The sequence below is a fragment of the Chionomys nivalis genome, chromosome 3, assembly GCF_950005125.1.
Source record: "Chionomys nivalis chromosome 3, mChiNiv1.1, whole genome shotgun sequence".
NCBI classification, from domain to species: domain Eukaryota; kingdom Metazoa; phylum Chordata; class Mammalia; order Rodentia; family Cricetidae; genus Chionomys; species Chionomys nivalis.
The window spans coordinates 95,068,392-95,139,954 of NC_080088.1; the positions used below are offsets into that span (position 1 = coordinate 95,068,392).

The window sequence follows — 71,563 nt, forward strand, 5'->3', positions numbered from 1 at the left end:
TGCTTTTTCCTAAGATTTTATTTTTACACCTAAGTATAAGCCCAAAGAAGCTGTATAAGGGCACTGGATTCCACGGAGCTGGAGTTACAGGCAGTTGTGAACTGTCTTGACATGGGTTCACAACTGCCAAACTTAGGTCCTGTAAAGGTAAAGGAACAGTGTCTTTTTTGTTGTTGTTGTTTTTGAGACAGGATTTCTCTGTAGCTTTGGGGCCTGACCTGTATGTAACTCACTCTGTAGACCAGGGTGGTCTGAAACTCACAGAGATCTGCCTGCCTTTGCCTCCTGAGTGCTGGGATTAAAGGAGTGTGCCCCCACCACCCAGCTAGAACAGTGTCTTAATTACCATTCTGTTACCGGGAAGAAACACCATGACTGAGGTCTCCCAAGTGCTGGGATTAAAGGCATGTGCCACCACCACCTGGTATGTTGCCTTGGGAAAAGCATTTAACTGGGGGCTTGCTTACAGTTTTAGAGGTTAGGCCCTGACCATGATGGCAGGGAACAGGCCAAGTGGATCCTGATCCACACAGGCAGCAAGCAGAGAGAGAATCTCAAAGCCCATCCTCAGTGTTACACCTCCTCCAACAAGGCCACTAAGGATGCAAATATATGAGCCTATGGGTGCCATTCTTGTTCAAACCATCACAAGCAGCATCCACTCCTGAATGATGAGCCATCTCTCCAACCTCAGAATAATAGCTCTTAGGACGGACCAACTGCCTGTTGAGGCGGGTTACAAACATGGAAATTATCCCTTTCATCCCTACAGCTTCTCAGTCAACATCTGATCCATCCCTTCTTCCATTTTCTCCGGTGGGTCTTTGTTACCTCATTCCAGGACTTTGGTACCAGCCTCACAGTGGGTCTCTGCATTCTTTCTCTTACACTCTTCATCCTACCCACATATTCGTTACTGTACTGGTGCCTTGGCCAAACAGCTGACATAGATAAAATGGAAGATTAATTTTGGCTCACAGTTTCACAGACATAGTACACAATTCTGGGGCCTTTTTTCCTTTTTGCAGGTTATTCTTTTTTTTTTTTTTTTTTTTTTTTTTTGGTTTTTCAAGACAGGGTTTCTCTGTGGTTTTGGAGCCTGTCCTGGAACTAGCTCTTGTAGACCAGGCTGGTCTCGAACTCACAGAGATTCACCTGCCTCTGCCTCCCAAGTGCTGGGATTAAAGGCGTGTGCCACCACCGCCCGGCTCAGATTATTCTTTTATTGTATAAATTGAGTATTACATGATGAATTGACATTACCTCTCCAGACATGGGAATTTAACAGATGAGGTCAGACATTTTAGAATCTGTTTATGTTGCTTTCAAAGCTGTGGGTTTTTAGATTTAAACCTTATAAGACTGTCAAAGCTATTCCTCTGTCTATGGCCAGTACACAATATATTCTACCTGTGACACTCTAAGAATTGAAATACAGGGATTTGAGAGATGGCTCAGTGATTAAGAGCACTTGCTACTCTCCCACAGGACTTGAGTTTGGCTCCCAGCACTCAATGTGGGGCAGCTCACAATCACTTGTAACTCTAGCTCCAGGGGATCTCACGCCCTCTACTGGCCTCTGCTGGTACCTGTACACATACACAAATACATTTTAAAAAGTTGGAATACTGGGCCTGGAGAGATGGCTCAGAGGTTAGCTCTTCCAAAGGTCCTGAGTTCAATTCCCAGCAACCACATGGTGGTTCACAACCATCCGTAATGAGGTCTGGTGCTCTCTTCTGGCCTCCAGACATACACACAGACAGAATCTTGTATACATAATAAATAAATAAATACATAAATACATATTAAAAAAAAGAGATCTTACTATGCTGTCCAAATTGGTTTCCAACTCACATGTTGGAATATAGGAGGCTGCTTGCTGCCTTGCCCAGCTGTAAATTTTAATAAATTCCATCTTACTCCTTTTTTAAAAAATTTTGTTGTGGTCCAGGACCAACCTGGACCATAAATGATTTCTTAGACCAGCGGGGAAGCGTGGAAATAATTGAGACAACTCGCATCTTTGATCGGGAGGGAGTTTTCAGTGATCCCTCATGAAATCCTGAGTTCACATCCCGAAAATTCCTCCGTGTTTATTCTCCAAACAGCTTTTATATCAAAAGGTAAACTGAGGGAAATTCATCAGCATCCTGTTTCCGGGGTAGCAGGACATAGGTTACATCTGCAACTATGGCTGCTCCGTCACATAGACTGAATTTACACCTCTTCCCCAGCCGATCTTCCATAATTACAAAGAAGGAGCAGAGCGACATTAGCATATCCTGACCCTTTGTTTAGGACAGTTGACAGTTGTCTGGAAAGGGTAGATAACCGCCTTCTGTGCGAACTGGGGCCTGAAAGTCTGGCTGCCATACAATGTAGAAATATGGACCTGTATAATATGGTCCTACAAATTTTCTTTGTTTTGTTTTGTTGAGATAGGGTTTCTCTGTGTAGCCCAAGCTTATCTCAAACTGAAGAGTTCCACCCACTTCTGCCTCCCCAGTGCTGGGATTAAAGGCATGTGCCACCATGCCCAGCCTTTATTCTTTCTTTTAAAATTAATGACTAAATTAACTTTATGTGTATGGTTTTTTTTGTCTACATGTACATCTGTGGGCCACATGAGTGACTGGTACCTTCAGAGGCCAGAAGAGGTGGTAGATCTCTTGGAGCTGGAGCTATAGATGGTTGTGAACCACCATGTGGGTGCTGGGACTTGAACCTTGGTCTTTTGGAAGAGCAGCCAGTGCTCTACTGAGCCATCTCTCCAGTCCCATATTATAAACTGTTTAAACCTTAAAAATTACAGAATTCACGGACGCACATGTATCTCTGTGCACCAAGCACTTGAATGACAGAAACAGTTTGTTGGCATGATTCTCTCCCTCATCACGTGGGTCTTGAGGATCCTAACCAGGTTGTCAGACTTGACAGTAGACACCTTCACTGGTTGAGCCACCACACCCACTATTTAGCTTATCAATTCTTTCACATGTCTGAGGCAGGATAGCTAGTTAGGAAGTAGAGGGGACATAAGAAGGGAAAGAGCCCTTCCCTTACTCTTCTGAGCTCTGTCTCACTGGCTGATGCCTGGGAGTTTCTGAGATAACCATCCAGACTACCTGCTAAAGGATCTGTCTTCCCTTCCCTGAGAAACAGCACAACTGAGATTGTTAAAAAAAAAAAAAAAAAAAAAAACAACAACAACAACAAAAAAACCCAAAAAACAAAAAAACTAATGGCTCAGCTGACCCGGGCTTGCCAAGGGCCTGCATTTGGACACCTAATACTACTGTAAAAGGCGGGCATGAGAGTCTTTTAAGTATAGAGATGGGAGGGATCAGCAGAGAGTTTAGCTGCAGAGAGGCAAGTCCCTGGGGCTCGCTGGCCAGCTGGTCTAGCCAAAGCAATGAGCTCCGGCTTTTGTAGGAGGCCCTGTCTCAAAGAGCAAGGTGGGCAGTAAGGGAGGAAGCTATCTGAAATTGACTTTTGGCCTCTACATGCACACACACATATATATGCACACCTACTCACATACACATGCAAACTGGCTAATGAACTATGCTTTAAATCCAAGCTCCTTGTGACCTATGTTTTTTGTTATGTTTTTGTTTTTTGACTCCAAAGCTACAGGGAAACCCTGTCTCGAAAAAAACAAAGCAAAATAATCTCATTTTTGGGGTGGAGAGATGGCTCAGTTATTTAACAGCACTTGTTGATTTTACTGAGGACCCAGGGTTCAATTCCCAGCACCCACATAACACAGCTCACAACCACCCAGAATGCCAGTTCCAGGGGACCAGACACCCTCATCTGGCCTTCCTGAGCATTACACACATGGTACATACAAAGACACAAGCAAACACTCATATCCACAGAATACAATCTAAATAGAAAGTCCCTTCTTTAAATACATCTACTTCTGTAAGTAAGAAAAAGAAGTACAGGGGGCTGGAGAGATGGCTCAGCGGTTAAGATCACTGGCTACCTTTCCAGAGGTCCTGAGTTCAATTTCCAGCAACTACATGGTGACTCATAACCATCTGTATTGAAATCTGATGCCCTCTTCTGGCCTGCAGGCATACATGCAGACAGAACACTATACATTTAAAAAAAAAAAAAAAGGAGAAAAGGAAAAACACAGTACCATATGTTTCCTAATATTTAAAACCTAGTTGCATTTTGATGTTTTGGAAATGGCTCAGGGGCTAAGTGTCTTTGCAGTGCTGGCAGGGGGACTAGTTCAAATTTGCAGCTCCCACATAAAAAGCTGGGCAAGGCTAAGACCGAAGGATTGCTGGGGCTTGCTGGCTTCCAGCCTACAAAGCTCAGTGAGAGATCCTATCTCAAGGGTGAATGAAAATGAGGGCCTGACCGCTCCCAGGTCTGAGAAGGATTTCACTGTAGGTAAGAGAGAGAGTACAGCCAAGGAATCTCAAAGAGTCCAGAGCAGGGAGAGAAAGCAGCAGACTAGACATGCCCAGAAGAGTGAACATAAGCCATGGTGGGGGGGGGGGGGAGAAGAAGAGAAGATGGGCAGGAGAAGGGACCAGGAGCCAAGAGCAGAGGACCAAGAACCTAGAGAGAGAGAGGAATAAGATAGTGTGCAGCTGAAGTGGCGGGGTTATATAGGAAAGAGCAGCTCAGAGACTGGAGAGGTTCAGGATGGGGGGTGGGGCGAGAACTTCTCAGACTGAGTCTGAGGCTAGCATATTCTTTGTATGCTAACTGGCACCAGGGTTAGCCATTTATTCTGGGTTTCTCTGGAACCTGACAAAGGGAATAAGGTAGAGATAGAGAAGGAGATCTGACCTTGTCCTATAGCCTCTACACATCTACGCACACACAGGAATATTACATTGTCCTAACCATGTCTAAGATGGTTCTTTAACACGTGGCCATGAATGACATGCCACTAACCAGCAGAGTCCTGAGGGCAGGGTCAGCAGACTCAACACACGCTAAACTGAATTTAATACATGGAATCTGACAACCTAATGCTGGACCATCTTTATTGTTGAACTCACTCACCAATAAAACATGGCATATGCTAGTGATGGGACGCAGGTGTTACTGGTTCAGTGGAGGTTGTCATAGAGGCAAGGATTCAGTAGGTAAAGTACACATAACGATGGACATCATGTCTGCTGCCTGAAGCCCCATTCCCCCGTGGGCCTCGGTTATCAGGAAATACAAACAGGACAGGTTATCATTCAACGTACTGAGTTTAAGGTTCTGGGAGGACAACTCTCCCAAGCTACTGTAACAGCAAGAAAATGCCTGTTTTCACTTTCATGCCCCACCCCTCCTATTGGCCGGCACATGGAGATTCAGTGTGTGTGGCCTAATCTGAACCATACCTCCTTTTATTCAGAGATGGAAGCAGAGGGCTCCCCTTCAGTAGAGCCTTATCAGGAAAGAGGGTGGGAGTGGGGGTGGGACTGGATGGAGAGCATTCAGTCCCCGGGACAAAGGGAATATTCCTTCTTTGTAGAGACTTCTGGGAGGAGGAGGACTAAGTTCCACAGCCTGGTGGCATGACCTAGCCTACATACCAGGGGTCACAAAGTGAGAGGGCATTAGAGAAAAGGGTGGGCTGAGGAGATGGCTTGGTGGTCAAGACCATGTGTTGCTCTTGGCGGAGGACCCAAGTTTGGTTCCCAGCATCCACATGATCCCGTTAACTCCAACTCCAGGGGATCCCACATCTCTGGCTTCCACAGGCATCTGCTCTCATGAGCACAAACCCCCACAGACACATAACACATACACAGAAATACAATATTCAGAACAGAGTACAGTTGGGCAGGGCATGAAAATACATACCTTTAATCCCAGAACTCAAGACACAGAGGCAGATCTCTGTGAGTTCAAAGCTAGCCTAGTCTACATAATGAGTTCCAGGCCAGTCTGGGTTGCATAGTGAGACCCTGTCTCAAGTAACAACAAAGTTAAATCAGTATTGTTGGGGCTGGAGAGATGGCTCAGTGGTTAAGAGCACATACTGTTCTTACAGAAGATCTGATGTTTTCAGCACCCATGTTGCAGGGCTCACAGCTATCTTCTAACACCTGTAGCCTGCATACATACCTGTGCATGGGTACTAGGGTCTGGGAATATGGGTGTGGAGAGGGAGGTTGCAGCTGCAAGGGAGAGGGCCATTGCCAAGGCCACAGCAAGCTTATCAAACCTCTTGTCCACAGAGAGCTGAAGGGAGCTGTGGCATGATTGCTGTGATATAGGTAGATGGTCTGGAACAATCCGCAGTTCTGACACTCAATGGGAAACTTTCTTGCTCCCCAGTTCTTAGCATATCAAGCTCAGCCTTAAGGTACAGATACTTCAGGGCCTCCTTTTCAGGAGGTGAAAGAACTGCCATAGTGTTAGGAGAAGCAAGTGACGGAAGGAGAGCTGTTGGGTTTCTGGCCAATGTCGGACAGAAGGAATGGGAGATGTTTTACCAGTGCAGAGACTGCATTCAGATCTTCCCAGGGAGGATGTACGGTAATCCTTTCGGGTTTGGACTTCTGGAGTTTTCAGAAGGAAGCTGCTTACGGAGAGCTGATCTTCATAGGCACTGGCATAGACAGGGTTAATATAAAACTCACAGGCTGACAAGATGATCCCAGTAATAAAAGTGTTGTTCACACCAGATGGTGGTGGGGCACATCTTTAATACCAACACTCAGGAGGCAGAGGCAGGTGGATCTCCGTGAGTTCGAGGCCAGCCTGGTCTACAGAGTGAGTTCTAGGACAGCCGGGGCTACACAGAGAAATTCTGTCTCAAAAAACTATGGCCACACATAGAAAGCTTATTAAAAAAAAACAAAAACAAAAAACAAAAAACAAAAACAAAAGTGTGTGCTCACTATGTCAGGACAGCACAGTGCAACCATACAGACCACTATGCAGCTACTGCACATATGCCCATGACTTCCTCACACACGTCCGCAAGCTGCAGACTGGAGGTAGCCACCGTTTCCTTCCTCTGCCCTCCTCTCCCTCTCCTTTCTTTACAGCTCATGATCCTCTCTTAAGTGTTGGGAATATGAGAGTATACCCCATGCCTAGCCAACACTTTACCCGAGTGTTCAATGACCGTGGCTGGTGACAGGTTCAGTAGGTGAGGAGTTTGCCCCCAGGTCCCTGGGACCCATGCACTGAATGGAAGGAGAAAGTAATTCATTCAAGCTGTCCTCTGGCCTCCACATATGCGCTAGGGCATGCACACACTCACATACCCATCCACCCACCCCCCAAAAAAGAGTTCCACAACCACACAATAATAGTCCCGAGGCAGTACATGATGCTGTACATTTATTCTGAAACAGACTGTTCAAGGTGGCTCAATTCTTTACAAACTACAACTGTGGAATATATGTTAAAACAGTTAAACAATTTTAGTGTTTCTTCCTTAACTCTACTGGACACACAGCAGTTTAACTATGCAGAAAACAATGGCAGCACAGTTCACCAGGGCCTGGAGTGTGAGGAGGGACCTCGCTGGCCGAGGTGAGCACTGTGGGGCTCACTCCGCTCTGCAGACCTCCCGCCTGCCCTGTCACTGTGGAGTTCTCCCTCCACGGCACCCCTTGAGGACTAGAGCAAAATCTACCACCCAACACTGTATCACAGGCTGCTCCCTAGCACTCACATTCTAATGCTCACAAGAACAATGACAACGACAGAGAGGACAGACAGTTACGGCACGTCTCCCTCTCCAGTGTGCACTCGCTGGTGTTTGGAAAGATTGGACTTGCTACAGAAGGTTTTCCCACAGTGGTTACACCAGTAGGGCTTTTCACCAGTATGGATTCTGTGATGCTTATTAAAATTTGAACTATGGTTGAAGGCTTTGCCACACTCCTTACACTTATAGGGCTTTTCCCCTGTGTGCAGGCGCTGATGGGAACTGAGACCTGCGTGCTGACTAAAGCTCTTTCCACACTCGTTACACTGATAGGGCTTCTCCCCGGTGTGGATGCGGTAGTGTCGAATGAGGCTGCCCTTCCCACTGAAGGCTTTCCCACAGTCTTTACACTGATAGGGCGCCTCTTCTGTATGCATCATTTGATGTTTAAGGAGGTCGGAGCTCTGCCCAAAGGCTTTCCCACACTTACAGTCATAGGGCCGGTCCACCAAGTGTGTTCTGTAATGGAGGGTAAGGTTGGAGCTGTGGCTGAAGGCCTTCCCACACTTGGTGCACACATAAGGCTTCTCCCCAGTGTGTGTTCTGCGGTGTTTAGTGAGGTTTGAGCTATTGCTAAAGGCCTTCCCACACTCTGCACATATGTAACGTTTCTCTCCCGGGGCAAGCTTAGCAGACATGGGCTCTGCCCCTTTCCTGGAACCTGTGTCTTGCAGAAAAGCTTTTGCTCCCCTCTCCCTTTCCAGATTGTTGGCCCACTGCCTTTCTGACCTTGACCCATACTTATTGGTAGCAATCGCGGGAATGATGTCCCCTTTGAGTCCGTCTGCATGAGACTCCTCTTCAGAACTTCTCTGCTCATCTGCTGAGTCCTCCTTCTGGGGATTCGATTTCAAACCTGAAAGCAGGCGGGTTAAGGATGCATCAGTTGCTTCTGTTCTGAGGATGCAGCTGCTACAGGAGAAGCAGGGTCCCCAAGGGAGGCAGATGGGTGTGAAGGATGGGCCACGTGCGAGGTACAAACAGAGTGACTGTCACATCGAGTTCATGTGTGCCCACAGAAGCCCACTCCCGGATATCTATTACGTGATGATTTTATAATTCTTACCATCCAGAAAACCTGTGCTCCCACTCCCTCCCCCGTAGGCTCTGAAGCAGTCTAGAACACACCGGAATATTTGTCTGTGACTTCACATTTGCGTCTGCAACATACTCACAGCCAAGGTTTGTGAATGATCTCTGCCTTGGGAGGTTTCTGGGCCATGCAGGTAAAAGAAAGGTGGTCAAGTTCTACCAGGGTAAACACCGGGTTTCAGTGCTGCGGGTAAAGCTGAATTCCACTCAGAGCTGAGGCACTGTGTCCTGTACTACTGGCGCAGTCTTCCAGTCCAGCACACTTTCTCAGGGGTACATAAGTTTCTTTGAGAATAGTGCCGACTCCTCTCTCTAAAGAGCACTTACAAACCTTTTCCCCAACTGGGCATTAAAACCTGGAGAGGTGGCTCAGAGGTTAAGAGCACTGGCTGCTCTTCCAGAGGACCTGAGTTCAGTTCCCAGCAACCACATGGTTGCTTACAACCATCTGTAATGAGAGCTGGTGCCCTCTTCTGGTGTGCAAGCATGCATGCAGATGGAACACTGTACACAAAATAAAAAAAAAAAAACTTAAACAAAACAAAACAAAACACACCTGACCTGGGCCAGGTGTGGTGGCTCACGCCTTTAATTCTAGCACTTGGGAACAAGAGGCAGGCAGATCTGTCTTCTGAGGCAGCCTAGTCTACACAGTGAGTTCTGGGCCAACTAGGATTACACAGAGAGACCAAAACAAACAACAAAAACAAACAAAATTACAATCAAGCCAAAACCAAACAACTAGTCCATCAATCAAACAGAAATAATCCACAAACACAAACAATAGAAATAGTCCACTTCTTGCTGAACTTTGTGTGACCAGCGACTGTGCAAAGGGGAATGTCTGCAGGACTCAACCTACCCTATTTTAATTGTTTTCTTCTGGCTGTCATATGATTTCACTCTTCAGCTTCTACAGTTGAATAGAATTCTGTTGTGTACATGGACATTGTCTTTTTTTTTTTTTTTTTTTTTGGTTTTTTTCGAGACAGAGTTTCTCTGTGGCTTTGGAGCCTGTCCTGGAACTAGCTCTGCAGACCAGGCTGGTCTCGAACTCACAGAGATCCGCCTGCCTCTGCCTCCCGAGTGCTGGGATTAAAGGCGTGCGCCACCATCGCCCGGCTCATGGACATTTTCTTTATCAGTAACAGCCAGGATAGTTCTGTATTGAGTGTCATGAACAGAGCGACAGAAAAATTAGCCCAAGTCAGCATATCACAGGATATGCTGATTTAGAATCCTCTGGATATGAAGCTGGGTGTGGTGGTGCACATCTCAGATCCTGGCACAAATAAGAAGTAGAAGCAGGACAAGAGTTCAAGGTCACCCTCCATTTATATACCACTTTTGAGGCTAGTATTCCCCCCAATTCCTAAGACAGGGTTTTTTGGCTGTTCTAGAACTCACTCTGTAGACCAGGCTGGCCTCAAATGCACAGAGATCCTCCTGCCTCTGCTTCTTGAGTGCTGGGAGTAAAGGTGTGCGCTGTCACTGGCCAGTGTCCCTTTTTAACCAAAAGTAAATAAATAAATAAATAAATAAATAAATAAATAGTCTTTTGCTTAAACATATGTAAGTATACTGTGTGCATGCCTGGTACTCATGGAGTCCAGAAAAGGGTGCCAGGTTCCCAGAACTGCAGTTCTGGATTGTTTGGCGCTGCCATGTGGGTGCTGGGAACTGAACCCCACGTGGGTGGTCCTCTGCAACAGCATCAAGGACTCTTAGCTGTCTAACTATCTCTCCACTCCCAATTATCCTATTTTAAAAGGTTTATTTTTATTTATGTGTATGTAACTGTGTGTCTGCCACATGTATGTAGGTGCCTGTAGAGGCCACTAGGTCTCTCGAAGTAGGAGTTACACGCAGGCAGTTGTGAGCAGCCTTATGTGGTGCTGTCCCCAGTAACAGCAGCAGGCTCTGTTATGTACTAAGCCATCTCTCCAGCACCTAATTTCTATTTACAAATGTGAAAATGTATACTGGGTACAAAATCTACTGACAGTGGTCCAGGATATGGTCAGCCAGGAGCTCATGCCTATCAGCTATCTGTATCTGCACCCAACTGTGTGGTGCTGCCAAGAACAGTTTGGGTTGGGAGGTTGGCTATCCCAGGATGAATCAAGTTTCAAAGGGCCAGAGTCTCAGAATCCAAAGCAAGGAGGAGGGGGCAGGAGTGAGTGGCACACAACAGAAAGGGAAGGAAAGCAGCAGACAAAGGTAGGAGGCTTGTGTTCTGAAACTGGGGATTGTGGGGGAATACTTTAAATTGCAAGAGGGAGGGTCTTCCTTTCTTGGTGAGATGACAGGATCTCACTCTGCAGACTCTCCTGGAGCATACTAGGTATGCAACAGGTCCCCAGGTCTTAGCACAACCTACGCCACGATGAAAGTACCATTCAGGCCTTGGAACCCAACACATAGACAGACAGCAACACTTGCAGAAACAAGAATAAAGACCTAATCCATTAAAGTCCATAATTCTGAGAAAGTTCCTAAATATACTAACTTTGCTTTCAGGCTTCTGGCTAACATTCTTGCTAAAGGAGGTGTGTGAACCCAGAATGTGGTTTTTGTGCTCATAGGCACACCCACAGAAAGCCTAGGGACTGCACTTGTCCTGAATACCCAGGTGTTGCAGAAGATTTGTGAAACTATGCAAAGATGTGTTGCACTTGCTTATGTTGTATTTGTTAAACAAATGCAGCACATCTTTACGCAGTTAAACTCTCCTTCTATCATGTAGGTTCCAGGATGTAACTCAGGTCAATGGCTTGATGAGCAAGCATTTTAACTGCTGAGCTATCCTGTCAGTCCCTGTGATTTACATTCATTTCTATTTATGTGTCTGCTCGTCTGTATGTGCATCACATATGTGCAGGTGCCCTTGGAGACCAGACGGGGGTGCTGGAACCTTAGGAACTAGAGTCATAGGCCATTGTAAACCACTGATGTGGGTGCTAGGAAGTGCGCCAGGTCCTCTGCAGGAACAGCCACTGCTCTTAGCTGCTGAGCCACCTCTCCAGCCCTAAGAATATGCTTCTTTCTTTCCTTCCTTCCCTTTTTCTCTTCTTCTTTTTGGACAGGATCTCTCTACACAGTCCTGGCTGTCTTGGAACTCATGTTGACCAGGCTGGCCTTGAACTTAGAAATCCCACCTGCCTCTGCCTCCTGTGGACTGGGACTAAAAGTGTGCACCATTACGCCTGGTACAGAATAGTTTTCAACAGGGCTCAAGATTTTGTTTTCAAGAGGGGATTTCAAGTGTCTAGGATATGGTAAGTAATTCAGGCATTTTCTCAGGGCCACGACTCAGCTTATGAACATACCATAGCCATGAAAAATGATAAATACAAGATTTGAAACAATGTGGTATATTTTTCATCAACATCAATCTGATTAATCTTTGAAAACCACCAGTAGAAAAATAAAGCTGTAACATACACCATGATTTGTGGAGATCTGAGCCAGGGAATAGTTAGTTATCCTAATATATTTCCTTTTTAAATTTTTTATTTATTCATTTTTTTAAAGACAAGGTCTCATAAAACCCAGATTGGTCTTGAATTCACCATGTAGCCAAGGATGACCTTGAATTTGAGTGCAGGGATGGAACCCAGGGCCTCCTGCATGCTAGGTAAGCACTCTATCAACCCCTAAATTGTATTTGACTTGTGAAGTCTGCAGAGGTTCAGAACGGAGGTTCTGTGGCCTTTTCCAGACCCAGTCTTCCCTGATCTGCATCCTAGGAAACTGACCCTTAGGCCTAAAGACTTCTCACGTCGGCAGCAATTGAGTCTGCTATTGGTACACCAGAGGATGTGAAGGCAGGACCAGTGTGGAATAAGCTATCTATTCATTTTCTCTTGACCCAGTGGCAGGACCTGGAGCCATGGCTCCCAGCATTTAACTCCTTCCTTCCCTATCAAGGCTCAGCTCTTGTCTGGGTCTGTAAGAAGAGATCTTCCTTCTTGGCCCTCCAGGCTCACAGGCGGCAATACCTTCCCACTGTTGTCTAGTTTGGCACTCTACTGGCTCACTCAGCCTGTCCATATCTCCCAGTCAGTCTCACTCCTTTGGAAACAGCTCTGCCCAACTCTCTGCAAGGATGCTGCCTACCCTAGTGCCGGGAACCTGGCCAAGGCAATTGGGTTTGGGAGAGAAGTGCGTGACTTCTGCCTAGTCTGCTCGCCTAGTCAGGTCAATCGAGAGGTTATCCCTCCCCTAGAGTTAAAGATTTCTCTGGACACTGAGAAGGGTCCTTACCTTGACGCTTTCTTGGATCCTGAGTGAAAACCTCCTCCTCACCAGTCTCTTGGATGTACAGGGGCCCCCAAAACTCATATTTGGGGCTGGCATCCCCGGACTGAGACTGGGTACTGCTTAAGGACTCCACTGCAGTTCCTGAAGTTGACATCTTCTCCCAAGCCTGCTTCTGTTCTCTCTGAGGAGATGAGACCTAGAGACAGTAAGACATGGTGTCTGCGCAGACGACTCAAGACAAGCAAAATCCCAAGCAAGCTACGCAGGACTTTAGGAGAAGGAAAGGAAGGACAGCCACCCTGCTGAGCTCCCAAGGTACTTCAGGGTAAGAGCAGACAACAGGAGCAAACATGATCTAGCTCCCCAGAAGCTTCTAGCTGATTAATAATTATAATGCATGGTGTTGTCTAACAGTTTCTGCCTTCTACCCTACAGGAAGGTAAACAACACAAACTAGCTTCAGAAAGTCCCTGAAACTGACCAGATTCACTAGGCCCCTCCCTGTCAGAGTAAGCAATAAAAGCTGAGAGTCCCCCCTGCGACTAGCAGAACAGACATGTAAAGAAGACCCGGCAAAGCCAAGCTGCAAAGAAGACTCTCAGACCAGCTGAGCTGCCTGGAAAGAACATTCTCCAACCTGCTGAGCTGCCTGCAGGCTGTGCAGGGTGCTCCAGGTTCCCAGCTTTGTGAGCTGTCACGCATGCTGGGCTCTGGTGATGCAGCTCTCTCTGAGTCATTTCTGCTCCTGTAAGTAATCCCTCATCCAAACTTTGATAAGCAACCCCAATAAAACTCATCAGTTCATCAAGCTGGACTTTGGTCTGTTGTGGGTTCCCTATCTGGGATGAGAGGATGGGTGTTTGGTGCCTCCCCAGAAAAAGTTGCTCCCAACAGATGGACAGCCCCGATTCCTGCCTCCTAGCATCTGACGGCCTCCCGCCCACCTGCAGTCCTGGCTCATCCAGCTCTTGCTCCAGGTCTTCCAGGAGAGTGACGGCCTCCTCTGCACTCTCAGGGCAGTGCTGCTGCACCCAGGCCTGGAGCTCTTGGGGCAGGATGGTCAGGAACTGCTCCAGCACCAGCAGCTCCAGGATCTGCTCCTTGCTGTGGATCTCGGGCTGCAGCCACTCACAGCAGAGCACCCGAAGCTGGCTCAGTGCCTCTCGGGGCCCAGGAGTGTCATGGTACCCAAACTGCCTGAAGCGCTGACGGGATGTCTCTAGGCTAGGGCGGCACTTGTCCTTCTCATCATCCTCTTCAGCTTTACGGGTCGAAGGCCCCATTGACTCTTGAGGTGGCCTAGGGCCCAGAACTGTGGCCATGCCCACCACCTTGGTCATCACACAGATTCCAGACACAGCGGGACCTCGGGGAGCAGACCTGGTGCCTTTGAATTTCTGTTTCTTAAGGGTCACAATTCAAACCTAAAAAAACATAGTTTCCATAAAGTTATCAAAAAAACAAAAATACGTTTTTCTGGTCTTTACCACAGGGGCCATCAGTCAACTACCATATAAAAAGTATTGTTCAGAGCTGGTGGGATGGTTCCGTGGATCAGAGTGCTTGCTGTTAGGCCTGACCACCCAGATTTGACCTTTGGCAACCACACTGTGGTAGGCGAGAACCAACTTCTGCAAGTTGTCCTCTGACCCCCCACACACGCGCACGTGCGCACATGCTCACACACACACATATTTAAAAAGCATTGTTTAGAAATTTTGTTTACAGGAAAAGGGGTGGAAGTGGAAATCATCATGTGATGCAAGTTAAGCCAGACTCACCAAAGTTGAGCGTGTTTTGTTTCTTCTCCTATGCAGAATTTGAAGGGTGGGAGCAAACATGAAAGTAAAAGGGATACGGAAGAGATAAAGGGAGACTGAGAGGGACAAGAAGAGAGGACTAAGAACTAAATATGATTAAAACAATTGTATGCAGTGTGTTTGTTTGAAGAATGGCCCCTAAAGGCTCATATATTTGAAAGCTTAGTCACCAGTGATTATAGTCTCTGAAAAGGTCAGGATTACGAGGTGTGGCCTTGTTGGAAGAAGCAGTGTCACCAGGGGTGGGTTCTGAGGTCTCATACAGATCAGGATGTAGCTCTTAGCTACTGCTCCAGTGCCTGCCTGCAAGTGGCCAGGCTTCATGCCACGATGATAAAGTACTTAACCTCTGAACTGTAAGCCAGGCCCCAGTTAAATACTTCCTCTTACAAGAGTTGGCTTGGTCATGGTGTCTCTTCACAGCGACAGAAAAGTGACTAAGAATGTGTGCTTGTAGACATCACGATGAAGTCTGCCGCTTTGTACAATTAACATGTACAAATTAGAAAAAAATATTGTTCAGAATCATTCTGGAGTCAGCAAAGCAAGGCGTACTTTCACTTGATGGTCTTGTGTTCATTTCCCCCCAAAGGCCAGAGCGGCGTAATCTTAAAATTAGATCTTTGCTCCTGAAGTTGTTTCGTAAGTTTACAATTATGCATATCATAGTTGCTATGATTTCAGCAAACTACCTAATATTGTCTGAACATAAAGAAGTCGACTCATCAAATGACTGCTTGTCAGCATGAGCTTGTATGTCCCAGTCTGGAATTAGCTAGCTTGTTAAAAAAGAATGGAGTATCGCTGGGAGTGGGGGTGGGGGTGCACGCCTTTAATCCCAGCACTTGGTAGGCCGAGGCAGGCGGATCTTTGGGAGTTTGAGGCCAGCCTGGTCTACAGAGTGAGTGCCAGGACAGGACAGCCAGGACTGTTACATAGAGAAACCCTATTTCGAGACAGGGTTTCTTGAAAACAAACAAACAAAAAAAAAAAAAAAAAAAAAAAAAAAGAGAGAGAAACTAAAATGGAGTATAAGGGCTAGGCAGATTGATCAGGAGTAGAGTATCTATCTTGTGAAAGCAAACCTTTGGGTTCTACCACTAGCACCAAATAAATAAGGAAACAAAAATAATAAAAATCTAATTAGGATGAACTTTATCTGACTTTTTTTTTTAAAGGAGAACATATTCAATTGGTTCTTTTGGGTGTGTGTGTGTACCATTGTACAAATGAACTTTCCTGTGCATGCATGTGTAGGTTAGAGGTCATGGCCAGACATCTTCCTCTGTCACTGTTCCCCTTGTTCTTTGTTTTGAGACAGGGTCTTTCACTGAGCCTGGAGCTCATGGATCACTAAGGCTCGCTGGCTGGCCAGCGAACCCAGATATCCGCCTGTCTCTGCCCTTCTAGTACATAGAGTTTAGGGACAAGCGGACACCCTGGGTTTTTTTACCTGTGTGCTCAGGTCCTCATGCTTGCACAGAAAGCACTTTACTGACCAAGTCACTTCCCAAGCCCCATGTCTAAGTGTTTATTTAAGTGTCCTTAGCTTTAAAAAAAAAAAAAAGAAAAAAAAAGATTTTATTTTAAAATCGCGTGTGTGTGCATGAGGGCATGCCTGTGGAGGACAACAGTGGGGGCCCCTGAATTACAGACACGTGGGAACTGCCTGACATGAGTGCTGGGAAACAAACTAAGTCTTCTGCAAGAGCAGTGCAGATACAGATTCTTAGCCACGGAGCCATTTCCCCAGCCCCGCCCCCGCCTTTCATTTATTTATTTATTTATTTTGTTTCTCTGTGTAGCTTTGTAGGCAAAGCTGGCCTCAAACTCTTGGAGATCTGCCTGCCTCTGCCTCCCCAGTGCTGGAATTAAAGGTGTGCACCACCACCGCGGCCTGGTTCCCTTTCCCTTTTTAATTGATCAATTGTGTGTGTGTGTGTGTGTGTCAGGGTGGGGTGTATGCATGCTACTACACACAGTATGTACAGAGGCCAGACAAAGCTGGCTTGTAAGACTCAGTTCTCTTCTTCCATTATGTGGGTTTCAGGACCAAACTCAGGCCACCAGGCTTGGGGAAATCAACTGGCTGAGCCATCTTTTGTGGCACTGCTGTTAGATTTTGAAAAATGGGTGGAAAGACAAATGTGTGTGCTGTTGGTATTTTTGACACAGGATCTCGATGAACTCAGCTGACCTGGAACTCTGAACCGTTAGGCCAGCCTGTGAAAAATGTATATACAGCAAAACCTTCTCTCAAAAACAAACAACAACAACAAAACAAAAGGGAGGTGGGGAGAAGAAAAGGGTGGAAATGGGATAGGAATGAGAGAAAAGCTTCCACCTCACTGGCATGTTCTGGGGTGTTCTGTTTTTTGGCAAGATTTAAAAAAATCTGATAATAAACTATCCCGGCATACCACCACTTCCTCCAAAGACAGCCAGTAATTTGGTTATGCTGAGCTTACCATTTGGAGATGCCCTGAAGGTCTTGGTTTCTGAAAATTTCTTCAATGTTCATAAAATCAAAAAGCATCACAGAAAGGAAAATAACTTTAAAAAAGCTACCTAAAGCTGGTTGTGGTGTGCATGCCTTTAATCCTAGAGCTCAGGAGGAGGCAGAGGCAGGGGGATCATTGAGTTAGAAGCCAACCTGGTCTATGAGCAAGTTTCAGGACAGCTAGGTGTTATGGTTTAGATAACAGGGCTACACAAAGAAACTTGTCTTTAAAAACCACCACCACCACCACCACCAAAACCCAAAGCTATCTTAAAGGTTTAACTCGGCTGGCAAGATGGCTAGGTGATAATGAGTGCCCACATGATGGAAAAGAAGCACGGAATCAAGCAAATTATCACACACACACACACACACACACACACACACACACACACACAAAGAGTAAATACAATAAAAATAAAAAGCTTTTTAACTCTTGCAGTCTATCAGCAGAAGCAAATAGTCTAGTCAAGGTAGGCTTTTGGTCACTTCCCTCCTTTATGCCAAACATGCAAAATGTATATACCCCTCTTAATCAACCTCAAATTCATTCTGCACAAGATAAGATATCCATAAATCAAAGTATCACAGATTGCAACAAATGAACAGCAATTACTACTTCCCAGTGGCAGATAATGCCTTTAAGACAGTCTGTACTTGGGAACGCCACGCTGAAGTCGTGGTGACACACATCTGTAGTTACAGCACTGAGCACTGAAGAGCAGAGATAGGAGGATCACCAATGATGCGACAGTCTGGGCTATATAGCAAGACCTGGTCTCAAATCGAGTAAACTAATTTTCGAAAAGCTTCTGGGCAAGCCAGTAATTTTTAGGAGTATAACTGCACAGTGGATCTAATTGCTAAGAAAGTGTCCTTTAGACTGAGCCAAATTCTGCATCATTTCAATAGCCCTGAACCAATATATTCAGTTTCTCCTTAGGCTTCCAGCATTTGAAGAACAACTTTCGTGCCTGTTAATTTTCTGCTCACAGTTCTTTCAATTGTCTCCTTTCAACACAGATTTCCAAGTATGTCACCTACCAAATAAATTTACTTTCTTTCCTATACTCTACTTACAAAAGATCCTCTAAAAATCTGTCCAAACTTGAGCAGATCCCCTGAACTGTGAACACAAAGCCCAAAGGGACTATTTCCCCGCCTGGGTTGGACATTACCCAAGATTAATGAGATTCGGGTTTTCACAGGACGTTCCTAACCTTGGGCTTGTTCTTAACAATTAGTCCCGAGTTTAAATCTCCGGGCAAGAGCTAGAGAAGAAAGAAGGCAGTTTCCGTCGGATAACATAAAGCTCAGTTGAAGGAGCTCAAAGAAAGCGATTCCGGAAGGAAAAAAAAAAAAAAGGGTTTTGTTGGAGAAAGCCCTTGGGGGTGGAAAAGGCTTTCCATAGAGCGGCGCCTACAGCGGCTGGGCGCGGCGCTTCTCCCTAGACAACCTCCCAGAACCACTATGGACGAATCCCTGGAACCAGAACCGCAGCTGCTAAACCCGTTCCTCCCTCTCTAAACCTTTCGGCCAACATTCCTTTTCCCCGCCGCTAGGCTAACCGGGGACTCGCAGGCTCACCGTGACTCAGAACCGCTTCGGAGCCTGGAACCTGCACAGCCGCCGAGCAACCGCGCAGCCGGAAGTGCATCAGAGCCCCGCCCCACGGGAGGGGGCGCAGCCGCCCCTCTAGGAATCGGGGATTCTCGGTATCCTCCTGTCTGAGCCAAGTCTGGAGCTGTGCTGGACTTCATCTGTCCAGTACTTTTTTTTTTAATTTGTTTTTTTTATTTCTTTTTTGTTCTCTCCCTCTTCCATCCCCTCCTTCTCCCTCTCTCCTTCCCTTTTCCCTCGTTGACCTTTCTTTCTTTCCTTTTCTTTTGAGACAAACATCTCATTATGCCACTCTGGCTGGCTTGGAACTCTATGTATACCGTGCTGGCCTCATACTCAAAACGAGCTTTCCGTTGTCTCTCAAGAGTAAAGAGCTTGCTGTAGAAGCATGAGGACCTACATTTGGATTTCCAACATCACATAAAAAGCCTGTGGTACATTACATGCCTGTAATCGCAGTGCTGGAAGGATTCATGAAGACACCTCGCCTCAAAATCAAGGTAGAGAAGCAACTGAAGATACTTGACATCAACCTCTGGCCTTTACATGTATGCACACACACACACGTGCTTACATGAGCACAAACTTATATGAAGAAACCAGTGTCTGGGCAGATCAGATCCAGTACATACTGGAGTGTTAATTGATAGCAAAGCTGAGAGTAGAATTCGATTCTCTAATTGTATCCCAGTGGCTTAGACATGCTAGTGCTCCATCATCAAGCTATGTCCCTGGCTCTAAAGATATATATCTATATCACTAGAGTTGAATGTGGCGCCACACACCTGCAGTCCCAGCACACTTGGGTGTTGGAGGCTGGGTAATCAGGAGTTTAAGGTCATTCTCAGCTATATAAATTCTAGGCCAGCTTGGCCTTCATGAGACTCTGCCTTAAAAAAACTAAAAACCAAGCTAGCAGATAAGACAAAGATCTGAGATAGGATAATAAGTCGTCCATTCATATCCAGTTAAATCAAGTAATTTTATGATGATCCATTCTTTTTCTATTAATATAGCCATGATGATATAACAAGAAAAATTAGTTATTGTGTTTCACCACATCCATTCCGTTTTCAGATTTTTTTTTTTTTTGAGACAGGGTTTCTGTAGTTTTTGGAGCCTCTGCTTCCTAAGTGCTGGGGTTAAAGGCATACGCCACCACTGCTGTCGTCCTTTTTCAGAAATATTTTGATTTCCGATGAGTTCAGTGAACAAACACTTCTCAATAATGTGCACTATATCAGGTATGTATTATGACATCAAAGTTTACAAGTAACAAATGCACTGTTTTGGGACTGGGCAGATGGCTCATGGGTAAAGTGCTAATGCACTAAAGTAGCACAATCGAGGTGACTTATAGAAGGAAGGGTCTATGGTCCCAGGGCCACCATGGTTGGAGCAGCAGGCCAGGCATGACAGTTAAAGTGGCAAACTGCGAGCTCACGTTTTGAGCTTCAAGTAGGAAGCATCAGAGTGCAATGCAAATGTCAAGTCCTTCAATCAGCAGACAGAGGCCGACTGATCTGTCAGTTCAAGGCCACCCTTGGGTTACGTGAAATGATCCAGTCTAAAAGAAAAAGGTGAGTCCCGCCCTTGGGATCACACACCTTTAATCCTGGCGGCACTAGTGAGGTGCAGACAGGAGTGATATGGCTGGGTGGAGGCATATAAGGTGGGAGGAGACAGGAGCTCAGTGCAGTCTGAGGCAGCAGTCAGTCTGAGGCAGCGGTCTGAGGACAGGATGACCCATTTGGTCTGAGTATTGGTAGAGGTAAGAACTCTAGTGGCTGGTCTCTCTGCTTCTCTGATCCTTCAGCTTTCACCCGGATAGGTTTTATTATTATGACCAATTAGCATTTGTGCTATGTCTGGCACCCAACTTTTGGGGTATGAATTCATGAAAAAGCCACTTGCCAGTAGCTGCATGTGGCCAGAGTCACCACCCCAGGGCTAGGTGTTCTTTTCCTTTCTCCCGGCTGGCTGTGGGTTTTCCCTGGACCCCTTCTTGGGCTGCTGCCAAACCTGCACAGCAGGAGTCAGTCTCACATCTTCATTGTCATCGGCAGCAGATCTGGTGAGAAAACTGGTAATTCTTAAAGGGAGGAACTAGTTAAAAGAGGTTTTATTCCATGTTAAAAAATGGAACATAATTATGGTAGAGCTAGGTTTCTGTATAATTATGCAATGCATGATTTAAAAATGGAAGAATTAAATGAAGGAATAATCAACGTAACTGGGATTGACATACTGTTAATTATCATTTTGGTAATCCTTGTTACTGTTTTGATAATTCTTGGTTTATTTCTTAAAAAGTTGTTTGGTCAAAAAAAAAAAAAAGTGGTTTGAGTGCCAAGATACAGGCCTTAGAAAAATTTAATAAAATAGATCATAGAGATATTCAAATCCAGACAGAGGAATTTAAAGGAGAACCAATTCCAGTGTTTTATTATGAGGTTAGAGAAGAACAGCCTAAGGTTTTCAAACAACCAACCTTAATATATCCTGCAATCTTATAGGAACAACTGCCAAAGGACAGATATCTCCAAGGCTGTGCAAGAGTTAAATGGAGTCCTGTGGAAATATTAGATTTAAAGGGATTCAAGGAAGCAAGAGTCTCATATGGCATGCAATTCACCTTTTGTGAAGCAAATGTTAAACTCATGGTTAACTTGTAGTTGAATTATCCCTCAAGACTGGAGAGACTTGGTTACAGCAGTCTTGGAGTCTGGTCCTCAGTTACAATGGAGGACCTGGTGGAAAAATGAGGCTAAGACTATTGAACAACAAAATAGGGCTAGAGATATGAAAATCTCCCAAGATCAACTTCTTGGAGAGGGAGATTATGCTGATGTACAAAGGCAATCTCTATATGATGACCACAATCTGAATTTATATTGTACAGCAGTTTTGAATGCTTAGGACAAAACTGGAGAAATAGTAAAGAAAACTGAGTCATTTGCTAAGGTCATACAGGACCCAAAAGAAACCTTCACTGAGCCGGGTGGTGGTGACGCACGCCTTTAATCCCAGCACTTGGGAGGCAGAGGCAGGCGAATCTCTGTGAGTTCGAGGCCAGCCTGTTCTACAAGAGGTAGTTCCAGGACAGGCTCCAAAGCCACAGAGAAACCCTGTCTTGGAAAACCAAAAAAAAAAAAAAAAAAAAAAAAAAGAAACCACTGATTTCTTACAAAGTTTGACATTAGCAGTAAAGAGGATGATACCAAATTCAGAAGCTAGACAAATAATTGAATCTCTGGCTTTTGAAAATGTTAATTCTCAATGCAAAAGGATAAGTAGGCCTTCAAAGGCAAGGTCAGCACCTTTGGAGGAATGGATCCAAGATACAATCAATATCAAATCTCATGACCACGATGATGCTTGGGTAGGAGAGATTTCCAGAGGTTTGAGGAAAAATCGAAATACCAAGTGTTTCGGATTGTGACAAACAAGGTCACCTTAAAAGGGATTGTAAACAGGGGGCTCCTAGAAAAAATGTTTTTTCTACGCACAATCCAAACAGAATGCCCCTCCCTTCCGGATTATGCAGAAGGTGTGGCAAAGGCAGGCACTGGACTAATGAATGTAGAATAAGGGACAGTCAAGGTAACCTGCTGTTGGGAAACACCTTGAGGGGCCGCTTACAGGCTTCTATGTCAAATTTGGTTCAGTTGTTTCCTGTCATCGTGGAGGGAACTCCTTCCCAGAGTAATTAAAGAACCTAGTGCCTATTCTAAGAAACCATACTGCTCTGGATGACAGAAGAGCTTTAGAAGATAAAACAAAAATTTCAGGAGATTGGGAGGCAGAGGCAGGCGGATCTCTGTGAGTTCGAGACCAGCCTGGTCTACAAGAGCTAGTTCCAGGACAGGCTCCAAAATCACAGAGAAACCCTGTCTCGAAAAACCAAAAAAAAAAAAAAAAAAAAAAAAATTTCAGGAGAAACCATAAATCAAAATTGATAAAGATTAGGTTAGCAACCTCTCTAAAGTTAGGGTTCGGACAGGGTTTCGCTTGTTTTTCCAGGAAAATAAAAACAAACATCTTGAGGAATTTAAAGATCTTTGGACAAATAGCATCCAAATAAAAAGGGAGAACTACCTGGAAAAAATTACTGAGAAAAGGAATAATCTGGCCTAATGTCATCTCTGAAGTCTCCAAAAAGATGATGGGATCTCACAATGACAATACCACCTGGATTATAACACCACTAAGCTGAAAAACACCACCTATAGATCGGCTTTGGAATACAAACTGCTCAGAACAATTTCAAGATGGCTACTTGAGATGATCCAGCCTCACAGACTACTCTAGCCAGGACTTGAGACAAGCTCTGTACTTTCCCATTACATAGACTGTACAACAAATGATAAAGCTACCTCTGTCAGGACAATTTGACAATTAACCCAAATTTTTCTTTTCAGGATCCCCTAAAGATGCTGTCACCCCCAGACAGCAGGAAGTAAATTTAAGAACACAAAGCCCACATACCAAAGAGATGAGGTGGGTGGATTTTATTTGTCATTGTTTAGGGGATTGCTTACAAGTTGTTATTGGTGATGGTCAGGAAAAAAAGCTGAACAAAGGAGATTAGATTCAGGAGTCTTTTTTTTTTTTTTTTTTTTTAAAGGGGAAATACAGATATGACAGGATAAAAGGGTAGAGTATTGAATCTACTCTGAAAAGGAAAAAGGATATAGATATGATGAAATAAAAAGATTGAATCTACTTTTAAAAAGTAACTACTAGTTTTAAATATTTTACATTGGATTGGACTTTTGTATATTGTATATAAATTTTGTATATTGATATAAATTTAAGATTAATTGCCACATCCACGGCTGTCTCGCCTGTGTGACAAAATGCCTCTTAGGTGGTGGCCGTCTCAAAATGAGGGGCTCGTGCTTCCTGGAGCTTGGCCCCTGATGGCTCCCTGGCAGTCTGCTCGAGTTGTGGTGCCTGATCAGCCTCAACGACCTCGTTCACTTTGTTCCTGGCGATGGTTTCTTGCGTTGGCTCTGCTTTTTGTTCTGTTCTACTTTTCTCTTGACAAAAACTTAATCTGTTCAAGGAACCAGGAAACATTCCCAATGGCTCCTTGAATATGGAGGAACTGATGCGTCAGTCCCCTCCCTTGATTCAGGCCATTAATGTTATGATTAAGACTCTGGATCCCTCTCTGGGGGAATTTATGGCTACCCTAGAACAGAAAGAGTTCATGATAGGAGATTTGGTAGAAGATGGGTAAATTATGAAGGAAAATGTATGGAATGGCATGAGTTAACCATTTATGGAGAGGCTAGTCAGAATGACAAACCCCTGGTGCATTTTAGATAGGAAAAAATGGCAGGCTATTCTTGATAACATGAAGCCAGCCATTCAATATTGGAGCAAACCCTGGGGGTGGAATCCTGAAGAATGGTGTTTGGGTTACCTTGGTTACCTTGAGGGCAGATTTGATTTAGGGCCATGAGAAAGCGCAGTTGGTCAATGTTGTGAGACAAATTTCAAAGAAAAGCTCTGCCCACCTGGCCCTGACCACAAGACATGCTGAGAATAATCAAGTGCCTGTAATCATTTTTTCTTTTTTTTTTTTTGGTTTTTCGAGACAGGGTTTCTCTGTGGTTTTGGAGCCTGTCCTGGAACTAGCTCTGTAGACCAGGCTGGTCTCGAACTCACAGAGATCCGCCTGCCTCTGCCTCCCGAGTGCTGGGATTAAAGGCGTGCGCCACCACCGCCCGGCCTCCTTTTATTTTTTAAATGATTTTTTTTTTTTTTTTTTATCTTTTAAGACAGAGTTTCTCTATAGCTTTGGAGCCTGTCCTGGAACTAGCTCTTGTAGACCGGGCTGGCTTCAAACTCACAGAGTTTGCCTGCCTCCCAAGTGCTGGGACTAAAGGCATGCGCCACCACCGCCCGGCCTTAAATGTATGCCTGTGCATATGCGTGCCTAGTGCCCTTAGAGGCCACAGATAGCACTGGATCCCCTAGAACTGGGCTGTGAACCTCAATGTTGGTTCTGGGAACTGAAATTATCCTAAGAGCAGCAAGTGTTCTTAACCTCTGAGCCACTACTCAAATGCTATTTTTTTTAAAAACAATATTTATTACGTATACAATATTCTGTGTGTGTATGCCTGCAGGCCAGAAGAGGGCACCAGACCCCATTACAGATGGTTGTGAGCCACCATGTGGTTGCTGGGAATTGAACTCAGGACCTTTGGAAGATCAGGCAATGCTCTTAATCTCTGAGCCATCTCTCCAGTCCCTCCAATGCTATTTTTTTTTTTTTTTTGGTTTTTTGAGACAGGGTTTCTCTGTGGTTTTGGAGCCTGGCCTGGAACTAGCTCTTGTAGACCAGGCTGGTCTCGAACTCACAGATCTGCCTGCCTCTGCCTCCCGAGTGCTGGGATTAAAGGCGTGCGCCACCACCGCCCGGCCTATTTTTGTATATTTGTGTATGCATACAGAAGAGGTATCCAGGGTACTTATGAGCTGCCCACATAGGTTCTCTGAAAGAGCAAGTGCTCTTAACCCATGAGCCACCTCTCCATTTAAATAAGACAAAGTAAAAACCAAGATTGAGTTCTATGCAAAGCTAAAGGGTGGCAGTTCTACTTTCTAAACTTTGGATCTCTACCAACATCTGCATTTGGATATGTGTACACACCAATTTGTGCCTGCTGATGCCAGGGGGCCACCATGGGCATCATTCCTCAGAAGCTGTCCACCTTTTTTGACAATGGCTGTCTTGGCTGTAACTAACCAATAAATCGTAGGAATCTTCCTGTTCATACCTCCCCAACCCAGCCCTCCTTTGCTTGAGTTCTGATATTCAAACTTAGGTCTCGATTGACTGAGCTATCTCCCTAGCCCTGAAAATCCAACTTTAACATAACCAAAAGATGACAAAACAATCACTAGGATTGCCTGCTGGGAACACAATTTATTATTTTACCAAGTCCCATGAGACACCACACTTGCTATGTATTCCAGCATTTTCCTCTTGCTGCGTTAACATTTCATCTGATCTCACTTCTAAAGTGGACCACTGACTAATCCTAAGTGCACTCTCTTTCCTCCTCTTCTTCTAAGCGCTCACACAGCCCAGGCTGGCCTCAGACTTACCATATAACCAAAGAAGACCCTGAATCCTTTTTGCCACTATTGCCCCAGGGCTCAGATCACTGGTGTGGGCCACCTTCCCTGGTTTAGGTGGTATGAACTTAGGAGTTGAGGCAAGCACTCACCACATGCCCAGCTTTCCATTTCTCTTTTGAAACTTTAGCTTTCAACCAGGGCTTCAACTTATTTTGAAAGAGTTCTATAGCTTTAAGAGAAACAAAGAAATCCAAAAAGACCCATTTTCTCCCATGACTTAGTAAAAGGAGTCTATAGATTTATGAATGAAGTTTAAAACAAATTCCATTTAAAATTTTTATTGAACACCAACTAAGCGTCTGGACTCTTTAGAGGCTGATCAAATCAAAGAAAGATCCAGTTTTTAACAGCAATGATTTAATCCTGCTGACATACAAAGTTTCTTCTTTGGGTCTAATTGGTGGTTTTCCTAGCCTATAAATGAAAAGACAGTGCCTGAGTTAACTATCGTGTTGACCTGGCTGTAATGAAAAAGTTTTTTTTTTTTTTTTTTTTTTTGTTTTGTTTTGTTTTTCGAGACAGGGTTTCTCTGTAGTTTTTGGAGCCTGTCCTGGAACTAGCTCTGTAGACCAGGCTGGTCTCGAACTCACAGAGATCCGCCTGCCTCTGCCTCCCGAGTGCTGGGATTAAAGGCGTGCGCCACCACCGCCCGGCTATGAAAAAGTTTTTAAAAATACACTCAAAATAATTTTTTGCTTGTATAACCAACCCTAACCCTTAACACTCATATTCTCAGGACAAGATTTTCTCCCACCCACACCCCATGAATTTCAGTAAGGGAGCTGGTAATCCCCATTACCAGCATAAGCATTTCTTTTGGGGACGGGCAATGCTGGAGGTCACATCCAGGGCCTTGTATATGCTAGGCAATTGCTCTCCTCCCGAGTCACATCCCTACCATTATCTGGGTATTCTAGCAAATGCTCAGCTTGGCCACGCCCCCAAACACTCAACTAGGGAATTCTAAGCAAGTGCTGAACCATGTCCTGGGGCCACTCACACTCATGGGACACTCTAAGTAAATGCTCTTTACTAAGCTACACCCCTCACAGAGGAGTCTACACAAGTCTTACACACCAGTCCAGCTAGGGCAGACTAGAAACTTCAAGCTGTTACCAGTTAGTCTTAATTGAGAGGAAGGTGAGCAAGCTCTGCCCCCTCTACCCCTGCCCCATGAGAGATCAAGTCTTTCTGCCCTCAGCACTTAGCAGATCTTAAGGCTATGGGAACTTTCTTGGCCATTCTTTTGTAACACATCTGATCTTGTCCGGAGACTACAGGATAAGTGAGACTCAGTGTGACTGGTCACCCTTTCGAGAACCAAAACGACTTACCCCCAATCTCAAACTGTAACGAAATACAAGTTTTGGTCCAGCCTCTTCCAATCTTTCAGAAATCTCATTCTTCCATCTTCAAGCACTGGGCCAAATTTACTTAATGAGTGCTTGTGAATCAAGACCATTTTAAAGACCAATTCACTTGGCTAATGACTGTGTAATTTGAAGTTGAGTCAGTTTGTGGAAGGGGGCGTGTCACAACCTACAAGATTTAAAAACAACCCCCCCCCCCCAAAAAAAACAACTCAAAATCACAGCAGACCACAATTCACTGTTCTTTTCCATTTGGGACCATGGCTCAGAGCTGACTAACCTTCATTCTCTCCATTCTGCTATTTAGAATATTAGAGAAAAACATGGGATTGGTGGTATCAACTAGGAAAGAAGCAGACAACAGGAAACTAAGTTCTCATAGTAAGACATTAGTTATTATGTATGGCAAAAGGATTTCCCAAACTTATGCTTGACCTGCAGTATTGGAGATGGCTTACCTTACCTAAAACTTCAAGTTTGTTTTACAAAGTTTTGAAAAGCAAAACAGGTATTTCCAGACATAATAAAAAATCTGAATAGCAAAATAAGTAACTGCTTTAAAATGTACAGTAGTATTTCCATACAAGAGGAAAGCCTAGATCTGTTAGGTACTTTTCCAACAATGCTCATTGTCTCTAATAGTAGCTGAAATAAAAATCTACCCTAACTTCTATAAGTGATCTATTTAGACCATTTAAGTTTGCGTCTCTGGTTCTATATTTCATTCAATTCACAGACCTTTGCTTCCCTAATAGGAAATCCCAACATATTCCTATTTCTGTGGACACAGGCTGGCTGTGAACTTGTGATCTGTCTCAGCCTCCTGAGTGCTGGGATTACAGGCCTGTACCACTATGTCTGCCTCCTTTATGGATATACACGTACATAGTTAAATTTTTTTGATAGGATCTCCTGTGGTTCAGACTGGTCTCAAACTTGCTGACAGAGGATGATCCCGAACCCCTGATCTTCTTGCCTCTATCTCCCAAGTGCTAGGATTATAGGCATTGCCACCACATCCTTTTGATGCAGTGCTGGGGATGGAACCACACCCCCAGGCCTCCCTCATACACACTTGAGAGTTGCTCATAGTGAGTGGGACACAGAAAATGGCTCTTCTGGCAAGCTTGCTGTATTGAGTGCTTCAGCACTGCCACTCCAAGTGACAAAATTAGTCCTCCATGAGGATGGCAAGATGAACCTGATTAAATTCCCTTTTGATAAACAGATCAGCACGACTGTTGGAAACAAAGTTGACAATTCTAGGATGAAAACTTAAATCAATAAATATTCACAGCTATGAATCTTCAAACACTGTCTCCTACGCATAAATGTGCCAGAGAATGGGAGCAAGGAAAGAACCTTGCAGCAGAGTCAAAGTAAATCTTTCAATGCTTCTCAAACTCTGAGATAGCCCTCCACCTCCCCACCAAGACAGAAAGGCATTTCCTGAAAAGTAGCCCTTCCTGTGGACTGAGTCCCCACTCTTCTACGCACAGAGGATTTGTGAGGGAAAACAGGACTGTGGTCACCGGAATCTGGGCAGCCTAGCTGTTCTGTGTACTTCCTATCCTTTGCCGAGCGTTATGTCCTCCTCAAACATTAACACTGGAGCAGTCAGAACCCACCGGTTCCCACTGCAGCTCAGAAGGGCACTTCGCGTTGACCGCCCTCTTCTCACGGATCTCCCTCCCCACAAGCAGCAGCCCGAGTTTTCTCCCCACCCCAATTCTGTGAACTCTTGTTTATAATCACATCAGTTTCTCAATTATTCCAAAACTTCACTTTTTTCCTGTGATGCATTCTGTTCAACAGACTGGACCACGTTTACAAGGAATATAAAGAGTGACAGGAGGGGTGAGGTACGGAACACATCAAGGTGCCCAAGCGAACCATTTCCATAGGAGGTTGTACATGTTTACTACTTCTTTAGCCTTTCCCCACATTTGTTTCCTCTTGTGGATCCTCTGGAGTTAAGACTGAACTCTCTTGGCAGTTTCTGGAACTTACTGCATGAGTGGAACAGATGAAGGGAATTTCATGTCCAAGGCAGTACTATGAAGTTGGCCTCACAGACAGTAAAAGTTTATTTACAGTGTAAGCTTTGCCAAACACCACACTCAGACTAGGTCCCATTCTGGAGTCTATTTCTGATGTATGCTAAGGTGTGGACTGCCCCACATATTCAACAGTCTCCCTACACACATTTACAGTCTCATGTTTATGCCTTTAACATCAAGTGCTTTGCATATCAAGTTGTCTCACACATCTACGCTCAGCCTCGCCTACCAGGCTGAAGTAGAAAGCCCGCAACTTTGACTTTTGTCATGCGGTTAAATTTCACTTAAAAAGTCTTCAAAAAGCCGGGCGGTGGTGGCGCACGCCTTTAATCCCAGCACTCGGGAGGCAGAGGCAGGCAGATCTCTGTGAGTTCGAGACCAGCCTGGTCTACAAGAGCTAGTTCCAGGACAGGCTCCAAAACCACAGAGAAACCCTGTCTCGAAAAACAAAAAACAAAACAAAAAAAAAGTCTTCAGGCCAACTAGCATGCTAATGATTAACTAGTAAGCACTTAAGCCGGAACATCCATCCTGAACACTACAGGTGTCAGCCTTCTGAATCATGACACAGAGATACTGTGTGGAGCATCTAAGATGTTTTGATGACCATCTATAGCCTGCTTTCTAAATAAAACACATCTTCAATTGGCTGCCTCCAGGAGTGCATCTGTGGTAGCTAGCTCTGAAGCCACTCCAGTAACTAATAGTAAGATGTCCCAATAAAATGGGAATGAGGGATGGGGGAGGGGCACAGGTCTGTCTTAATTTAACTTAAAAACAAGACCCTAGATTGATGGTCAAAGTACATCAGCATGTAGTTGTGTATGTCTGTGTATAAGTGGCCAACAGGGAAATGACCAATGTCCTTTCTTGGGCTCAAAACCAGTGTCCGGATGGGCTCCCGGAGTACTGAACCTTTTTTTTTCAGTTGTTTTAGCAGAGTTCTCAAAAAGGCCCACCATCACCATGACTCATTCCTTAGGAAGAACCTTAAAGCATTTCCATCTCTGCCTCACTCCAGAGTGAACCAGTGAACCAGCATGTCTGCTGCTTTTCTGTTGGGTGGACACACTCACAGGCAGCACTGTGCAAACAGTTTAGACACCATCACTGAAGTGTGATTGGTCTAAGAAATAAAGTCAAAGAGGGACTAGATAATGATTGCTTGTAGGATTCTAGTTTGACCTGGAGCTGAGGTCACACAGGCACCAACCTGATGAGACCCACTATTGTGTCTCATGGACTTTCGCTGCTCGTCAGCAAACAACTGGTACAAGATGGTTTTAGTTGTTTCTTGAGGGGAAATCTTAAACCGTATGCAGGGTGTTCACGCCAACAGTCTTCAAGTTTGTCTTTAGCTTATGTTTCTAGGGTTCTGCAGGGATCTCCATACTTTCATGAAAAGAGCAGTTTGTTCAAGTGCCTGACACCTATGTAGTCCAGACTTGGGTCTCCTGTATGTGTTAAGTCTTGATCAAGAGCTTCTGGGAAGCCACCTCCAGAGATCTCAGGAAAGGCTAAAGTCCCCTAACCTTACTTCAGTCTTTCATGAGAGATCAAAACAACGCTGTGTGCTATTAAACACAATGACACAACCAACCACAGCACCATGTGGTGGTGAACTTCTCCGAGCGAGAGGATATCTTCAGCCACTGCCAGCTAGTAACGACAGATGCTTCTGCAAGTTTCTGGTCAAATGTGGAAAAGATGCTCCCTTTAACTTTCCCTTTTTCTGAGAATTAAAAACAAAAACAAATAAAGGAACAATAAAAACAAAAGCCCATCACATATTTTGAAGAATGTTAGTTAAGTTTTGAACAACTCAGCAAGTGCTCAAAAGACGAACCATTCAGCAGTTGACCAAAAATATTTCTGGCCAAGAATAAGAGCTTTGCGTGAAATATGTTACACAAACAAAAACTTTATAGTGTTCATAGTTTTCTTCTGTAAGTGGACAACAAAAGTCATTTTTTTTTGACATTCTGTGGTATTTACTTACTGATCCATGTTTATAGAGTCTCTGCAGACAGCTAAGCAAGCTTTTGCTTTTATTTAGGACAAAAATTACATTGACCCTAGAATAACTTAGAGCATGGTCTACAGCTCTGAAGGTACCATATTTCAGGTACTCACGACTCACAGGCTCTCCCACAACATGACGGTCCTGTTGGAAGTCTGTCATATGGAGTGCCTTGGGTGTGTCAGTACTACATCCAGTGTTGTGCTGTCAGGAATATAACTGTATTTCTTGACAACTGAAGCATCTTTTTTTTGGGGGGGAGGGGTTGATAAAAGCTTCCATACACTGAATGGTGAAGGATTAAAAGATGGCATGTAATCAAGTGTCAACGCGTGGAGAGTGCACTGAGGAGCGCTAGAGTGCTTCAGGGATGTTGAGGAGGGAGAGAAGAATCTTGAATTGTTGCCATTTCAGTAGCACTGACCACGCTGATGATGGCAGAGCCACCCTTTTACAGTCCTTAGAACTACAAAGTGGTGCATATACCCTCTCTTTCAGAGAGACAGAAATCATCTTTGGTTTGATTCTGATCAGCACAGTCCTAGATTTCTATAGCTTTGGCAGGCTACCAGTGATCAGATATACAACTTTCTGGATATATAACTTGCTTGAGCAGCATGTCACAACGTAGTTTTTGTATTAACTGTCTGTCTTCATTGAGAAATATAGGTTGTCCAAGTAGGGTTTGTTGGCAGCAAGTGGCTTCTTAACTTCAGCTGAATACACACAGAGCCGGTCTTGATTCGTATACCCATTACTGGAAAGCTTGGCATTTTACTGTGTGTGCTTTTATCTTGCGTGGAGATATACTGAAGATATACATATGACTAGGTCTCCCTTGCAAGGACTGTAAGAATTATATGCCTACAGACCACCTAAAGGCAGAACACTGTCGATGTAACTCTTAAGGATCCTTAAGTGTGACTTCTCAAACAATTAGATGGTGTTATTACTTTTCCCTTGATGGGCACATATATCTGACATAATTTTAGAAACAAAAGGGGGGAAATGCTTTGATGATCCACTATTGCTTTACACACAGCTTTTCAGGAATGCTCCAAAAGCATCCAGGGAGGCCGGGCTGTACTCCGAGGCTCTCTCTCGGGCATGGATCCTATGGTGCAGTGTGAGGGTTGAGCTCCGCGTGAAGGCCTTCCCACACTTAGTGCACTTGTAGGGCTTTTCTCGAGTGTGAATTCTCCGGTGCAAAATAAGGTATGAGTTTCGGTTGAAAGCTTTTCCACATTCACTACATTCATAGGGCTTCTCCCCTGTGTGGATTCTCTGGTGCTTCGTGAGGTCTGAGCTCTGGCTGAAGGCTTTGCCACATTCGTTACATTCGTAGGGTTTCTCTCCAGAGTGGATGCGCTGATGCAGGATGAGATTTGAGCTATGACTGAAGGCTTTGCCACACTCGTTACATTCATGAGGTTTCTCTCCTGTGTGGATTCGCTGATGTAGGACAAGGTTTGAATTGAGACTGAAGGCTTTGCCACACTCGTTACATTCGTAGGGCTTCTCTCCAGTGTGGATGATTTTATGGCGGATAAGGCTGGAGCTTCTTGTGAAGCATTTCCCACACTCATCACACCTATGCGTCTTTGCCCCCGACGGAAGCTCTTCGGGGGTATTATTAAAGTTTGCACTCAGACTGAAGCTTCTTCCCAGACCTTTGCCCTTCTCCCTTGGGCCCCTCTCTCCTGCATAGGGCTTCTTTTCCTTGGCTGTAGGTGGCCCAGGCTCTTTCTTCTCTTTGCCAGTTTTTTCTTCAGGGTTTCTCTGCTGCCTTTCGACTACTCTGCCCTGCTGTTCACGTTTCTCTCCAAATTCTTTCTGTAATCTTCCTGTTGTCTCCTCATGTGAGGTGGAATCTTCTTTGACTTCAGCCTTTGAGGCTGCCTCATTCCCATTCCTGTTTTCAGAACCTGACATGATAAATAGAAAATACGAATAGCACCATTTTCTTCTGAAGACAGGTGTTAACATGATGACATAATTTCCTAAGAAGCTTCTATATACATGGAGAAATGACTTCATAGCCTTAAAAGTAAAAGTAGAAAAAGGGAAAAATTTACCAACAATGGAATGTAGAGCTGGGATGGAGGTGGAAAATCATAGTGCTGGTAAAGTACACAAAGAAGGCCAGGCATGGCGGTGCACACCCAGCATTCAACTGGCCGAGGCAGGAAAATCACCAGTGACAGACCAGTTTGGGCTACATAGCAAGACCTATCTCAAAATGAAAAAGGAAAAAAAAAAAGAGTGAACAGCTTGTGAAGGGTGTGAATAAGCAAGCATGGCATGGGGAGTGAGCAGAGACAGGGAAGGAAAGGATAAGGAATTGAGAAGCTTCAGAGGTTGTCCTATTAAATGGTCATCTGATAGCCAATTTGAAAGAAAATATTTAGACAGTCACAGCTGGCTGTGGTGGCACATGCCTGTAATCACAGCACTCTGGAGGCAGAGGCAGGCGGATCTCTGTGAGTTTGAGGCCAGTCTGTTCTGTATGGGGCTCCAGGACAGTCAGGGCTACATAGAGATTCTATGTCAGGAAAAAAGAAAAAAAGAAGTCACATTGCAAGCTTAATTTCAGCACCAAAGAAGAAGAGGCAGGCAGACAGATCCCTATGAGTTCCAGCTCGGCCAGAACTAAACAATGAGACCTTGTCTCAAAAAATAGGAAAATAAGAAATAAAGCCAGACTACATTTCCAGCAAATATCTGTAAGTCTTACAAAAAAGAGAACAGGCTGGGTGGTGGCACATGCCTTTAATCCCAGCACTTGGGAGGCAGAGACAGGTGGATCTCTGTGAATTTGAGGCCAGCCTGGTCTATAGATAAATTCCAGGACAGGCTCCAAAGTTACACAGAGAAATTCTGTCTTGAAAACAAAAACAAAACAAAACAAAACAACAACAACAAAACCCCCAAAAAACCCAAAAAGAGAACAGGTAAGGAATTGGTTAGTGGTGTTAGCAGAGGGAAGGCAAAGCAGACATCCCAGTTCTGTCGTACCTTATCATGGCTTAAATCTTCACCAACTGACAGTTGAGACTTATAGGAAAGAAACAATTCCCGAGAATGTAATTAGAAGAACCAGAAAACAAATTTTGCAGTGTAGAGCTAATCTCTGCATTTTAGCAGCCAGCGTATTAAAACACTGAAGTTTAATTTTATTGTACACTACTATATCCCATGTATCACTATTTAAAAAAACCAACAATTATTGTGTGTGTGTGTGGTGTTTTGCCTGCCTGTGTATGTCTATGTACCAAGTGCATGCTTGATGCCTGCAGAGGTCACAAGAGGGTCTTGGATCTCTTGGATCTGGAGTTACAGACAGTTGTGAGCTACCATGTGGGTGCTGGGAACTGAACATGGGTCCTCTGGAAGAGCAGCCAGTGCTCTTCACTGCTGAGTCATGTCTCATGCCCCTAAACAATTCTTAAAAACATTCATTCATTCATTCATTCATTCATTCATTCATTCATTCATTTCGTGTTTAGTGTGTGTGACCCATGATGTATGTGTTGAGGTCAGAATACAACCTGCGAGACTCAGTTCCCTCCTTTCAACATGTGGGCCCTGGGTCTGAACTTAGGTTGCTAGGTTTGGCAGCAAGTGTTGTTTCCCTACTGAACCATCCCACGGACCCCTCGCTTTGCTTTTAAGTGAGGACTCCAAGAGTGTCTGCACCACCCCAGCAGGCTCCTGAAAGCGATGACTAGAGGAGCTGGTAATATCTGATCTCTGACTTACTGATGAAATCACCATAATCACTGAGGCAAGTGCAGAGAAGAGAAAGCTGGCCCACGTCTTCTGAATTCTAAGCGAAGGCCTTGACTAGCTGGGAGTTCCCAAGAGTGCTCCTTTGTTTTCCCTTCAAAGGTTGTAGTAGTGATAGCTTATAAACAAAGACCAGTTCTTAATTTCTATTCAGTATAAAGAACAAGTATCTAAAAACCATCCTTCTCTTCACACCAAACCAGACCTGAGCTTCTCCAGTAAAAGCCCTTTCTCCATGCCCACTTTGCCTTTTCTCCTTCTGCCCACCCGTGGTGGAGATCCTGCTATGAGATTTCCTTTGGGCTTCCAGCAGCACCGCGTCCTAGAGCTTAAGGTCTAGGAGAGGCCCATGCAACAGCTGGCAGTTGCTGGGTCCTTTTATCTATCTGATACCCATTAAATTACTCCATTCCTCTTATCTCCAGCACCAAGAGTTCTTCACAGAAGAGGACCACTGAGTTTGGAGCTGGGGACATGATCCTAAGGGAGGGTCAAATGCAAGGCTAGAGAACCACAATGTGCATGTGGAATAATCTCTACAGGATAGGAAAGGTCAGCTATCCAGGGCGGATGTCTTGGTAAAGTTTAGGAACATGGTAAAAATGCTTGCCGGGTCCCTCTACTGGACAGGGGCAAGCTGAAGCACCAGAGCAGAGAGGATCCTCCCAGGGAACTGAGTGGCTGGGGAGACTGAGAAACTCAGAGCACAGAGTTTATTTTTGATTTCAAAGAGCTGAATTACCTAGAGGTAACAAACCTCAAGGCTCTAGGGAGTTGGAGTAAAACACCTTTGGAACTTAATGAACACAAACGTTATTCCTTACTAACCAACACAGAAGGAAAACAATCTTAGCAGACAGGAATTCTGCATCATTCTTACCCTGGGAAAACACATTCCCCAAATTCTCCTGCCTGCTGTCCCTATTGAGATTCCTCCGAGCCAGGTTCTGACATCCCCATTCCTCCAGGATGAGGGACACGGCCATGTCCTCGATCTTCACCATTGCCTGAAATAACAGGAGATCCCCATGCTCAGCAAATCTGAGGTCAGGGACAGAGCTGATGTCAGGACTAGAGGATACTAGGAGAGAACGCATGGCCAGACTCTGGTGGACTGACACAGACCTGATAGAGGCTTATGAGACATGCTCCAGAAGGGGCAGATACAGGGCCTCAGGAGGGAGGAGGGGCCCATGGCTCACCTGGGAATCTGCGGTCAAGAGTGCAGATGCCATCGCCTGGTCTCTAGGATTCCCCTCATGATGAGGGGCAGGAACGTGGGTGGCAGGGAGAGCTGAGGAGGAGAAAGGGGCTGTGAGTAAAACAGCTCTTCTTTGAGCCTCCCTCAGCAAAGAGCCCTGACATTCTCCTTCTTATACCAGCATATTCACTGTTTGATGTTAGTCACTAAAAAGATAGCCCACAGGATTTGTTGGTAGGAAGCAAGACTTCAGCTCCCCAGAGACCTCTACCCTTAAAACGGAACCACACGGAACTCATGCAAGGGTCCTTAAAATCACCAGGTCCAAACTTTCAAAGGAGAAAATGAAGCCCTGAAGAGGGTAATGACTATGTAACGTCGCTCGGTGTAGAATGGCAGGTCCGGTCCAAAACCCAGCTCCTATCCTCAATTTTAGTAGTAACTTCAAGTTTGGCTTGTGTTTTCTTCCAGCACAAGAACAGCACCAGGGCACTAGACAACCCCCCTTTCTGCCTACACTTGTGAACAACGCAACTTCAAGACCACAGGAGCACTGAGCACGACCGGGGAAGAAGGACCTTCATACTTCTAAGTACATTTCTACCATTCAGACCCTGTCCCCCACCCCTTATCTGGCCACGGTAGCTGTCTGATAGAACACACTCTGTTCAGATGTTAATGAGACATGCAATGTAGGAGGGTACGGTCACCACATAATAGAAGGCAACCATAACATAGCATAGACTATCAACTGTATGCAATGAGTAACAAGAATAAAAAATAAACTGTAATATTAAAATTTCTCATTTCTCCTTCCTTTGTCAAGCCTCGTTACATTTGGACACGTAGCAGGTAGACAGAGGATGGTGCCAGGCGACCTGCAAAGGACCATAAAACAGAGCACTCCATCCTACACTCCTAGTCGATCCCACCTGTGAGGTGACACACAAGAACAAGACACTAACACTTAGGCCTTCGCAGAGCCAGGAAACAGTGGAAGATGAACAAAATAGAGAGGAAACTGAGAACAAATCCTTGTCTCAATTCATTCAAGAACAATTTAGTAAATGCTAACTCTAGCTGCGGTCTCTAAAACCATGTCCCGAGCGACCTGAAGCAACAATCTGATGCTCAGACCCTGAGTGATCTCTCCAGCTGACACCTAACCACACCACTGTGCCTGCAGGCCAGAAAAGAGTATCAGATTCCCTGAAGCAGGAGTTACAGGCAGTTGTGAGTGGCCTGAGACAGGTGAGCACTGGTCCTCTGTAAGGACAGCGAGATCTTTCTGATAGTCTATGCACCTGTTTTATTTTAAACTCTGATAAAAAATATTATCTGCCGGGTGGGTGGTGGTGGCGCACGCCTTTAACCCCAGCACTTGGGAGTCAGAGGCAGGTGGATCTCTGTGAGTTTGGTCTACAGAGCAAGTTCCAGGACAGCCAGAGCTACACACAGAGAAACCCTGTGTCGAAAAACCAAAAAGCAAGCAAACAAACAAAAAACCCAACTCTATTTCCATAAAGTAGGCTGGGGAACCATCCAAATGCAATAGATTTTTATAGAAATCCTAAACTAGCATTGTTCTCATTTCCTCATTCAAAAAAAAAAAATTGTTCCTATTCTCTTCCCTTTGTAAAATTTAAAAGTAACTTTTTATAGAATGTTGTAAAACATCTTATATATTTAGATTAAATAAATAAATAGATGTTTAGCAGCCAGCACTACACTAAAGCATTTTAAAACTGAGGCAGGAGGACTGGGAGTTAGAAGTCAGTCTTGGGCTACATAGCAAGATCTTGTCTCAAAACAAACCATTAAGGCTGGAGATAATAAACCAGGTGTTTTAATGCCCTGCACTCAGAACTCTGCGGGACTTCTGGAGTATACACAGTTCAACACATGATGTAATGCTCACCGAGTACATGATAGTCCACTTACCTCCTTAGTAAACAACATTCAGTCTAAGATCGGCCTGTGAGCTATGTTGTAATAATAATAGGCATAATAACCAAACAAGCATGCTTCTTTATGGAGTTACCTGGGAACACGGAAAGAAGTACTTCCATCTTAGACCATTTATTTGTCCCCCTTCTCCCCACTTTTTTTTTCATTTGTTTGTTTTTCAAGATAGGGTTTCACTGTGTAACGGTCTTGGCTGTCCTGGAACTGGCCTTGAACTCTGTTTGCCTCTACCCCCTGAGTCCTGGGATTGAAGGTGTGAGCCACCACCACCCAGCATTCCCATCTCTTTTTTTTTTTTAAGAGGGGGAGAAGACAAGGTCTCATCCTCTCATTGAGCTGGGCTGACCTCAAACTTGCAGTGTAGTTGAGAATGGCCTTGAAATTCTGAAGTTTCACGTTACAGTGTGCACCATGCCTGCTTTTTTGTTTTGCTTTTGAGTTAGGGTCTCACTAGGTGGCCATGGTGACCTGGAACTCACTATGTATGCAGGGCTGTCCTCAAACTCAGAGAGCCACCTGCTTCTATCTCCAGAAGGCTAGGATTAAAGGAGCGTGCCACCATGCCTGGTTTCATGCAGTACTGGGGAATGGAACACAGTGCCGCATGGATGACAGTCAAGCACTCTACCAACTAAGCCGCACCTCTAACCTGCACATTTACGTCTGTCTCTACACACGAACCCAGCTTCTTACCTCGGGATGGCAGGAGGCGAGGCTTCCGAGATGAATGCTTGAAATGAGGGTGGGTAGCTTCCTGACGGCCAAAGCTTGAGGACTCCTGAACCGGATCCAGAGGCACCATTCCCCTGGCAAGCATCTCAGGCCCATGAACTTGACCCGGGACCTGGGGGAGGAAAACAGTTTCTGGGTAAAACTTCTGGTTGGCCGTGACTCATAATCCTCCTGCTTCAGCATCTCAAGTGCTAGGATTGCATGCATGAAGCACCACGCCTGGTCCGGTAAACTGCTTTTAAGACAGGAATTAGAACACTAAAGGAAGGGCTCTAAGTATGCCAATGGATGCTCGAAGGAGGCAAGCAGAGCACTGTCCCTTGTTTCCTTCTTTCCTCCCATGGTCAGACAGGGAACCCAGAGCTTCACGGATGCCATGCGCATGCTCTAGAACTGAGCTATACTGCCCAGCCATCAGAACTCTTTCAAAGAGCCTAGGGGGCAGGGGAGCAAGGACAGCTGCCCCAAACACTCCCCTCTGAGCCCACTCCTAAGTCTATGCCCTTCTTACACACAACAGGCGCCCTCTTTTCACCTGCTGTCCCGAAATATCAAGCTCCAAGTCTTCCAGAAGAGTCACGGCCTCCTCTCCGCTGTCGGGCCGGTACTCCTGCAGCCAGACTTGCAGTTCTTTGGGTAGGATGGACAGGAACTGTTCCAGCACCAACAGCTCCAGGATCTGCTCCTTGGTGTTGACTTCAGGTCGAAGCCATTGATGACAAAGTTCCTTTAGTCGATTCAGCGCTTCTCGAGGCCCAAAAGTGTTCTGGTAACAGAAGTGCCTGAACCGCTGGCGGAATACCTCTGGGTCGTGTGGGGGCGTCTCCTGCAGGCTGGAGTCCTGCCCCCACATGTGTTCTTCCTCATCTTCTTCTTCCACCTTCACAATAACGATCCCGTCCTTCTCCTGTGCAGCCTGTGGGGACAGACCCGTGGCTTCCCTTGACTCAGCAGTCATCATTCAGACTCGGGGAGCTGCTGGGGTCCAGCAGGGCCAGGGCGCGCTTCTGTCTTAGCGGCACTTTTCTATTGGTCTCTGCACTAGTACTAAAGTTAAAAAAAAAAAAAGTGGTAAGATATGCTTTAAAACTGACCTGGAAGCAGAGGAAAGTGGGTCCCTGGGCTCGAAGGTCTACCAGGCTAGCACTCCTGGGTGAGCTCCAGGCTAGTGGGAGACACTGCCTCAAAGGATTCAAAAGCTGAGGCAGGCACTCATCTTTAATCCCAGCACTCGGGAGGCAGAGGCACGTGGATCTCTGTAAGTTTGAGGCCAGCCTGGTCTACAGAGCTAGTTCTAGGACAGCCAAGATTACACAAAGAAACCTGGTCTTGAAAAAAAAAAAAAAGAAAGAAAGAAACTGAGGCAGATGGCACTGAGGAACACTACCTGTGGTCGTCCTCTGATCCCCATATGTGCCCCCACACACGAGAATGCTTACAAAGTGACCTGTGTCACTAACCCTTCATACAAGGCTACACATCAAGGAGATGTCCTCCAAACATAAAGGAGAAAAGCACCACAGAGCCACATTGGTCTTGGTGTCACTTCTAATATCAAGGTTTGCAAACAGAAGCCTTTAACGGGTGGCCTCTACCTCAGGGTATTTGCCTACTGTCAAAGCAATGTCCTTAGTCCAGTGAGTGCCAAGGGCCAGGCTAAGCATAGTACATGTACGTACATCCCACTTACCCTACCACTGCTCAAGCCTAGCAGACAAAAAACATTAGTATCTGTATGCAGATAATGTAACTGAGGCTCAGAACACTTGATATTCTCAGCAGCAGAGGTGGAGCTAACACTGAAGACAGGGGACTTGCGAATGTACCACTTAGCTACCTTTATTACTTTATGAGGGCTGTGGTGGGCCTAAGGCTGCAGTTTCCACATACAACACAGAAAGCAGGACCACAGCATCTGCATTATAACAGTGTGTCATACTGCACACACATCATACAGCACACATGTGTAATCTTAGCATCTCGGATCATCAGGAGTTCAAAGTCATCCTCGGCCACGTGGCGCCGTCAGAGCTAGTGTAGGGTACCTGAGACCTCTTTGAGAGAGAAAGGGAGAGGGGAGGAGGGGAGAAGGAAAGACAGAGAGAAGGGGAGAGGGAGATGGGGTTTGTAGGAATAGGCAGGTGTAGAAGCCTATAATCTAAGAATTTGAGAGGCAGAGGCAAGAGAATCAGGAACTCAACCTTAGAACAGTTCCAAATAAACCTGGGCAGGAGGCAAATATCTTAAAAACAAAAACCAAACTCTGGGCAGGGTGACACACACCTTTAATCCCAGCACTCAGGAGGCCAAGGCAGGTGGATCTCTGAGTTCATGGTCAGTCTGGTTTATACAGAGAAACCCTGTCTCAGAAAACAAAGAAAAAGAAGTGAGATAAATTAAGTCATATTTCAATCTACAAAGAAGTCACTTGGTCTAAATGGTGAGCTGTCACATGTCACGTTAGGTACCTTACATCCCAAGGGAAGAAACTCTCCTCTCAACTTGCTTGTTCAGCTTAAAAAAAATAATGAATTAGAAAAATGTTTTTTTGGAAACCTCAAGTGCTCCCTGACATTTTAAATCTTCCACCGGAGGGGCTGGGGAAACGGATCTATGGTTCAAGTTCTAATGCCAAGCCTGAGGACACAAGTTTCTTCCCTGGCAGCCACACAATGGAAGAAGAAAAACAATTCCTGTGAGCTGTCTTCTGACCTCCACAAGCACATATCACAAACACCCACCCACACATGCAATAGATGCAAAAAAAAAAAAAAAAAAAAAAAAAAAAGAATTGCAAGTAGGGACGATTAGGTGAGTTGCAATCTCTACCACGTTTGTTGTAACACTATCAGAAATAGTCAATAAATACTAGCTAAATTAATTTAAGAAAATCATGGAAAATGAAAACAGACTTGCCGAGCACGCTGACCGCAATTCTCCCATCTGAACCTACTGGAAGTACTGCTTTCACTTCCACGCCCATCAAAACTAGAGCATCTTGGGGCCAGCAAGATGGCTCAGTAGGTAAAGGCAGCTGCCATTACTCCTAATGACCTGAGTAGACCCCCAGGACTCACATGGACGGAACAGATTCCTGAAAGCTGGTCTCTGATCTCTACTGCGCATACTGACTTGCCTGCACTCAAATAGATAAACATAATCAAAAAAATAAGAGCAGGTGGTGGTGGCACACATCTTTAATTCCAGCACTCAGGAGGCAGAGGCAGATGGATCACTTGAGTTCGAGGTCAGCCTGCTCTACAGAATGACTTCTAGAACAGCCAGGAATATACAGAGAAACCCTATCTGGGGAGAGGAGTGTTAAGAAAACCCAATGAAGCAAAAACAATCAATCAAATTAACGTTTTAGAACCAGACCACCCAACTGTTTCACAACAAGTTAAATCAAGAGCTTTTAAAGTTAAATTAACTTTCATGTTATGCAAGGTTGGGGACCAAGTCCAGGTCCTTATACATGCTAGGAAAGTGTTCTATTACGTTCCCAGCTCAAGTCAGCACTTTTAAACTAGGAAAGCATTTATAATTATATGGCCCTCACTTAAAAATACTATGATTAGATTTGATAAAATAGGACTGTGTACACGTGAATTATTGAAAGTTATGCCCCAGCAATGCTGAAGCATGCATGGGCAGCTCATATATGGCAGTTCTGTTGGACTTGTTCATTTTGGGTTTCACAGTCTAAGTAGATGAGGACGACTGACAAGGTCTCTTCTTCATCATGTACAAACGTAAATTTTTTTCAGTAGTAACATAACATACAAAACATCAAGAACAGACCAGGCATGTAATTTTTTTTGTAGGTAACTGGTCTTAAAGAGTCTTATTTTAACTCAAATATGCACATGCCTCAGTGAGCTATAGGAGGTCAGAGGGCAGCTTGCAAGCCTCCTTCTACCACGTGGGTCTGGAGGACTGAACTCAGGTCCACCAGGCCAGGTGGCAAGCACCTTTACTGGCTAAGCCGTCACACCAGCTCTCGGTGGCTGTTTTGACAATCTCCTTCGCATGCTGTGTTTTCAAGTGTTTCAGTTCAGTGACAATTCCTGTCCGTCCCAATACACACAACACACAAAGGTCAGCAGGTAGTATGTTTAGAACTCTTCTGCTTCTCCCAATTACTGTCTCTGAACCTCTGATACATAGCATTTAGCTTTTGAGGGTCTCCACCTTGAGAACACACTCCACCCCTCTATTCCAGCACTACTGCACTCTTTGTGCGCCCCCTTATTTCTAGTTATATGGATCCAGGCACGGGCCATAGCAACATCTTCACTCTGGCTGTGAACAACTCTCACTCCATTTATTAACTCTGTCAGCCAAAGTTTTACTCACCCAAGATGGCATTGCCTTCTGATTAGTCTACCTTAAACAAGGAGATAGGGACTTGAGCTGCAGACATGGGGAGAACCCTCCCTGATATTTCAGTTCCCCTTCCACCCTCTTCTTGACCCAGTGAGTAGCCCTGGGAGATATTCCACTAGTATCTCACCTGCAGAGTCTTAAATTAACACCTTACCTTCTTTGACTCCTCCCTCCTCCAATGTACTGACTCTTCCAGAACCAGAACAAATTGCTATTGTTATTTTCATTTTTTGAGACAGGGTTTCTCTGTGTAACAGTTCTGTCTGTCTGTCCTGGAACTCACTCTGTAAACCAGGCTGGCTTCAAACTCACAGATAACCCTGCCTCTATCTCCCAAGGGCTGGGATTAAAGGCGTGTGTCAACACTGTCCAACTGAGTGAATTATTTTTAGAGACTGGATTATAGTATGCAGTCCTGGCAGGTTTCCAACTCACTATGTAGCTGAGGATGACCTTTAACTTCTGATCCTCCTGCCTCTACTTCCTGAGTGCTGGGATTACAGGTGTGAGCCATCATACCTGTTTTATGCCGAGCTGGGGATGGAACCCAGGGCTCCATGACAGCTAGGCAAGGACTCTACATACTGCTACATCCACAACACCCCGAGTGACGTTAACTCCTGACTCATACTATTTAATGCCAGCTCAAGTCTGGCTTCTTTGGTTCTCCACTTCTATTTTCTGTCCCACCCCAGTAATTTAACTGCTACTTTATTTTTCCTAAAACTTTACAGTCCCAGTCAGTGGGCTCCACTTTGTTTCCACTTCTCCTTCAAGCCTCTCCTCCCATCAATCTTCCCAGTCCACAAACCCTTCCCCACTCAGCAGAATGACTCTAAAGCCAGCACCTCAATCATGCTCTGCCCAGCTCTCTCCCTTTTCGAATCCCACTTATCTTGCAAACTTAGGCTAAAGAGCCGCTTGTCCATCATTGATGCTCAAGCACATTATAAAAAGAATGCGAGTAACAACCAATATTGGCAGGTGCCAAATAATACACCGAGCACTTCGCTGGACCACATACCAACAGTCTTAAGAGGTAGCTATTTTATCATCTTCTCTGTAATGTGAAAACTGCAGCTTACTGACAGTAAATTACTTACCAAAGCTCTCAGAGCAAGTAAATTCTAGACCAGGACCTGAAGCTAAACCTGTCACATCTCCGGACAAGTTCTTTTTCTAATTTATGTTTTTCTTTTTCCAGCACGAGTGTGGTATGCCTGTGTGTGGAGGCCAGGGGTTGACAGTGGATGTCTTCCTCAGTTTCTGTCCACTTTACTGAGGCAAGGGCTCTCACCTGAAACTAGAGCTGGCTGATTCAGCTAGGTTTAACTGGCCAGCTTGCTTTGGCGATCCTGTCTCCACTTTCTCAAGGTGGGGGTTATAGGTGCATACCCTTCCCCTGGCGTTTGACATGGGTGCTGGGGATCCAAGCTGAGACCCTCATGCTTGTGCAGCAAGCACTTCACCAACAGAGCCGTCTCCCCAGCCCCACGTATCAATATCATTATTAGAGTTGTAGTGCTGAGGATCAAACGCAGGCCGGGTGCAGGCTAAGCAAGTGCTAAAACCCCTGCCCAGACACTCTTTTAAGATACATGCATGACAGGAGGATCAAAAGTTCAAGATCTGCTTGGATTACAAAGTGAGTTCGAGGCCAGCCTGGACAATTTAGTGAGCCCCTGTCACAAATGAAGATATGAGCAGGTGTAACCACAACACTTGGGGAAACAGAAGAGGAAGATGAGGAGCTCAATGACATCCTGGGCTACACGAGACATCGTAAAAAAAAAAAATTACATACAAACCACAAAACAGCACCAAAACAAACACAAAATAATAATTATAAAAAAGGGGTGTACTGGCATAGCACATGAAGCCTAAGGCCCTGGGCTGAGTCAAACAATACCCGATTGAATTTACCATGTTATTAGTTTTTTGTGTTCACTTTCCACTCCATGTTTCTTCAAATTAAACAAATTAACTTATGAAACTGAGAAAAGTTTTCAGCACTTAGCAGGCACTGGGGCAGGTTTACTTTTTAAAAGTGAACTTAAGGGCTGGGTGACGTAGCTCCATGGCAGTGCGCTTGCCTAGCATACATAAGGCCCTAGGTTCAACCTCAGTAGAGCAACAAGCAGGTGTAGCGGAGCATGTCTGTATTCCCAGCACTTCAGAGGGGGAGGCAGGGCAATCTAGAGTGCAGGGCCAGCCTTGCCTACAGAATGAATCTGGGGCTAGACAGGGCTACTTGAGAACTGGTCAGAAAACAAAAATATTTAAAAAGCAAATCCAAGAGATTTAATCATACATTGTAATTTTCAGTCTGCCTAAAAGATTAGCAGTGGAAGAAATACCCTAACAGTGAAGGGAGTGTGGGCTGGAACAAATGAATTATATCCCCTGCAAATAAGATGTCACACACCCATTAAGTGAGTGACTAACCTCTCTGGTTTCCAGTATTCTTATCAGCAATGAGGGTAGGGACAGAGGGGAGAAGCAGAAAACTACCTTTGGGGTTCCTCTGAGAAACATATTCTGACATTATCAACTCCTTCAGAAAAGATCACAACCCAGCAACCAGACGTCACCAAAGGAAAAAAACAAATGACTTTCTAATGAGAAAAAACTCGGGCTCCAAGTTCAGTTTATTTCAATGCTTGTTTTCTTAAAGCCCAGTATTTCTTCCATGGCACAGTCTTGCGAGTTTAAATAAACGATTTTCTAGTTTTTAATATGAAAAAGCTGTTCTTAAGAGATAGCTGGTAGCCTGGTGTGGTGACAAGTGCGGAGGCAGTGGCTGGAATTCCAAGGTCAGCCAGGAGTAGAGAGACCCTATTATTATTTTTTTTTTAAAGGATACTTAGAGAATATTGATACCATGCCGAAAGAAAAACTAAGATTTAAGATTTAGTATACTGGCCTGGTTGTATTTAAATACTGCATAAACCATTTGAAAAACTTTCAAATGGAGAGATTAAGTAGAGAATAACAAAAGATAACATCTTTAGTAGTAGACGTCTCTGTGATTCAAGGAAGGAGAAACTGAATAATAAGGATCTGTGTATGTGCAGTAATCCGAGAACACACACCTGAAGAAGCCACCTGGATCAATCTTCACCATAGGTCCCTTGTAATAAAGCTCTTTTCCCACATTTGGCTGGCTTTTCTAGTAACTTCACTTGAGTAACTTGTGGTTACAATGAATTCTTCACAATTCAACAAGTATTTATTGACTGCCTCCAATCCGCCTAGCACTGCCCTGTACAATAAATGCTTTCTTTGGTCCCGGGCCATGGAACAGACACTCTCTTTAATCAAAGTGTGTGTGTGTGTGTGTGTGTGTGTGTGTAAGGAAGAGAGGGGAAGGAAGGGGAGTGTCAGGTTAAACGGTTTGATCTTTATTTTTCAGTTACATTTGACCAACTTCACTCATTTCAAATTTGGAAGAGCTTTTTAGAGTAGAGGTAGCTAATTTTACGGATAATAAAACTGACAGTTGGCAAAGGTCTTGTCTCATTCAAGGTCATTAAGCTAATCAATCTCCTACTCCCCAGCGTGATTCCCAGATACCCTTCACAACTCACCCACTCCAATCAAGCAAGGTGAACTAAAAAACTATTTTCTAGACAGCACATTTAAAAAGCTTAACCCAGCAAGGGTTTTTGAAGCATTCCATAAAATCGAGAGCCGGTTGTTAATCTCTATTAGGTCTTTAACCACTGTCAAGCTTCTAGCTCAGTGCTGGGAGGTGGAGAGACAGAAAAGCAGGTGTTCTGGAAACATCGGCGGAATCTCAAAACGTGTGCAGAGCTCAAGGTCTTCCGCAGCGTTGATCTACCTCAATATTCTCAAGGGCCCGGGACCGGGGAGTGAAGGACAGCAATAAAACGAAAATCACACCAACACTTTTTCCCTGCAATCACAGCAAATGGCGACGGAGGGAGTGGGGAAAGAATCCAGACACAGGGATCACGTCCACTCGTGATCTCGTCCTCAGAAACGTCACACGAAGATGATGACACGAAACGGTTCCCCACTGACCCCAGGGATTCCAGCACCCCGGAATCCGGCAGGGCTCCTTTCCAAGCCCCCCGGGTGGTCACACGGCCCACCCTCGCGGCCCGCCCGTCCTCGCGAGAGTCCGCCATGAGACTCACCGTGAGTCTCCGGAGTGGCCTGGGGACACCGAGCAACCAAGCACGGCTGACTCCCGGGCTCAACCCGGTCGAAGGGCACCGCACACCAACCTAGGCCCTCCCAACGCCTCGCCACAGACACAATGAGTCACAAAGACCGGAAGTAGGCCAGCGCCTCATCTTCCGGGACCCCATCGCGCTTCCTGGTCTTCTCTAGGAACGCGGGAGGACTCTGCATCTCGGTTTTCGAATCTCCTGCCCTGGGGTCCCCCCCACCCCCACCTCCCCACCCCCACCCCCACCTCCCCACCCCCACCCCACCCTCAGGTCCTGATTGTCTTCAATTCCGGAGGGGACAGATGGAGATGATGGAGTGACCTGTTCAGGTTTTGTTTTTGTTTTTCTGTTGTTTGTCTTCAGCTCTATATTTGTTACTTTCTCCCCGTCTTTTCCATCTTAGGTAGTAATTACAGTTATTACCAGGCAATAATAATAGTAATTGTATGTCTGTGGCAGAGAAGCTGAAGGAAGGGTGTATACAGAGGAAGATCAAAGTGAAGCCAGGAGTGGCTGGTTTCACAAATCAGCCCTTGTGAGGTGTGCCAATTGAGTACATGGTGTTTTCAAATATTTGGCCCGTGGACAAAAGGCTATCTTTCCGGTAAACAAGCTACTTACAAGGGTTCCGAACTTTGCTCACGTAGAGTATGCTGTTAAAACAGTTTACAAGGATTTTTCAGAGGAATCAGACACTCTTCTTCAACGTGTTTTCCTAACCTACAATTACCGCTGTTATTATTTTTTAAAGGTTGGGGGTGTTGTTCGGGAGGGGGAAACACGAGACGCGCGGGGTTGGGGAAGGAGAGACGAGACACGCGGGGTCCCACGTGGGTAAACTTTAATGGGGGAGGGTAACATACAAGGAACGGGAGTGAAGAGACGAAAGGAGAAGAGGAGGGGGGAGCGCGAGAGAAGAGAGAGAGGGCGGGTTGGAACGCCCATTTTTAAAGGGCTCTGGGCATTTTGGGGTTTGTAGTCCACTTGGAGACTGTATTTTCTGCGCATGTGTGGCCTTGTCTCCAAAGGAACAGCATTCCACCCTTTTGGTTTTATTAAAAAAAATTGAGGGGGGGGGTTGAGGGTCTTAACGGGTAGGGAATAGGGGCGTAGCCCGGTCTCTCATGACTGCTTCCTGCTGACTTTGGGCGTCGAGGGGTCCGGGGAGCGTCCGGTTGTCCTGATGTCATATCGATGTTTTGTCCGCTGGCATCAAGTGGCTGATTGAAGAAATCGCATCTGTCTGGAGATTGTATCTGTCTGGCTCTTGAGTAGCTGGGTCACCGTTAGGATGCTGGAAAACAAAAGTTGCATTAGTAGAGAGAAAAAAGTTAGAAGGGAGATTTGGGGTGGAGGGGGTTGGGGTGGAGGGGGGGGGCTTTTAGGAGGCCAGGGGTTAAGAATAAGAATAAAAAAGGTAAATGATACTTATTCCGTTAATTGAATGATACTTATTCCGTTCTGCTTGTGTCTGCTTTGTCCAGGTGGGTCAGGCTGGTGTCTTGGAGCTTAAAGAAAATGTCTCAAAAGAAATAGATTTTAATCATATATTCCTTAACATTTTAGGGGTCACTGCTGCAGTCAGTGACAAACCTATTATGTCAGGAACTTGGTTAAGCATTTGCTTATCACCTGAACCTCTTGGCTCTGTGTTTGATGATGATTCCTGTAGAGACAACTGGATGGTTATTTAGGAATTTAAAATGAGACCACTGTTTTCCTTAGGCTGGAGTAGAGGGGGTTGGACCTGTTGTCCTTTGGAACTTGAGGGAACATGGTCCCGTCTGAGTTACCGTGTAAGGAGGATTGTTCTGAGCTGTAGGGATGAACGGTTTCAGATGTGACAGGTGAATCCAGTGAGGAATTCCCTCGAGCTTGGCAGCTGTGGGAGTTAGAAGAATTACCCTGAGAGGACCCTGCCATTTAGGGGAAAGGGGTAAGGGACGTTGACCTGGAGGTGAGAATAAAACCTTATCTCCTATTTTAACCGGCGGTGGGCATGCGTTGGCACATGGTTGAGGTAGTGAGTGATCCGTGAAGTCCCACAGCAGTGAACGTAGGTGGAAAAGGAGGGGAGTGAGCAGGTGATCAGGAAGGGGAGAGGTTCCCGATGGGAGGCCAGGGGTTAAAACCGGCCGCCCATACATGAGTTCAAAGGGTGAAATGAAAAGAGGGCCCTTTGGGAGAGCCCGAAGTCTGAGAAGGGCTAGGGGCAGGAGCCTTACCCAGTCGAGGTGAAGTTCTTGTGACATCTTAACGAGGGCATCCTTTAAAGAGCGGTTAGTCCGTTCTACCTTACCTGAAGACTGGGGGTGGTATGGTATATGAAAATTCCAGGGGATTCCAAGTGCCCTAGACAGATTCTGAGAAATCTGGGAAGTAAACTCTGGGCCGTTATCTGACTGAAGAGAAGTTGGGAGCCCGAACCGCGGAACAATTTCTCGGAGGAGGATATCAGAAACTGTCTGGGCTCTCTTGTTAGAGGTGGGGAAAGCTTCAACCCACCCAGACATTGTATCCACCAACACCAGGAGATATTTAATTTTTTTAACTGTGGGCATATGAGTAAAATCCAGCTGCCAGTCAGTTCCCGGAAGGGAGCCCCTGGCTTGGTGAGTAGGGAAAGGAAAGCTACGATATTTGGTCCTGGGATCTGACTTTTGGCAGATCTCACAGGAGGCAGTGGTAGCCTTTAGGAACCTGATGTCCTCAGGTGTTGGTTTAATATATATTTTTATGAAATTAAGTAAAGCTCTTTCATTGGGATGAAATAGCTGGTGCAGGTAGGACAGGATCTGTTTGGTGTCAGGAGGTGTCTGCGAGGCCATGGGCTGTGCTGTTAGTACTCCCTGAGGTAGCTGAGGCAGACCTGGGCTCTGGAGTGCTGCTGTCTTAGCGGCTCTGTCAGCTCGATTGTTTCCCTTGGAGACAATAGAGCTGTCAGACTGATGAGACCGGCAGTGAATAATTCCTATAGCTTTAGGGAGATGGGAAGCTTTTAGTAAGTTCATGATATACTCTGAGTTGGTAATAGAGCCTCCCTTCGTTGTGAGAAGCCCGCGCTCCTTCCAGATGGCCGCATGAGACAGCAGGATATGAAACGCATATTTAGAATCTGTGTAAACATTTAAAGATTGCCCCTCGGCCAACTGAAAGGCACGGGTGAGAGCTATCAGCTCAGCCTGCTGGTTAGTAGTATGAGCAGGGAGTGCCTTTGCCTCAACTATCTCCGTGTCTGATACTATGGCATAACCTGCTTTGCGAGTCCCATCACATAGAAAGGAGCTGCCATCCGTGTACCAGGTATGAGTAGCCTGGGACAGACTGCCCTCCTGAATATGTGAGGGGTGAGGCAGTAGGTCTTCCAGGACCTCGACGCAGGAGTGAGATGGGGAATCATTTACATTAGGTTGAGGTAGAAGATTTGAAATATTAAGGGGTGGGCAGCATTGAAATGTGAGACTGGCGTCTTCCACCAGTGCCACCTGAAGGGAAAGAACTCGAGAAGGGGGTAGGGTCTGTAGACCTTTGTAAGTTAAGAGGTTGGACAGGTTATGATGAGAGAAGACTGTAGTGGGTGCTCCGAAGGTTAGTTTTTTTGACTCACGAATCAGAAGTTCAGCGGCCGCCAAGGCACGTATGCAGGATGCCCAGCCCTGAGTGGTGAGGTCCATTTTCTTTGACAGGTAAGCTACAGGTGCGAAGGAGGGTCCCAGTTGATGACCTAGGACTCCCAGAGCGTAACCTTCCTTTTCTGCTACGTAGAGAGAAAAGGGGCGGGTTAAATCTGGAAGATGGAGTGCTGGGGCCTGGATAAGGGCCTGCTGGAGTCTCCGGAAGGGCTTGGTGATGGGGTGGAGAAGGGGCTCATGCAGAGAGCCCAGAGCTGCTTCGTATAGAGGGCGGGCAAGGAGGGAGAAGGAGGGAATCCAGGAACGCAGGAAACCAGCCACTCCTAGGAATGATAAAACCTCTTCTTTGGTGGAAGGAACTGCAAGAGATTGAATTAGTTTTTTTCTGTCCAGAGTGATGGCCTTTTGGGTTGGGGTTATGGTTAATCCCAAATACGTTACCTGAGTGGTGGACAATTGAGCCTTAGAGGGGGAAACTCTGTAGCCCTTTTTGGATAAGAAATTTAATAAGGCGGCGGTATCAGTCCTACTAGTCTCCAGAGATGGGCTACACAGCAGAATGTCATCGACATAGAGTAGCAGTTTTGATTTAAGGAGGGACAGTGAGAGCAGATCAGAGGCCAGGGCCTGGCCAAAGAGATGTGGGCTGTCCCGGAATCCCTGAGGGAGGACGGTCCAAGTTAGTTGTGTGGAGAAGTTAGTATCAGGATCTGTCCAGGTGAAGGCGAAGATATTTTGAGATTGAGGGCTGAGAGGGATAGAGAAAAAGGCATCTTTTAGGTCTAAAACTGAGAAGTGGGAGGTTCCTGAAGGAATGTTAGACAGAAGGGTGAGGGGGTTAGGGACAACTGGGTGTAGCGGGACAACAGCAGAATTAATACGTCGGAGGTCCTGAACCAAACGATAAGTTCCATTAGATTTCTTAACAGCCAGTATAGGAGTATTAAAGGGAGAAGAGGTGGGGCGGAGCAGCTTTTTCCTTAGAAGGTCAGAAATTATGGGTTTTAGTCCTCTGAGGCTCTGGGAAGAAAGGGGGTATTGAGCTTGAGTAATATACTTGGTGGGATTTTTTAACTGAATAACGATGGGGGAGTGGTGTTTAGCGACGGCAGGATTCTGGGTGTCCCACACGAGGGGGTCCACCTGGGAAGCTGGAAGAGGAAAGGGCGTGTTAGTATCAGGAGATCGTGGGGCCAGGAGAAGCAGCAGCTGCGTCACCGACGAATCTGGAACAAAGCGGGTGGGGGGTGCGAAAGAAATGAAGGCCCCCAACTTGGTTAGGAGATCCCTTCCCAAGAGTGGGACCGGGCAGGTTGGTAAAACTAGGAATGAGTGGGTGAGAAAGATATTTTTAAATATACAATTGAGAGGTGGAGTCTGGTGAGGAAAATAAGGCTGTCCCCCTACCCCAACAATAGGGGAGTTTGAGGGAGAGGTTGGTCCCCAAAATTCTCTTAGAACCGAGTAGGTTGCTCCGGTGTCCAAAAGAAACGAAATGAGGCGTCCCGACACTGTGAGAAGTACCCGTGGCTCCTGGTTGCAGATGGGTGTGGCGGTCGGGTCGTCGGAGCCCGGGAACCTTCAGTCCTCCAGGGCCAGGCCCAATAGATCGACCTGAGAATCCCCTGGGCCTGTTGCCCCCGCATCATCAAAGGCACGGGGACAATCTATGGACCAGTGACCCTCCCTGTGACATTTTGGGCAGGGACCCCGCGGGTTACGATGAGGGTTAGGGCAACTTTTTGCCCAGTGACCCGCCTTACCACACTTGAAGCATGGGCCCGGTGGCTCACGCACCCCGGGAGGTGGGGGGGCAGCACGAACAGGACGGGTCGAGTCTGTCACCTCTGCTGGCCGGGCAGGCGCGGTTATCACGTGGCAGTGGTTGCGAGCCTTGTCGTTCCTGGCGTGGTACACTTTGAAGGCCACCTCCAGAGCCTGTGCTTGTGGGGTTAGGGGACCCTTTTCAAAACGCCTGAGCTTGGCTTTGATATCCGGGTAGCACTGGTTAAAGAAATGGGTCATTAGAAGCTGTCTGCCCTCAGTGGATTCTGGATCCATGTTCGTAAACTGTAACATGGCTTTGGTAAGGCGGTCAAGGAATGCGGAAGGATTTTCCTTAGTGTCCTGAAAAATTTCTGCAAGTTTAGAATAGTTTACTGGTTTAAGGGCAGCCTTGCGGAGCCCTATCATGAGGCAAGTTAGGAACCGGTCTCTGGCCAGAATGCCCCCAGGGCAGTTATAATCCCAGTGGGGTTCCTGGTCTGGCACCGCCTCTGCCCCCGGAGGATGGGAGGCTAAGGTTTGGTGGACTTCATCAGCATGGAGTCTCGCTTGCTCCCAAACCCGCCTGCGCTCCTCGGGAAGCAAGTTATTAGACAGGATCATAAAAATGTCATGGTAAGTTAGGTTATAAGATTGGGTTAAATATTGAAACTCTTTTATGAAATTGGTGGGATTAGCCGTGTATGACCCGAGTAACTTAGAAATATGTGAGAGTTCCGATAAGGCGAATGGAACGTGGACTCTCATTACACCCTCTGCCCCAGCCACCTCCCGCAAGGGCAGAACGGTGGCTGGTCTGACTTGACCAGCGTCAGACTCCGCAGCACGCGAGCGTGTGAGCGGAGGGGTGAAGGAAGGTGCAAGGCGGTGGGCGGGAGCGGAGCCGCCCAGAGGGGCTTTGGAAGATCGCGGCCTAGGCACGGGGCGGGAGGGGGATGGGGAAGAATCCGAAGACGTTCCCGACCGTCTGTATGTCCTGCGGTGGGGGTGGGTGGAAGCCTCCACCCCCCCATGCGACCTGTGGTGGGGGTGGGGAGAATTTTCCAGCCGCTCCCGGGACCGCTCCCGGGATCGGCGGAGGCGGGTGGAAGCCTCCACCCCCTCCTGCGACCTGCGGTGGGGGTGGGGAGAATCTTCCAGCCGCTCCCGGGACCGCTCCCGGGATCGGCGGAGGCGGGTGGAAGATTCCTCGGAGGAACTGGGCGAAATCCCTGTAGATCCAGAACGGGAGCCTGTTGGGGAACTAGACGGAGAACGGTTAGGTGACCTGGAGGAGGATTTTTTGTGCCTAAAAGAAACTTTGGAGGAAAGGGGAATGGAAGAACCATCGTTAGATCTGGCAGAACGGGAAGGAGTAGCCCCGCGAGGCCGGGGAGGTGGAGGTTCGTCCGCGGGGTCCATAGCAGGAGCAGGAGGTTCCGGGTGGGGCGGCATTGCTAAGAACATGTGAGCCGGTGAGCACTGAGAGACAGTAGAAGGATTTGTTTTTAAAGCCATGTAAAAGAATGCCATAATATACATCATTTCTTTCCATTTAGCAGAACGGTGGCAAAAGTTAGCTAGTTCCCGTAGAATATCGGGGTCAAAAGACCCGCAAGATGGCCATTTAAAGTTCCCCTGTAGGCCGTAGGACGGCCACCTCTTAGAGCAAAGGCGGATGAGTGTAGATAATTTAACAGAAGGAATTAAGGCGTGGGGCTGTAGGGCTTCCAACAGCTGTCCCAGAGGAGAGGAAGGGGGAATTGGTTTTGAAGACTTAGCGCCCATGGCTAGAACCGTGAAAATATCCGCAGAAGGCACCCGAAGATGCCCCGAACACAGTTGCTCTGGACACAGGCGTCAGAGTACCCAGGGGACCGTGCTATGGGCTAGCTGACCCAGTCCTAGTTTTCGACGGGAGGCGGGGGTCTAGGCTAGGAGGGGACAGTTACGCCCGAAGGCTGCCCGTTGCAGCCGAAGAACACCCAGGCCCTGTGAAAAGGCGTCCGATTTCACAGGGGGGGTGGTAGGACCTTGGCTGAGTCGAATTCAGCCAAGGTCGGGCCGCACCGTAGCGGCGGGCCGCACCGTAGCGGCGGTCACGATGAAGAAGAAGAAAGAAAAGGAATGAAACAGAGGACAGAGAACCAAAAGCCCCGGGCTTTTGGGCGCGGATAAAAACAGGTCTAGCCTAGGGCGGAAGGTCGGGGGAAGAGGGGGGGTTAGCAACCACACCCAGGACACGCCAGAGGAAGCCGGGAGCTCGGCCGGCCTCCTCCAGGTGAGAGGGGATGGTTAGCCAGCCCAGGTAAACTCACGAATTAGCCGTTGACGGTTGGAGAGGGAGGGCCGTGTCGAGATGGCTGGAACACGTGGAGTGGTCGCAGGTCGTCCGGTTCTGACCTTGTCCCGGGGGAGGCCCCGAGCTCCAGGAGGCGCCAAAACCCAGAGCCGAGGCCTCAGGTGAGGGCCCCGGGGCGCGAAGGTCCCCGAGCAGACGGCACCAAAATGTTATTATTTTTTAAAGGTTGGGGGTGTTGTTCGGGAGGGGGAAACACGAGACGCGCGGGGTTGGGGAAGGAGAGACGAGACACGCGGGGTCCCACGTGGGTAAACTTTAATGGGGGAGGGTAACATACAAGGAACGGGAGTGAAGAGACGAAAGGAGAAGAGGAGGGGGGAGCGCGAGAGAAGAGAGAGAGGGCGGGTTGGAACGCCCATTTTTAAAGGGCTCTGGGCATTTTGGGGTTTGTAGTCCACTTGGAGACTGTATTTTCTGCGCATGTGTGGCCTTGTCTCCAAAGGAACAGCAACCGCCTTCACCTCTTTGCCTTGTGGGCAACGTGGGCATAAGGCTCCACTTTATATAAGACTACATTCCAAGACAAGACACAAGAGAGAGACCATACCCAGGAGCTTGAATGCTACTGCTTGGGGGAGATCATTTCACAAAAAGCATACTCCAAAACTAAAAAGCAATTGCAGTATTGTTAAGGGAAGATTTCACCCAACGAGAAGTCAGCCATTCACTCAGAGAATTAGGAGAAACCTTTATTCATGCATGGACTGGAAACCAGACTTGTGCTTTGACGGGTAGGTAGCAAGGTTGTCATCCCTGTCTTCGTGAACAATTTGAGAGTGGCCTCTGAGTCACTTAATCATTAAAGGGAATTTAATTACAGGGACAGATAGTTATGTCGGTAGGTTATAACATACAAATACTTGGCAGGTTGCAATAAAATATATAGGCATTTGTAAATAACAGCACATTTTGGCTGGTAAAAGTATTTTTCCCTTAGCAAACAGAAATGTTATCAGCAGCATGACCTTTGTCTGCTGGGACAAACTCCCTTTCAGGCAGTTTCTGGCAAGTGTTTGCTTTGCCCAGATAAGAAATGGAGGTTTTCACAAGCAAACAGGATTTCTAAGTAAAACTTGAGCTCACTTACAGCTTTTAGGCTAAGGCTTTTATTAAGCTCTCAAAGCATATTCATATCACTTCCTATCAGTACCATGAGAGGAAGCAGCAAAACGGAGAAAAATAACAACCCACAATCCCTCCAGCTTAGTAGAACTGCAGTGAACTGACAAACCATTTTAGACTGACTTTATTTTATGTGTATGAGTGTTTTGCCCGTATGCAAATATGCATGTGTATCATTTGCATCCCTGGTACCCATGGAGATCAGAAGAAAGCATCTGGATCTCCTGGAACTGGAGTTAAAGGTGGTCGTAAGCCTTCATATGGGTGCTGGGAACCAAACTAATCTCCTCTGCAAGAGTGACCAGTGTGACCAGTGCTCTTAACTGTGGAACCATCTCTCCATCCTAAGAGATGGAAATTTCCTGCAGGTTTTGCTAGGTAACCCAAGTTGACCTGAAACTCAGTTTCACCTTGATGTTGTCCCAATTCTGTTATAATCTTTCACATTTTTTCAGAAACCAAGGATAAACCAAGGGCTTTACCCCAGTAACTTAAGAGAACTCCTTGCCCTATTGATGCTACCTGACCATATAACCTTAAATCAGTTCTCATCTCTCTCAGTCACAGCCGTTAGGAAATGAACATTGCAGTCTCCTTTTCTCTAGGGTATTATCTTTTTAGGGTTTCTGTTGCTGTGACAAAACATCATGACCAAAAAGCAAGTTGGGGAGAAAAGGGTTTATTTAGCTTACATCTCTACAGTACTGTTTATCACTGAAGGAAGTCAGGACAGGAACTCAAACAGGGCAGGATCCTGGATGCAGGAACTGATGCAGAAGCCATGGAGGAGTGCTGATTATTGACTTGTGTCCCTTGGCTTGCTCAGCCTGCTTCCTTACAGAACCCAGGACCACCAGCCCAGGACCACCAACTCACAATGGGTTGAGTCCCACCCACCAATCACTAATTACGAAAATGTCTTACGACTGGATCTTGTGGAGGCATTTTCTCAGTTGCTGTTCCCTCCTTTCATGTAACACTAGTTTGTGTGTCAAGTTGACATAAGACCTGTCAGAACAGGTATGAGTGAACACCTGTGAAAGCCAGCACTTTTAAGTGCTACTCAAATATTGGTTCATAGAGAACCTAGCAGGTGTGTGTGTGTGTGTGTGTGTGTGTTAACATGCATTACAGGCCTCACATGTATATACATGTGGGTGCAAGTGTCAGTACATAGAGGCTAGAAGAGGGCCGTGGATCCCCTGGAGCTGGAGCAGTTGTGAGCCTCAACATGTGTGTTGGGATCCAAACTCTAGTACTTTGCACTAATAACCATGGCCCTTAAGTGTTATCTCTCCAGTCTTCTGTGTCTGTCTTTGTTGCTGCCGCTGTCGCCCTCCCTTAAGCACACCCTCCAACAATGCAGCCCTGACTGGCCTGCAATTCATCATCATTTTGTTTCAACTTTTGAAGTGTCTTCCATTATAGGAGTGTGTTCCCACAGGCAGTTTCAGATAGGGGAAGTAATTAGGTTGTAATGAGGTAATGAGGGTGGTCTCTAATCCAGCACAACTTGATGTCCAAACAGAAGAGGAACTGTGAATCCCTTCAAGCGCATGAGGAAGACCGTGGGAAAACAAGCCGAAGAAGACGGCATCTGCGAGCCCAGGGGAGTGTGAAACACTGTTTGGACTTTTAGCTTCCTTAACAGTGAACTGACAGAACGTCGGCCACTGGAGCCCAAGGAACTATCGGCAGCTCTAGCAAGCTACTGTGCTTCCCTGAGTGTGCCAGTGGTTGGTCTTCATTGTCAACTCCACAGGATTTAGGGTCATGCAGGAGATTGGCAAGGCGCACCAATACATAATGGTGTATCTCTGAGAACAGTCCCCAAGAAGATTAACTGAAGCCGGAAGACTCATCTTGAATATGGGTGACACCGCCCGTGGTCTGGGGGCCTAGATGCAATAAAAAGGGGGATCCAGGGAAGACAGTTGAATTCCCGAATTTCTTCTCTCTGCTTCCTGGACAACGTGATGGAGACAGCTGTAAGAGATGCCGATGACTCTTAGTAGCAGAATTCAGAAGCTTAAGGATCACTGAGACTTGTTGACATCTCTTATAGCCCAGTTCCAACCTCACTAGAATTATAATTTATAACTTAAAATCTGAATTATAGGTCCGGGGCTGTGGCCCAGTAGAATATTTGCATAGACTATGTAATGCACTGAGAGCTTCAGGCTACACAATGAGACCTTGTCTCAAAAGAGCAAACCTCATCAAACCAAACAAAAAACAATTGAAAATATCCTACAGAAATTAGCCACGTTTCTGCTACAAAATAATAGGAGATACAGAAAAGGGAACAAGGAACAGTTATTACTGAATACACAGAAATGCCTAAATATAAAATACAGGACAAACAGGGACAAAATATAAATAGTTGTTGCAGGTTTTTTTTTCCCCTCCCCCTGTTGCAGTTTTTTTTTGTTTGTTTTTAGACAGAGTCTCAGTACATAACCCTGGCTAGCCTCATAAGATCTGCTTGCCTCTGCCTCCTAAGAGCTGGGATTAAAGTGTGGGATGCCGTGATCCCCTATTGACACAGCTCTTATTTCCATCATTTATCCTAAGATTGGCACTCTGTCTGAAAGATACAATAATTAAGAAACACTTTATATTTACATCAAAATAAATCCCAAAACAGTTTAAAACCTTATCTGTCTACACAAAAATGTATAGGTAATATGAGAGAAAAGTCATGGTGTTATGTACATTGGAGAGCGTGGATAATTTTTAAGCATGACACCCAAGAACTCTCCTTGGAAACTTTTGTTGACTGTTGTGTGTGTGTGTGGGTTTGTGCATGTGAGTGCAGGTACCCACTGAGGCCAAAGCAGAGCATCAGCTCCCCTAGAACTGGAGTTACAGGTGGCTGCAGTCGCCTGAGGTGGGTGCTTGGAACTGGATGCTGGTCTTGCACAACAGCACGATGTGCTCTGAACATTGCTCCAGCATCAGGCAGCTGGATTAAAAAATATTTATTGTTGATGGTGGTTGTGGTGGTGGTGATGTGTGTGTGTGTGTGTGCATACAGGTGCATGTGTGTGGTTGCCAGAAGACACTCCTTCTACTTCACAGGATTGAACTCGGGTCACTGTCTTTCTGGCCCCAGGCAAGAGGGATTTTAAAATTCAAATCCCTCTCTACTGAGGAGAGTCCCTCCATCTGTATCGTGGACATATGGTTTGAAGAGGAGGTGTTATTTCTTCATATCTCTACCCTCTTGGCCATAGGAGCTGGTCTGGAGGTAAATTTCTCATTCACACTGACAACTGAACCTTCGAACCACTAATCTGAGTCACCGTGAGATTTGTTTGATGGTTATTCGTTCATGAAATGAAGAAGTGCCCCTTCCCTGCTTTTGGAGGCAGATGTAGCTGTAGTGAGAAAATAAAGCTAACTGAGAGAGGAAGTGGGGAGGGCTGGGGCCATTTAATTGCTCCTTCCTCTAAGGTGACAGAACGCCATTGCCCTTTCTGGTTATGTGAGTTAATGAGTTCTCTCTCTCTCTCTCTCTCTCTCTCTCTCTCTCTCTCTCTCTCTCTCTCTCTCTCACTGAAGTTTAATTTGTCTTGATAGATGGTCAGGAAGATTAGTAAAGTATTCCTGGTAGGACTGGCCTCAAAATGCCGAGGCAGGAGGATTGTTAAGTTCAAAGTATGCCTTTGCTAATAAGCGAGTTCAAGGACATCTTGGGCAACTTAGGGAGACCCTATCTCAAAACATAAAGTTAAAAAAGGGGGCGGGACTGAAGAGATGGCTCAGCAGTTAAGAGCACACACTGCTCTTGCAGAGGACTGGAGTTCAATTTTGAAACCCATACTGGGTAGCTCACAACCACCTGTAACTCCAGGTTCAGGGGATCCAATGCACTCTTCTGGTCTACTTGGGCACAATTTTCATGTGTATATACCTCACACAGGCATACATGCATACATATATCTAAAAATAAATCTTAGGAGAAAAGAAAATGAAGGAGAGAGCTGGTATTAGGGCTTCAGCTGTCAACTAGGCACAACCTTGAGTCACTTGGGAAGAGGGGGTCTCACTCGAGGAACTGGCTCCATCACATCAGCCTGCGGTAATGTCTGTGGAAGATCATTTTTATTGATACAGGAGGGCCCAACCCACTGTTGGTGGTGTGGTCTCTGGGCAGGTGGGCCTGGGCTGTGTAAGAAAAGTAACTGAGAACTGGAAAGATGGCTCAAAGGCGAGACTCAGTTAAAAAGATAGGTGGCTGAGCAAGCCAGTAAGCAGCGCTCTTCTATTTGTTTCTGCTTCAAGTTCCTCGAGTTCCGCCTCACTCACACTGCCAGAGGGTCTTTCTAGTGACGTATAGAAGCTAAAATAAGCCCTTTCCTCCTCTCGTTGCTTTTGGTCACTGTGTTATCGCAACAACAAGAAGTTCATCAGGACAGCTGGAGCTATAGTGCAGTAGGTGAGCACAGTGGTAGTTGGAAGGAATGTAATTGGCCTCCATAATCTCATAGGGAGTGGTGCGATTAAGAGGTGTGACTTTGTTGGAGGAGGCATGGCCTTGTTGGAGGAAGCGTGTCACTGTGGAGGCACAGTCTGAGTTCTCATGTGTATACACACACATGTTTATACACACACACACATATACTCAAGCCATACCCAGTGTCTCAGACCACCGTTGCCTGCATGTTAAGATGTAGATCTCTCGGCTCCATCACTAGCACCATACCTGCCTGCACGCTACCATATTTCCTGCCATGATGATACCTCTGAAACTGTGAGCCACCCAATTAAATGTTTTCCTTAATAAGAGTTGCTGCAAGGTCATGGTGTCCCTCTTCACAACAATATAAACCATAACTAAGACAAACACCAAGGTTTAATCCTTAGTCACAAATACAACCACCACCACTACCAATCCATTTCTGGGTGTCTGTGAGGACATTTCTAGAGATCATTAGACCAAGAGGGCTCTGACTTAATTAACGGGTAATCCACTGAGAGATAATTATCAACCAACAATAGCTTGTTGATATGTTTTTGTTTTATTGTTAATTAACCATGTCAATTTATTAGTATTATAACAATATTTATTCTTTATCATAATAATTTTTTTCACCTACTCATTTTAGTTGCTCAAGAAAACAATGGGAGCTTATATCCATACAGGAGAAAAAAAGACAATGGTCTCAGGCCAGGAAGATGTCTCCATCAGTAAGGGCACTTGATGCTAAGTCTGATGACCCGAGTTGTATGTCAGGAACCCATCATGGAAAGAAAGAACCAACTCTTTCAAGCTATCTTCCGACTTCCACACTCAAGCTATTGATGTAATAGGAGCGGCGGGGCTGCATCCCTGGCACCCAGCCGCCCACATGGCTAGCTTATGCCCCGAAATAATTACACGGAAACTGTATTCTTTTAATCACTGCCTGGCCCATTAGTTCCATCCTCTTATTGGCTAGCTCTTACATATTGATCTAACCCATTTCTAATATTCTGTGTAGTACCACGAGCTGGCTTACCAAGAAAGATCTTAACCTGCATCTGTCTGGAGTGGGAGAATCATGGCGACTCCTCACTCGGCTTCTTTCTCCCAGCATTCTCTCTGTTTACTCCACCCACCTAAGGGCTGGCCTATAAATGGGCCTAGGCAGTTTCTTTATTATTTAACCAATGACCTTCCTCCATCAAGCTATGATGTGCCTACACCCCTCCACAAAATAAGTTAATATAAACGAAGTTTTAAAAAGAGACAATGATCTTATATATAAAACCAAGTGAGATAGTTTCACACCGAGGTTTGAGAAAAGCATGTAAGGATATGTTGGTACATGATTCTTGATGGCAAATCTGTATTCTCAGGATAGATTCTAAGAGAAGACATTACTCATGGTCCTGCAGGAAATAGTGTTTGTGACTCTGGGGTTCCAGGGCTGTTGGCGAAGGGCTCATCTAGTGACATCATGAGACTTCAACCCAAGAATTTTGAAAGGACTCAAGGTGAAAGTGTAGATTCACGAAACATAATGAGTTACAATTACCCAGCAATAATGATGAAAGTTTGGCTAGTGACCAAACAAACCCGAGTTCCTAAAGGGCCCTTGGCAAAGTGAGTTTTCGACTTCCACCCATGTTGCAAAAGCTGGTGGAGGCAATGCCAAAGGGAAGTGTTCCTGGCTTGTGTGGCCAACATTGCATACTAGAGGCTTCTGGGTTATGTTTCCCCAGGTATCCAGTTACTTTTCCTTCATGAGTTCCTTGGGAATCTCTCCATAGGGCTAGTTGACTTTTGTGTTTATGATGTTATGCAGAAAAAAAAAATCTGTGTTTAATTCTACAATGATCATAGAGACATGAACTCTTGTTGCCTTTTACCTTTTTTTTTTAAATGCAGGATCTCATGTTGTCTAAGGTGGTTTCAAGTTCACTATGGTCTACACACACACACACACACACACACACACACACACACACCAGCAAACACTTGTCCCCAGATATATGTGCAAGCACACATAAACACAACAAAAAATATAAAAGGAAGACCATGCCTCTCTTCACAGAGTTCCCATAGAATTCTAATATCCTCATTCAGGAATTTAAGGTTGGCATGGTCCTACTGTTCGTCATTTGGGAACTGGAATACTACTTCTGACTGTGACTGTTCTGTCTCCTCTGCCCTTTGATCCTTCAGCCACAGGCTAACCGTATACAGCAGCGCCTCCTCAGGTTTGCTGGTGGTGCACACTCAGTGTCCGAGGAGAGGGACCCCATGGCACAGGGACACATGTCAGAGTCCGGCTAGAGTCTGGAGGGCAGCTGGGATATTGGAGTAGCTTGTGACCTCCAGTCCAATCCACATTACCTATTTCTCTTATGTTGCATTTTATTTGTATCTTGGAGACAGGCTCTAGTTGTATAGCTCAGCCTTGCCTCTACTCACTCTGTAGGCCAAGCATGAGCCTCTTGCCTTCATTTCCAGGGTTCTGGGATCACAGGCATGTGTCACTGTGCTCAGTCCATATCACCATTCTTTCTCTTTTTGTGACAGGGTCTCATGTAGCTCAGGCTCATCCTGAATTCTTTATGCCACCAAGGATGCCCTTGAACTTTTTTTTTTTTTTTTTTGGTTTTTTGAGACAGGGTTTCTCTGTAGCTTTGGAGCCTGTCCTGGAACTCCCTTTGTAGACCAGGCTGGCCTCGAACTCACAGAGATCCGCCTGTCTCTGCCTCCCGAGTGCTGGGATTAAAGGCGTGCGCCACCAATGCCCAGCTGCCCTTGAACTTCTGATCCTTCTTCCTCCATTTTTGCAAGGGCTAGTATAGTGATGAGGTGAGCAGGCCTGCTTTTCGTCCTGCCCGGCTCCCACACAGCTAGCTTTACACCCAAAATAACAACACACAAATTGTATTTATTTAAACACTGCCTGGCCCATTAACTCTAGCCTCTTACTGGCTAACTCTCACATCTTGATTAACTTATTTCTATTGTGTGTAGCACCATGAGATGGTGGCTTACTGGGAAGATTCTAACCTACATCCATCTTGGGCCAGAGCTTCATGGTGACTGCCTGACTCTGCTTTCTTTCTCCCACAATTCTGTTCTGTCTTCCCCACCTACCTATGTTCTGACCTCTCAGGCCAAGCAGTTTTCTTTATTAATTAACCAATGAAAGCAACAGATACATAGAAGACACTCCTACATCAGGCTAGGATTACATGGATATGTTATCATACACAGTCAACATGCATCTTCTTCCTCCTTCTCCTCCTGCTCTTTTTCTTTGAGAAAGGGTCTCAAAAAGCCCAGACTGTCATCAAATTTGCTACTTAGCCAAAGATGCCTTTACACTTCCTCCACCTGCCTCTACCTCCTAAGTGCTAGGATTATAGGCATGTACTACCATGTCCTGGTATGGTATCACACCACCATTGTATTGTGTGAGAGTGGGTACGTGTGTTAAGGTCAGAGGACAAGCTGGGGTGTCAGTCCTCCCTTTCACCCTTGTTTGAGATAAGATCTCATTGCTGCTATCATTGGGGCCATATGACCTTCGGACTTCTGGGGGTTCTAGGCATCTTATGTGGGTTCTGGGGATTCCAATTTAGGTCCTCACATTTGCAAGGCAAGTGCTTGACCTACAGAACCATCTCTGAAGTCCCCATTCTGTAAGCCCCAAAACGTGAGTGAGACATCTACACAGCTTAAATCTCCATGCCTCTTGGTATGAATTAGAGAGGAAAAGCACAAAAGCAGACATGTTGTATAGCACTGTCCTTGGAGCCAAGCAACTGGCTTTCCCTAAGACCAGCTGTGCTTGTACGTGATTATCACAGTGGACTTGCTGGCGGTTGTTGATGTTCCCCCACTTCCGGAGAGAGAAAGAGAGAGAAAGAGAGAGAGAGAGAGAGAGAGAGAGAGAGAGAGAGAGAGAGAGAGAGAGACTGAACCTTCATTTGACTGTTCAGCTATTCCTCCAAGTCTTTTTTATAGAAATTTGCCCTAATAGTGTTATGGTTTTGGTCCTTGGTCCCTTTAAGAGATAAGCCACGCCCACTCCCTCCCCCATCCGCTGAGGCAGGCTGATCTTCAGCTTCTGGCCTGAGCTCGCTCTCTTTCCCATCTTCCTCTCAGAGAGGAAGCTTCGCTTCTGCCTCTCTCCCCACTTCTCCGCTTCCCCCCTTCTCTGTCTCTTTCTCCTCTTCTCTCTCTCTCTGTCCCCCCCTTCACCTTTTCCCCTCCACAACCCCCCCTCCCAACCTCACTCTGCAAGTCGTGTCCATCCATGTCTCTGTCTCCTGCCCGCCTGCCGTGTGTCTCCCTGCTTGGGACCAGCCACTGCTCTAGGATCGGCAGCCATCTCTGGCTGCTCCCAGAGCCCGCTGCCTGCCGTCATATGGCCCGCCACCACCGCTCGGGCCACCGCTCTGGGACCGGCAGCTGTCTCTGCCTGGGACTGGCTGCTCACAGGGCCCGCTGTCTGCCTCCACATGGCCCGCTACCACCATTTGGGACCTACAGCATTTCTGCTGCCTACTGCTGCTGGGGATCTTGCAGCATTTTAAAAAATATATAAAAAATAGTACATGGACTGGACTGTGGGCAGCAGGCAATGTCTCTGGGTGGGGCTAGAGTATAAGCTGGGGTAGTCTAGAGGAAAGGGGCTCCATTTATGCTACAAAGAAGCCATTATTCACGCAGGGTAAAGACTCTGGCTGTTTTGGGGTTACCCATGCCCTTGACAGTAAACTCTCACCCACAGTCTGTAAGTAAGTCAAATAAACTCAAAGCTGACCCTGGGGTGAATGGCACTTCAGTTTGTTGTTGGAACCCTGAAGGAAGGGGTAGACGTTGTTCCCACCCCCATCCAGGGGAGGAATTTTAGCAGCAGATACGTTATAACATTTTCTTAAAAGTTGCCAAGGAAGAGAGGAACATTTGAGGGGTGGGAATGGGGGTGCGTTGTCTCTCCAAAGCCTTAGGAGATCAGACAGTGCCAGGCCTGCAAATGCTTTGTGTTCTCATAGCCAGATGGCGGCTGGGAGCTCCCTCCCTGTGCAAACATCCTTCACCCTGCAGAGTAAACAGGCCTCCCCAGATCCAGAGGCTCCTCTACCCCACTTCTGTGTGGTGTAGCCTGCAAACAAGGAGGGTGAGGCACAGCGACCTTGGCTCTGGTGACTTGTTTAATCTTGGGCCCCTGGCAACAAGGTCCTCTGTCTTGGCTCTCTCTCTCCTGTGTAAACAGAGCTGCAGGGCCCACAAGGTAGTAACAACCAGGCAGACCCAGGCTCTTCCTTTTTCAAACTGATTACAAAGAAGCTCTTTGACTGGGCAGAGATGGCAAGGTGGGGACTCATGGTTGGTGGGAGAGGAGAAGGGGTGTGAGGGGTGGGGTCGGCCAGACCCTTCAGGTTCTTCAGCTTCAGGAAAGCCAGTAGTGCCTAGGGTGTGAGTTGAGAGCAGAGTCTTGTGTTGTGTGTGTGTGTTAGAGAGTGGAGACTTTTGTGCCCTAATCGTCCACAGCTCTCACCTAATATGTGCATACCCAATCATGCACATATTAATCTTTCTCCCCTCCTTCCCTTCCCCTCCCTCCCCCTTTCCTCCCTCTTCTCTCTCTTTCTCTGTCTCTCTCTCTCTATCTGTCTCTCTGTCTGTCTCTCTGTCTGTCTGTCTCTCTCTCTCTCTCTCCCTCTCTAGCCCAGACTGACCTTGAACTCACACTGCCTTGGAGTCCCAGTGCTGGGATTAGAGGTGTGCATTCACCAGGTCTGGTTTTGTGTGTATATGTGTGTAAGTTCATGTGTGTGCAGGTGCCTGTGTACATGTGTGGAGGCCAGGCAGGACACAGGTCCTGGTGTCATTCCTCACATGTTTTCTATCTTTTTTTTTTTAATTTTGTTTAGAAATAGAGTCTATCATTGGTCTAGAAATTACAGGTAGGCTAGGTTGACCATCCAGTCAAGTCCTTCCTGTCTCTTCTCAGCATTGGGATTACAGGCATGTACCACCATGCCTAGCTTTTTCTTTTCTTTTCCTTCCTTCCTTCCTTCCTTCCTTCCTTCCTTCCTTCCTTCCTTCCTTCCTTCCTTCTCTCCTTCCTTCTCTCCTTCCTTCCTTTTTATCTCCCTCCCTCTCTTCCTCCCTCTCTCCATTCCTTCCTTCCTTCTTTCTTTTGTTTTTGTTTTTTGAGGCAGAGTTTCTCTGAATAGCCCTGGCTATCCTGGAACACTCTGTGTAGATCAGGCTGGCCTCAAACTCAAGAGATCTGCCTGCTTCTGCCTCTAGAATGCTGGGATTAAAGGCCTGCACCACCACTACCTTGTTCTTTTTCTTTGTTTCTTTTTTAGATTTATTTATTATGTACACAAGTGTTCTGTCTGCAGGCCAGACCGCAAGAGGGTACCAGCTCTCATTACGGATGGTTGTGAGCCACCATGTCGTTGCTGGGAATTGAACTCAGAACCTCTGGCAGAGCAGCCAGTGCTCTTAACCACTGAGCCATCTCTCCGGCCCCCTCATTTTTGTTTTCTTTTCTTTTCTTCTTTTTTTTTTTTTTTTTTTTTTTGATTTTTCGAGACAGGGTTTCTCTGTAGCTTTTTGGTTCCTGTCCTGGAACTAGCTCTTGTAGTCCAGGCTGGCCTCAAACTCACAGAGATCCGCCTGCCTCTGCCTCCTGAGTGCTGGGATTAAAGGCGTGCACCACCACCGCCCAGCTTCATTTTTGTTTTCTTAATGTGGGTTTTTGAATTGAACTCTTGCTTACAAGGCAAACATTTAATAGCTGAGTCATCGCACCAGTCCATTATGGATTTTGTGTGTTATATTATTAATTCACTTAGTTGTTTAATTAAAAACAGGATTTTTTCTCTCTGTCTCTGTCTCTCTGTATATGCCTGTGGAATCCAAACGCAGGAGTCATATTTCATGAAGCTGGAGTTATAGGTACTTGTGAGTCACACTGTAAGTGCTGGAAACTGAACTTGGGTCCTCTGCAAGGGTTCTCTCTTTTAAAAAAATCTATTTACTTTTATTTTATGTGCATTGATGTTTTGCCATAGGTGTCGGGTCCCCTGGAACTGAAATTATTGACAGTTGTGAACTACCATGTGGGTGCTGGGAATATGAACCCGGGTCCTTTGGAAGAGCAGTCAGTGCTGTTAATCACTGAGCCACCTCTCCAGCTCTTAACTCTGCCTCTGTCATTTGCCCAGTTTAGTAGGGACCATTGTCAGTCCTTTTGTAGCAAAGATAACCGAGGCTTAGGCAGGAGACTGACTTGTTATCAAATGCAAATTGCATAAGCAAATGGTTTTTTTGTTTCAAACCTGTGACTGAGAAAGAAATGTTTCTTTCTTGGACCACTGAAAGCTGAGACTAGCCAGGGACTAGTCCACTGAAAACGGTGTCTGTCATCTATGTATCTATCTATCTATCTATCTATCTATCTATCTATCTATCTATCTATCATCTATCCATCTATCATCTATCTATGTATCTATGTATCTATGTATCTATGTATCTATGTATCTATGTATCTATCTATCTATCTATCTATCTATCTATCATCTATCTATCATCTATCTATCTATCTATCTATCTATCTATCTATCAATCATCTATCTATCTATCTATCTATCTATCTATCTATCTATCTATCTATCATCTATCTATCTATCTATCTATCATCTATCTATCTATCTATCTATCATCTATCTATCTATCTATCTATCTATCTATCATCTATCTATCTATCTATCTATCTATCTATCTATCTATCATCTATCTATCTATCATCTATCTATCTATCTATCTATCTATCTATCTATCTATCTATCATCTGTTAACTAACTTTCCATCTTCTATCTTTCTATTATCAAGTATTTATCCATCGCCTATCTGTCTGTCTATCATTATCATCATCATTACCTATCATCATCTATCAATTTATATCTAAATCTATCATCTATTTATCTACATATCTCTCAATTATTATCTTTCTATCGATCTACTTTGGTATCTATCTATCCTTCTTCCTTCCTTCCTTCCTTTCACCTACCACTCACATATGGTTCCATCTACTGCCTATTTCTCAATTTACTGCCTGTTTCAGTATTAGGGTTGAACCTAGAGCTTTACACACACTTAGTAAACACTCTACCATTGAGTGACATCCCCAGCTCTATTTCCACTTTATTTTACTTTAATTTTTTTTCTTTAATTTTTTTTATAAAGGTCCTCATTAATTTGCTCAGGCTAGCTCTGAACTCACTCTGTAGCCCAGGCTAGACTTTAATTTTTTTTTTGTAAGGACCCCTCTGAAGGTGGTGAGTCAAGGGTCTGTTTCAGACTCTCCACTTTTCCAGAGTTATCTCCTCCCACTGGCCCCATCTGTCACCTTGGTGAAGACTTCTGGAGAATAAAAAGACAGTCAACAGTTTCTACTCTGGGTGGAACTTGGCAGGGACTCGTGGAATTGCTGTGACTGCCTTTTCCATGCAAGGCAATGCATAAGAGTCTAAATTTCCATGGCACACTGTGGAGGCTACGTGAGTGAGGAAGAGCCAGTCACTGTGCCATTTATAGAGAAGAGGCAACGCTAGGAGGTGTGGCTGGAAGAAAAAATAAATGCTCAGAGGCCTTTGAGAAGAATCTCTTTGCATGGTATCACTGTAGCCCAGGCTGTCCTTAAACTCACAATACACTCCTCCGTTGTTTAGTACTGTGGTTACAGAACTGTGTGGAGTTGGGAACTGAACTCGGGTCCTCTTGCGTGTACAGCAAGCACTTTGCTGCTTGAGCCATCTCCCCAGCCCAAAGCAAACATTCTATAAATGGAGACAACTTGAAAGACCCCCATACTTGAAAGACCCCTGTGCCCACGTACTATGTTAAACTCTGCTGAAAATTTAGCTGGGCCCCTGGGCTCAGCTGGTACTAAAATTGGATATCTATGAATTGCAGACTCACTGACTAGGCTAAGGAGAGAGACAGAGTGCTATATCTAGCTTTGTGTTTTTTTTTTTTTTTTCGGGACTAAGGAGAAGGAATACTCCCCCCTCCCCAAGATATCCTATCTAAACTGTCCACTATCTGCAGGGTGTTTTATCTGTCTTTATGGTTTTACGGGGAAATTCGAGAATAGACATGGGGCCATTCCCAGGATGAGCTAAGCCCACCAATTTGAGAGCCAATGAAATGCTTGTGCTATACTACCCTCTTATGTAATCATTTTTCCCTATAAATATGGCTGTTTGAATTTGCCCGGGGTGGGCAGTTGGCGTACGCTGCTGTTGCACCCACAGGCGCCTATGTAATCAATAAAGACACCTCTTGCTGATTGCATCTGTTGGCCTGAATTATTGAGTCTGGGGGATCTTTCCCACCGCCCCTGAAAACGAGGGTTTTTCAAACTCTGATGGTCTCAGTGATTCTATTTTCTGTAGGTAGATTTTTAGCTCACATGAGTCTTGAGTGTGTGGGTATATATAAATTCAAAAATCACATAGAAAGGTCATTAAAAGTAACTTTGTGAGCTGGGACCATAACTTAGTAAAATGTTAGAATGCATTTGTAGCATGTATGAAATCCTGCCTTCCAGCCCACAGAACCACAGAAACCAGGTGTGGCACTGCCTGGCTGTAATCCCAGAATTTGGAAGGCAGAAGTGAGAGGGTCAGTAATTCAAGGTCATCCCCTGATACATAACAAGTTTGAGGCCAGTTTGGGCTAAATGCAATGCTGTGGTTTTTTTTTGTTTTGTTTTTTTTTTTGGTTTTTCGGTTTTTCGAGACAGGGTTTCTCTGTGGTTTTGGAGCCTGTCCTGGAACTAGCTCTTGTAGACCAGGCTGGTCTCGAACTCCCAGAGATCCGCCTGCCTCTTCCTCCCAAGTGCTGGAATTAAAGGCGTGCGCCACCACTGCCCGGCACTGTGTTTTTTGTTTTTATGTGACAAGGTTTCTTTGTGTTGCTTTGGAGCCAGTCCTGGAACTAGCTCCTGTAGACTAGGCTGGCCTCGAACTCACAGAGATCCACCTGCCTCTGCCTCCCAGACCGCCAGGCAGAAATGCTGTGTTTTAAAAAGGGGGGATGGGATGGGGTGTGGGCAGAAAAGAAAGGAAAAGCTAGTTTCAGTGACACAGGCATACTTGCAGAACTATGCTGGGGCTGGGGAGGAGCAGGAGGAAGAAGAGAAGGAAGGCAGGGAGGAGGAGGGAAGGAGGAAGAAGGGGGAGAAAGAGGAGAGGAGGAGGAGGGGGAGAGAAGGAGGGGAGGAGAAGGAGAATAAGAGGAAGAAGGGGGGAGGAGAAAGAGAAAAGAGAAGAATGAGGGGAG

General features: G+C 45.8%; 1 protein-coding gene across 8 annotated transcripts; it reads right to left on the bottom strand.

Annotated features, from left to right (window-relative positions):
- Positions 1 to 7,302: 7,302 nt before the first annotated feature.
- On the bottom strand, positions 7,303 to 48,039 carry Zkscan1 (zinc finger with KRAB and SCAN domains 1). 8 transcript variants are annotated; one of them, XM_057763525.1, is made up of 7 exons: positions 46,762 to 47,809; positions 39,819 to 40,330; positions 39,245 to 39,395; positions 36,588 to 36,679; positions 36,266 to 36,392; positions 32,707 to 33,524; positions 7,303 to 8,322 (listed from the first exon to the last, which is right to left on the bottom strand). In XM_057763525.1, the coding sequence occupies exons 2-7, from the start codon at positions 40,242 to 40,244 to the stop codon at positions 7,708 to 7,710; spliced, it is 2,229 nt and encodes a 742-aa protein (XP_057619508.1). In that variant the 5' UTR covers positions 40,245 to 40,330; positions 46,762 to 47,809; the 3' UTR covers positions 7,303 to 7,707. The 8 variants fall into 8 exon arrangements, with proteins under 8 accessions (XP_057619508.1, XP_057619506.1, XP_057619505.1 ...); XM_057763520.1 differs by lacking the exons at positions 7,303 to 8,322; positions 46,762 to 47,809 and adding exons at positions 41,567 to 41,643; positions 47,830 to 48,039 and having other exon boundaries at positions 26,696 to 33,524; XM_057763518.1 differs by lacking the exon at positions 7,303 to 8,322 and adding an exon at positions 47,830 to 48,039 and having other exon boundaries at positions 26,696 to 33,524; positions 46,762 to 47,585.
- Positions 48,040 to 71,563: the final 23,524 nt, after the last annotated feature.

What these genes read in the sequence shown, in the direction of transcription:
- Zkscan1 (XM_057763525.1), bottom strand. Translation starts at nt 40,244, where the DNA reads ATGATGACTGCTGAGTCAAGGGAAGCCACGGGTCTGTCCCCACAGGCT. An exon ending in TCTTGACCGCAGATTCCCAG is followed by an intron (nt 36,393 to 36,587) that starts GTGAGCCATGGG and finishes CTGTTATTTCAG; the next exon opens with GCAATGGTGAAGATCGAGGA. An exon ending in GGGGAATGTGTTTTCCCAGG is followed by an intron (nt 33,525 to 36,265) that starts GTAAGAATGATG and finishes TTATCATGTCAG; the next exon opens with GTTCTGAAAACAGGAATGGG.